Here is a 72089-nt window from a genome sequence, read left to right as displayed (position 1 = left end):
TCAAATTCAAGAAGTAATAGTTCATCATCTTTACAAGAATCTTTTGATGAAACACTTCGAGCAAAGGTTAGATCCTTGAGAGAAAATTTATGAACTAGGATAATTTTGCTCTTTTTATTATATATCCTACAAACTTTGAAGAAACAGCAACAAAGGAAGAATGGTAGAATGTAATGAAAAAAAGAGTTAATTGACAATCTATAAAAATGAAACTTGAGAGATAGTGGATCTGCATGAAGGCAAGAATATAATTGGTCTCAAGCGAGTGCTTAAAACAAGATATCATGTTGATGGAACCATTCAAAGACACAAGGCTTGACTTGCGGCAAAAAAGGTATTCACAACAAGGTATTAATTTTGAAAAAACATTTCTCTAATTATTCAATTTGAAGCTGTGAGAATTATCTTAGCATTCACTGCACAACTACATTGGCATGTTAATCAATTTGATGTCAAATTTGAATTTCTGAATGGAAACTTGCAAGAAGAAGTTTATGTAGCTCAACCTAAAGGTTTCCTAATTGAGGTGAGGAGGCAAAGGTGTATAGGTTGAGAAAAGTAGTCTACTGGTTAAAACAAGCCCCATGGGTATGGTACAATAAGATTGATGGTTACTTTTGATAAAATAGTTTCACAATAAGTGAAAATGAACCCACATTGATGGTTACTTTTGATAAAATAGTTTCACAATAAGTGAAAATGAACCCACTTTTTATGTGAAGAAGCAAGGTAGAGATGATTATATTATTGTTTGTCTTTTATGTTGATGACATAATACATATAAGCTTCTCTATTCTTTTGTGGTTGATCTTAAGCTTAATATGATGAAAAAATTTGAGATATCAGATATCTCATATATGAGATTATTAGATTATTTTCTTGGTCGTGAAGTGAAGCAAGAAGTTGATAGAATTTTTATTTTACAAAGAAAATATGTAATAGATCTTTTTAAAAGATTCAACTTACCAATTGCAATCTAGCTACTATGCTCATGAATATAAATGAGAAGTTGTAATTGGAAGATGATTTTGAAAAGACTAATGCAAAAAATTATATAAGCTTAATTAGAGGTTTAATTTATTTAAATTATACTAGATCAAATATTGCTTTCTTTGCTGGTGCAATTTTTAAGTTCACATAAACTCCCACAAAGCATTATCTTGGAGTAGTAAAAAATATTTTAAACTATGTTGTTGGAACTATAGATTATGAAATTTGGTATACTAAAATGTTAAAATTCAATCTTCGGGGGTTCACTGAAAGTGATTGAGCAAGTTGGATTATTGAAAAAGCACCTCAACTAGTATCTTCAATCTTGTATCATGAACAATTTCATAAAGTTCAAAGAAACGAGCAACTACAACACTATCCTCTTTAGAACTAGAATATGTAGTAGCAACTTTAACAGCATGCCAAAGTCTGAGTTAGAAGAATTCTTATAGATCTTCATCAACAACATAAGATGAAGTTAATATTTGTTGTGAAAATCAGCGATAATGATAAAAAAAATCCAACTTTCTATGGGAGGATTAAGCATATCCATATTTGTTTGCACTTCATTTAATACTTAGTTGCAAATAAAAAACTTATGTTGGAATACTGTAGTACACATGCATGAACAAGTGACGGATATTCTGACAAAATCACTTCCAAAAGATAAATTTATTTGCTTCATATCACATTTTGATGTTTGTGATTTTGAATCAAGGGGGAGTGTTGAAGAATGATTCAAAATTAATAATTGATTAAGTGGCAATTAATGGGTTGATAAGTTGACAATTAATAATGATAGCGATTAAAGAAAGTTATCAAGGTGATAGTTAGTGGTTGTAAAAAGTTATGCATGTTTAATGTATTTGGTGTAGTACATAAGTAGATGAGTTAATGAAATAATAATTAATAAATGTGGAGTTAATGAGTATTGTTTCGGTCAAATATCATGAATTGTCAAGCCATCAGTTAATTAACGGTCTGAAATGCATGCTCTCTAAAGGTTACCGATGAAGGAGGATGAAACTATCTTGAAATGCACTTCAAAAAATGGGTAAGATTGGTGTCGAGGAGATCCCGACGTGTTACTCCAACGCTCAAGATAGAGTTTGCTTGAGACATGAAGCTAGAGTGGTAGGAAGAAGAAGAAGGGTAAATAATACAGTAGAGGGTGTGTGAGAGAGTCGAAAAAGGAGGAGCCCCTTGCATTTATCTTTTTTGGAGTTTATGTAGCCATTAGAAGAGCATCTCCATGTCAGTGCTGATGATGGGACTAAATTCGGCAGTCGTTAGCCGCTTCTCCATCCTCTAAGGGCCACGTGTTTGAAGGAGAGTATTTAGGAGACCAGATCTAATAACCCCTCAACTGTCTCTCCATTCATCTTGTGTCATGTGTTCTGGAATATTCACCGTCGTTGTCCGCATCTTCTAAGCAAAGCAACCTCATCAATGAGGATTTAGTTGTTAGTGAGAGCCCTAGAGCCAATCATGTGATGATTGTTGTATGGACTCAATGTATTATATATATATATAAAGGTATTTTTTTATGTTTATTATACTTACTTGTATTGGTGTCAAATAACTAAGTATAATAGCATCCTTGAGTAGAAGGTTCATATCTATATCAATCGATTGATTGAATTGATGATGAGATGATATAGAGAACATTACTCTTAATTATTCCTAGTCAAGTATTAACATTCAGGGACAATGTTAATGTGTTGAGACTAGCATGTAGGTCAACTGGATGACTTAATCTCACAAGTCATGGATATTAGATATCAAGTTGACACATGGGTATGCATTGGAGAATATATACTGAATGACCCGCCATGAGAAAGTATCATGGATCGTTATATGAGTGTCATATACTTTCTCATGTGACTATTAGTATGACTATCAGTCCTTGGACCTGAAGTCACCATGGTTCCCTATATAAGGAGTTGCATACTTTGGCTTCGTCAAACGTCACCCATAAATGGGTGGACTATAAAGGCGACTACTGGGTATATAATAAATTATGCGGAGGGATGTGAGTGATATAGATGGGATCTATCCCTCCTATATGACGGGAGTGACATCATGATTCTTGATAGAGTGAGACCACTAAGTGCATGGCCATGCCCAAATGAGTCAATATGAGATATTGAGCTCATTTGATTAGAGTGAGTCTACTTGTAGTTCAAGACATAGATTGATTAGAGGATGACACGGTCTATGCCTCAATTGATCAATCTAGATGTCGAGGATAGAAGGACATTGTCACATATTATGCGAGTCACAATTAGTAGTCACAATGGTGATGTTGGATCTCAACATTCTTATAACTTGGGTAGTAATAATGTGTTGCTAGATACCGCTCATTATTTATGTTTCTAAATGGGTTTAGGAGCATTGCCAACGTTACAAGAACTTATAGAGTCACACACAAAGGACAATTAGATGGAGATTAGGTTCATATGATGGACCAAGAGGAGTAGGTTCACGTGATGAACCAAATTGGATTATGAGTAATCCAAATTAGACTAATTGAGTTGGACTTAATTTGATTCATGTGTTGAATGAGTCTAATTTAGACTATGATTCATTAAGTCAATTTAATTCAATGAATAGATATTCATTAAATTAAATTGACTTGAATCAAAGGTTAGATTTGATCAACCATGGGAGATAAGAGGTCAAGTTTGACTTAACTTGAAAGGGAAGATGAAGGGTCAAGTTTGACTTGACCAAATGCCACTTCATTGTGACTTGGCATGGGTCGGCCAATGATGATGTTCCACATCATCAAGGCTACATCATTGTGTGCCACCTCATGAGGGAGATCAAGAGCCATGACTCTTGGTATTACATGGAGGTTTAAAACCTCTCAAGAGTGGCCGACCACATTAAGTGAATTCAAGGGGTGTGAATTCAAGGCATCATCTTCTTCCTCTCTTCTTCTTCTCTCCCTCTCCTCCATTGCCGAGACCTCTCAAGGGTGCTAGCACACTCTAAGTGGTTCTCTCCACCTTTTTTCCGTGTGGATACATATAGAGGAGTGTACACTTGACACTCTACGAGATCCGGCAACCTTTTGGACGAGCGGGATAAGCAAAGGGCTTCGCTACAAGGATAAAAATCTTTTCATGTAGATCTAAGGTAGATCTAGTGTAGACAAATATGTACATGAATTTTATTTATCTATCTTCGCACGGATCCGTGGCTAGTTTCGAGGTTTCTGCAACACAAAAAGCGATTTTTACGGCTCGAAATTGCTAACAGTGGTATCAGAGCCACGTGCGAAGCTTGTACATGTTTGTATTTGTATTTTACGAAAAGGTTTCAGATCTGTAAGTTTCTATAATTTTTCTATTTTTATGGATTTTGTGAGTATTTTTCTCGTAGAGGCGAAGCAACAAGTGCTTGGACACTTGTAGGCTTCAAATACCGAGAAAAACCTTCCGAAACGGCAAGGTCTCGCCCAAATAAAATTAGTTTTTTTGGAACTGTGACTTAAGGTGCTGTTAGATCAGTTTGGGGCACTCGCGATATTCATTTCGTGAGAAGGGGTGCTGCCCCTAACCCTGCAAGGGGCATTGTCTCGCTATCGTGCCCGAAAATCGCTAAACGGGACCGCCGGGAAGTTGTGACTCATAAAACTGATAAAACAGTAGTAAAATTATAGAAATTTATGTAAAATACATAATTTAGAATTATGTATAATATTGTAATGGTCATGGCTCAAAACCCCAATTTGATTGGTTAAAAATTGTGTTGTAATTCATAATATAGCCTACGCGCCATTTTTTTATTGTACGTATTGTATATGATATGTGACCTGCACGTCATGCCTCCCTTCTTATGTTCCTGTTGTAAATAGATTTTAGACTCGAATGTAACTCGAGTTTCATATTTGTAATGTACAAAATGAAGCGGTGGAAGGTTCATTCAAGAAGGAGTTACGAGGAGGATGTTGTCAACACATGGCGGTCAAAAGGAGGTGCTTGAAGAAGCCGTTGACCCTAGGTTGACCGTCCGATCTTCTCATTAGCTTGAGAAGATCGTAGTAGGGCCATGACCTCATCACAAATTAATTTACTTGTGTGTATATGATGCATGCTAATGTAGGGTAATTAGTGCCTTAATGCGTATATGATACACATTCATGATTAGATTAGATCTTAATCAAGTCAACTCGAAATGCCTACCAAGTTTTGATACCCATCACTACCTTGATTATTTGTTGTTGTTGAATCTACCAAAGCAGAGCAACGCATATTATCTTAGTAGGATGCGGAGGGACAATCTTGGTCCCGCTTATCAAAGCTTGGGTGAGTACAAACTCAATTAGATTGAGTATAACTAGTTAACTCAATTAGATCGAGTAAAACTATAGGCATATTCCAACAGTTGGAAAGATACAAGAGTTGCATAGAGATGTAATTGATAATTAGTTATCTACCGATCATACTAAGTCTTGGGCGATTTAGCCAAAGCTAACTCAAGGCGTAGTATGATGTGGATCTTGTCCCGCGTGAATTATAGCTAATTGGTATGAATCTAGTAGTGTGGTTTGACCACATAAATTACTTGATTCTACAAAAGCCCTATAATTCAGTGGGAGCATCATTTAGTTAAAGGCCTAATTAAATGATAAATGGAATATGATATTTACTCTCTACATTATTTATGTTGTAGATTGCCATGTCAACGAACACGAACATTTTCTCCCTGCGTTCTATCCTTGACAAGGACAAGCTCAATGGAGCTAATTTCCTAGACTAGTACAGGAATCTGAGAATCGTTCTCACACAAGAAAGAAAACTGTATGTCCTGGAGCAGTCCATTCCGGAGGCACCTTCTGCCATTGTCACGCGAGCCGACCGAGATGCTTATAAGAAGCATCAAGATGATGCATTAGATGTGGCATGCCTCATGCTCGCAACCATGAACTCTGAGCTTCAGAAGCAACACGAGTTGATGACTGCTTATGATATGGTTGAACATCTTCGTCAACTATATCAAGGACAAGCAAGGCACGAGAGATTCGAGATCTCTAAGGCACTGTTTCAGTGCAAGATGCAAGACGGGACTCCCGTAGGTCCATATGTACTCAAGATGATTGGGTACATAGAGAACCTACAAAGGTTGGGATTCCCACTTGGCCAAGAACTGGCCACTGACTTGATCTTGTAATCCTTGCCAGAAAGTTATAGTCAATTTATCATAAATTACAATATGAACGAAATTGATAAACCACTGCCTGAGCTGCTAAGCATGTTGCGAACTGCTGAGCTCGACCTTAAGAAGGTAAAGCCCAACTCCATTTTGATGGTGCAAAAGCATAAAGGCAAGGGCAAGCCTAAAAGTAAGGGAAAGTCCTAAGCCAAGGGCAAAGGCAAGGTAATAAAACCTAAAGGAGGGGTTGCCAAGGCTGCTACCTGCTTCCACTGCGGTCAGACCGGGCACTGGAAGTGGAACTGCAAATGATACCTGGAAGATCTTAAGAAGAAGAGAAATGAGATTTCTACTTCAGGTATATACGTTACAGAAGTCAATCTCTCTATTTATTCATCGTGGGTATTAGATACCGGATGTGCTTCTCACATTTGTACTAATGTGCAGGCGCTGAGAAATAGTAGGACATTGACGAAGGGCGAGGTGGACCTACGAGTAGGCAATGGAGCACGGGTTGCTGTTGTTGCTATAGGAACTTACTTTCTATCTATGCCCTCTGGACTTGTACTAGAATTAGATGAATGTTGTTATGTGCCTGCTCTCACAAAGAACATCATTTCAGTTTCTTGTTTGGACAAAAAAGGCTTTTCTTTTATAATAAAGAACAATTGTTGTTCTGTTTATTTGAAAGGTATTCTATTGTAGTGCACCTCTGATGAACGGACTCTACATTCTAGACTTAGAGAACCCCATCTATAACATAAGTATCAAAAGGTTCAAGTCAAATGAAATGAACCGAACCTATCTCTGACATTGTCGCTTAGGTCATATAAATGAGAATCGCTTATCCCAGCTCCATAAAGATAGTTTGCTGGACTCATTTGATTTTGAATCATATGAGACATGCGAGTCATGCCTACTGGGCAAGATGACCAAGACTCCCTTTAGTGGACACAGCGAAAGAGCAACTGACTTGTTAGGACTTATACATAGTGATGTATGTGGCCCTTTCAATGTCACTGCCAGAGGTGGTTATAGGTACTTCATTACATTTACTGATGACTTCAGTAGATATGGTTATGTGTATCTGATGACACATAAGTCACAATCCTTTAAAAAGTTCAAAGAATTCAAGAATAAAGTACAAAACCAGCTAGGCAAGAGTATTAAAATACTTCGATCAGATCGAGGTGGTGAATACCTTAGCCATGAGTTTTGTGACTATCTAGCTGAGTGTGGGATTCTATCCCAACTCACACCTCCTGGAACACCACAGTGGAATGGTGTATCCGAAAGGAGAAATCGTACCCTATTAGATATGGTACGATCTATGATGAGTCACACAGATCTTCCTATATCTTTTTGGGGATATGCTTTAGACACAGTAGTCTTCACACTTAACCGTATTTCATCCAAAGCTGTGATAAAGACACCATATAGGATATGGACTGGGAGAGATGCCTAGATATCTTTTATGAGGATTTAGGGTTGTGAGGCTTATGTTCGACGTCAAGTCTCGGACAAATTGGGACCCAAATCTGATAAGTGCTATTTTATAGGATATACTAAGGAAACGAAGGGATATTACTTCTACATTCCCAGTCAACACAAAGTGTTTGTGGCTAAGACTGGGGTATTTCTAGAAAAAGACTTTGTTTCTAGAAAAATTAGTGGGAGTACGCTCGATCTTAAAGAAGTTCAAGATATAGACCATAACACTGAAGCCTTGATGAAAGTTGAACTTGAACCACAAAGTGTTGTGGATGATGAGATTGTTGCACAAGGAGTTGAGCAACAATAACCAGTTCAAGTAGAACTATCTCTTCACAGGTCTGACAGGATATGTCGTCAGCCTGAGAGATACTCTTTTCTCTTGTCTGACAATGACGACATTATACTCATTGAGAATGAGCCTACCTCCTATCAAGAAGCTGTGATGAGACTAGATTATGAGAAATGGCTAGAGGCCATGAGATCCGAGATGGAATCCATGTACACCAACCAAGTATGGACTTTAGTTGATCCACCTGAAGGCGTCAAACTCATTGGGTGTAAGTGGGTCTTTAAGAGAATGACTGACATGGATGGACATATGCATACCTATAAGGGTTGTTTGGTAGCTAAAGGTTTCAAGCAAATTCATGATATAGACTATGATGAAACTTTTTCTCCAGTAGCGATGTTTAAGTCCATTCGGATCATACTTGCTATTGCAGCATACCACGATTATGAGATCTGCCAGATGGATGTTAAAACTATGTTTTTGAATGGAAACTTGCTCGAGGATGTGTACATGACACAACCAGAGGGTTTTGTAGATCCACTGCATACTGACAGAGTATGCAAGCTGCATAAGTCCATTTATGGACTAAAGCAAGCTTCTCGGAGCTGGAATCTTCGATTCAATGATGCGATCAAATAGTTTGGTTTCATAAAGAATGAAAATGAACTCTGTGTCTACAAGAAGGGTGTTGGGAGCACAATTGTCTTCCTTGTATTGTATGTGGATGACATACTACTCATTGGAAATGACATCCCTTTGCTGCAGTCTGTAAAGACTTGGCTGGGGAATTATTTCTCAATGAAAGACTTAGGTGAAGCAGCCTATATTCTAGGCATAAAGATCTATAAAGATAGATCTAAGAGATTGTTTGGCCTAAGTTAAAGTACATATATTGACACGGTATTACTACGGTTTGCCATGTAGAATTCCAAGAAAGGATTTCTGCTGATGTCACATGGTGTGAGTCTTTCGAAAACTCAAAGTCCCTCTTCTAGAGAGGAGAGAGTCCGCATGGATAAGATCCCTTATACTTCAGCCATAGGTTCTATCATGTACGTCATGTTATGTACTCATCCTGATGTTTCGTATGCTTTGAGCATGTCGAGCATATACCAGTCAGATCCAGGTGAGCGTCACTGGATAGCGGTCAAGAATATTCTTAAGTACTTGAGAAGGACTAAATACTATTTTTGGATATTTGGAGGCTATGGCGAGCTAGATGTGAAGGGTTACAGTGATGCCAGCTTCCAAACTGACCAGGATGATTATAGATCATAGTCTGGGCTTGTGTTTTGCTTGAATGGTGGTGCTGTGAGCTGGAAGAGTTCGAAGCAGGACACAGTTGCTGATTCTACAATAGAGGCCGAGTATATTGCTGCATCAAAAGTAGCAAAGGAGGTAGTTTGGATCTACAAGTTCATTATTGAGCTTGGGGTGGTTCCTAGCATAGCTGATCATATAGAGCTCTATTGTGACAACAATGGAGCAATTGCGCAGGCTAAGGAACCTCGCTCACACCAGCGGACCAAACACATACTACGGCGTTTCCATCTCATTCAAGAGATTATTGATAGAGGAGATGTGAAATTTTGCAGAGTGTCCACAGAAGCGAACGTCGCTGATCCCTTGACCAAGGCTTTGGCACTGAGAAAACATGATGGTCACACTAGGTCATTGGGCCTTAGAGCCTACACTGATTGGCACTAGTGCTAGTGGGAGATTGTTAGTTAGAGCCCTAGAGTCAATCATGTGATGATTGTTGAATGGACTCAATGTATCATATTCCTATATATATATATATATATATATATATATATATATATATATATATAAAGACATTTCTTTCTGGTTATTATACTTGTAGGGCCGTTGGGCCGGCTAGAAGGGGGGGTTGAATAGCCCTATAAAATAAAACAAAAAACCCTTCTCGAACTTTCAACAGAACACTTGCATCAAATAAAGTTAACAGAAAACAGAGAGTAAAAGGCTCACAGAGAGTTGACTTGGTTACAACCAGGGAGGTTGTTAATCTAAGGAAGATGTCGTACTATTATCTCCTTCTGGCAGAGAAGCCTTTTTACAGCAGTGAAGTGCACAACTAGAGAAGCTAAACTAGAGAGAGTGTACAAGTGTTGTTACAATGAGTTGTTCTGAATTGATGGAAAGCTTCTGGACCAAGGCTATATTTATAGCCTTGGTCGGGGAGCCTGAAAGGGTTCCGGGCGCCCTGGGGGGATAAAACTTTATCTCCCAACGTTCAGATTGCGTAAATCGTGATCCTTGTCAAAATCAAGGTCCGGGCACCCGAAAGGGTTCCGGGCGCCCCGGAGGGCTCTGGGCACCCCGGAGCCCAAAGTCAACAGGTGTTGGCTTTTTCGTCCGGGACCTCTTCTCTGGTTTAGTCCCGCCTCGATCCGGTTCTTCTCCTCCGGATCCGCTCGCTTGGGTGATCTCTGCCATCCGGAAAAGGGCTCACCCGAACCCAACTTCCGGTCTTCTCGAGCGAGCGTCCCTCCGACTTATCGTCCCTCGGAATCGCCGCGTGTTTCCTTCTCGTCCGCCGGTGTACTCATCCGCAGTCTTCGTCCCTCGGACGCACCGCGTGCCGTCCTTCTCGCTAGCTGTGTCTCTTGCTCCCCGAGCAATCTTCCACTCTGGCTTTCGTCCCTCGGAACCACCGCGCGCTTCCTTCTCGTCCGCCGGTGTACTCTTCCGCAGCGCCTCGTCCCTCGGACGCACCGCGTGTCGTCCTTCTCGCTGGCTGCGTCTTTCGCTCGACTACCTGTGCTCCTAAGCTCCTGCACACTTAGACACTAGGTTAGAAACACACAGGACCTAACTTAACTTGTTGATCACACCAAAACAACCTTGGGGTTCCAACAATCTCCCCCGTTTTGGTGTGATCAACCCAAGTTAAGCTAGGGTTAAAATAGACATTAAATAAAATTAAGTAAATTAACTTAATTTGTAATTTAAGGGCAAAAAGATAGACAAGAAAAAATTAAATCTATCTACCTCCCCGTAGACTTATACTTTCCCTTCTCCTCCTTTGATCACAAAAAAATGGGGTTCCAAGAAAAACAATCTAAGGGTTAAAGACTTAGAAAAAATATTTCAAAAAAAAAATTCTAAATAAAGTTTCTAAGTAAAGTTTTAAAAATTTGACTTAGGTAATTTTTAAAACAAATTCTAAGTAATTTGAGCATAAATTGTTAATTTCAGAAAATCTTTTAACTTAAGAAAAACAAAAAAAATTCTAAGTAAAGATTATTTTTGAAAAAAATTTCTAACTTAATCATTTGAGAATTTTTAAGAGAAAAATTTTTCTAAGTAAAAAAAAATGACTTAGTCAAAAAAAAAAATTTTAAGCAAATAAATTTCTAAATTGGAAAAAAATGTTTTGAATAACTTTTTTAAAGCATTAATTAATTCTTGCATTAATACTTTATTAGTAAGTTAATTAAATATTTATTTTAATATTTTGGCTTCCATGTCGTGGCGAGGCACTAGGCCTTCTTGGTTATTGGAGCAACAATCACTTCCTTGACAAAACCTCATAAAGAAATTCTTTGTTTAATTTTCTCACTTAAAGCGCTCATTTTAATTTTAAAATTAATTTAAGCATGACTTCGGAACCCAATATAGGTTCCAGCCTACTGGATTAACAAAAAAATTTTTAGGGATATATTTTCTTGAAATGTTCTTAATTTGTCCCCGGTGATATTTAAAATACCAATTTAAATTATTAAATCTTCTAAAATTGGTTTTAGATGAACATGCATAGTTTTTCAAGTTATCTACTTGAATTTTCAAATCATCATTTTCAAGTTTCAATTTTTCATTTGCTAGTTTTAATTTATCTAATTCTTCTAAGGGACAACACTTAGCTAGAATTACTTTTAAATTTTTTTTTTATTTTCTAATTTACAACAATCTTTTGTTAAAAGTTTAACGAACTTAAACATTTTATCGGGAGGAAGAGATCGTACCTGACTTACCTTGTCGATCTCGTTGTCCGTTTCTCCCCTTGAGCTGCTGCTTTATTCCGACGTGTCTCCCTCTTCATCGATGCTCTCGATGCTCATTTCGGAAGAGCTTGAATCGCAGTCGTCGTCTTGATGACTCGCCATCAGTGCTAGTTCAAAGAATTCTTCAACTTTCGATTCGGACGACGTATCGTCCCACGTCGCCTTCAGGGCCTTTCATTTTTGGATAGGCTTCTTACCCTTCTCCTTGTCTTTGTTCTTCAGCTTAGGGCAGTTGTCCTTGACATGCCCTTCTTCGTCGTAGTGGTAGCAACGGATTGTCCTTTTCTTTTTCCCTTGCAGATGGTTAGTAGATCTAGATTTACAAAGTTTCTTGAATCTTCTTACCATCATTACCATTTCCTCGTCGTCGAGAGAAGATTCTGATTCAGGTTCGTCTCTCGAAGCTTTGAGGGCGACGTTGTTCTTGGGCTCCCTCATTCCTGCACATCTTGACTCATGCACTTCAAATGTTGAAAAAAAATCTTCTAATGAAATTTTTTCTAAGTCCTTCGAAATGTAAAAAGCATCTACTAGTGATGCCCATTTTGAATTTCTATAGAAGGAATTTAAAGCGTACCTGAGCGAATCTCGATTACTTACCTCTTCTCCAAGATTCGAAAGTCCGGTGATAAGCTCTTGTATCCTCGAGTGTAGATGTGCAATTGTTTCACCTTCTTCAAGACGGAGGTTGGTGAGCTGGTTGCGAAGTAAGTCCCGTCTCGCAAGCTTGGCTTCGGATGTTCCTTAGTGTCATTCAAGGAACTTCTCCCAAAGCTCCTTTGCCGAGTTGTAGGTGCCGACACGGTTGACTTCTTGTGGCGGAAGTATGGTTAGCAGATGGAATTCTGCTTTCTTGTTTGCCACATACTCAGCCTGCTCTTTCTTTGTCCATTGATTTTTCGCTTTGCCCTCGGGAGCTTCAAAACCGAGTTCCATTGTTAGTAATAAATCGAAATCGGTACCGAAAAATACCTCCATGTGCTTCTTCCAGCTTGCAAAGTCCCCCTCAAATTTTGGCGGGTGGATGTTAGATCCGGCCATCTCGTTGCTTCATTCGGCGGTTAGTCCTCCTGAAGCGTCTCGTCTCTGATACCACTTGTAGGACCGTTGGGCCAGCAAGAAGGGGGGTTGAATAGCCCTGTAAAATAAAACAAAAAACTCTTCTCGAACTTTCAATAGAATACTTGCATCAAATAAAGTAAACAGAAAACAGAAAGTAAAATGCTCACACAGAGTTGACTTGGTTACAACCGGGGAGGTTGTTAATCCAAGGAAGATGTCGTACTATTATCTCCTTCTGCGGAGAAGCCTTTTTATAGCAGTGAAGTGCACAACTAGAGAAGCTAAACTAGAGAGAGCGTACAAGTGTTGTTACAATGAATTGTTCTGAATTGATGGAAAGCTTCTGGACCAAGGCTATATTTATAGCCTTGGTCGGGGCGCCTGGAAGGGTTCCTAGCGCCCTGGGAGGATAAAACTTTATCCCCTAACGTTCAGATCGCGTAAATCGTGATCCTGGTCAAAATTAAGGTTCGGGCGCCCGGAAGGGTTCCGAGCGCCCCGGAGCCCAAAGTCAATAGGTGTTGACTTTTTCATCCGGGATCTCTTCTCTGGTTTAGTCCCGCCTCGGTCCGGTTCTTCTCCTCCGGATCCGCTCGCTTGGGTGATCTCTACCATCCGGAAAAGGCCTCACCTGAACCCAACTTCCGGTCTTCTCGAGCGGACTTCCCTCCGGCTTCTCGTCCCTCGGAATCGCCGCGTATTTCCTTCTCATCCACCGACGTACTCATCCGCAGTCTTCGTCCCTCGGACGCACCGCATGTCGTCCTTCTCGCTAGCTGCGTCTCTTGCTCCCCGAGCAATCTTCCGCTCCGGCTTTCATCCCTCGAAACCACCGCGCGCTTCCTTCTCATCCGCCGGTGTACTCTTTCGCAGCGCCTCGTCCATCGGATGCATTGTGTGCCGTCCTTCTCGCTGGATGCGTCTTCCGCTCGACTACCTGTGCTCCTAAGCTCCTGCACACTTAGACACTAGGTTAAAAACACACAGGACCTAATTTAACTTATTGATCACACCAAAACAACCTTGGGGTTCCAGCAATACTTACTTGTATTAGTGTCAAATAACTAAGTATAATAACATCCTTTAGTAGAAGGTTCATATCTATATCAATCGATTGGTTGAATTGATGATGAGATGATATAGAGAACACTACTCTAAATTATTCCTAGTCAGGTATTAACATTCAGGGACAATGTTAATGCGTTGAGATTAGCATGTAGGTCAACTGGATGACTTGGTCTCATAAGTCATGGATATTAGATATCAAGTTGACACATGGGTATGCATTGGAGAATATATACTGAATGACCCGCCATGAGAAAGTATCATGGATCGTTATATGAGTATCATATATTTTCTCATGTGACTATTAGTATGACTATCAGTCCTTAGACCTGAAGTCACTATGGTTCCTTACATAAGGAGTTGCATACTTTGGCCTCATCAAACGTCACCCGTAAATGGGTGGACTATAAAGGTGACTACTGGGTATATAACAAATTATGCGGAGGGATGTAAGTGATGTAGATGAGATCTATCCCTTCTATATGACGGGAGTGACATCATGATTCTTGATAGAGTGAGACCACTAAGTGCATGGTCATGCCCAAATGAGTCAATATGAGATATTGAGCTCATTTGATTAGAGTGAGTCTACTTGGAGTTCAAGACATAAATTGATTAGAGGACGATACGGTCTATGCCTCAATTGATCAATCTAGATGTCGAGAATAGAAGGACATTGTCACATATTGTGAGGGTCACAATTAGTAGCCACAATGGTGATGTTGGATCTCAACATTCTTGTAACTTGGGTAGTAATGATGTGTTGCTAGATACCGCTCATTACTTATATTTCTAAATGGGTTTAGGAGCATTGTCAACGTTACAAGAACTTATAGAGTCACACATAAAGGGCAATTAGATGGAGATTAGGTTCATATGATGGACCAAGAGGATTAGGTTCATGTGATGAACCAAATTGGATTATGAGTAATCCAAATTATACTAATTGAGTTGGACTCAATTTGATTCATGTGTTGAATGAGTCTAATTTAGACTATGATTCATTAAGTCAATTTAATTCAATGAATAGAGATTCATTAAATTAAATTGACTTGAATCAAAGGTTAGATTTGATCAACCATGGAAGATAAGAGGTCAAGTTTGACTTGACTTGAGAGGAAAGATGAAGGGTCAAGTTTGACTTAACCAAATGTCATTTCATTGTGACTTGGCATGGGCTGGCTGGCCAATGATGATGTTCCACATCATCAAGGCTACATCATTGTGTGCCACCTCATGAGGAAGACCAAGAGCCATGACTCTTGGTATTACATGGAAGTTTAAAACCTCTCAAGAGTGGTCAGCCACATTAAGTGAATTCAAGGGGTGTGAATTCAAGGCATCATCTTCTTCCTCTCTTCTTCTTCTCTCCCTCTCCTCCATTACCGAGACCTCTCAAGGGTGCTAGCACACTCTAAGTGGTTCTCCACCTTTTGTCCGTGTGGATACGTATAGAGGAGTGTACACTTGACACTCTACGAGATTCGACAACCTTTTGGACAAGTGGGATAAACGAAGGGCTTCGCTACAAGGGTAAAAATCTTTTCATGTAGATCTAAGGTAGATCTACTGTAGACAAACATGTACATGAATTTTATTTATATATCTTCGCACGGATCCGTGGCTAGTTTCGAGGTATCCGTAATGCAAAAAACGATTTTTGCGACTCGAAATTGCTAACATTCGTGTGGGTCCGCTCCAAGGATGAGTAAGAAATAACGTCGATGTTGAGTGAGTTTGAGAATAGATGAAGTCGACAACTGAGGCTAAGACAAAGTAGATGATGGAATGTGTGGCCGAGGCATGGAGGATGTTGGCCACTGAGGTCGAGAAATGATGTCGAGATCTGAGGCCGAAACAAGATGTTGAGATATGGAGCCATGATAGAATGCCGGAATTTGAGACCGAGATAAGCGAGATAGTATCTGAGGCTGAAACAGGATGCCAGATCGAAGACCGAGATAAGATGTCGAATCTAATGATTAAGACAGAGTCATAAAGGGTATCCGTGTTGGGAGCCAAATCTTATCCAGTTGAGTCGAATTCCGTCTAAGTCATATTTGATCCATCTTGAGTTTGACCATGAACGTGACTTTTAGCCACACAAGACACGCGGAGATTATAGAATTCCGCCACATTAAATATAATTGATTCAATCATTGCTTAAGTTAATATTTTATTAATGAAATGTGAAAATTATTATGAGACCTCCTATTATGTTCTTTTTGTTAACAAAATCTAATCAAATTCGAGCTGCAGGAGCCTTGGGCATTAGCGTATATACAAGTGGAGAAACAAATTAGGACGAGATGCTCCTCGTTTTAAAGGCCTGGAGAATGAGTGTTTGCAATGGCACCCACACGTCGCCTTGGGCCGGCGCGACACTGCTCTGCTCGGGAGCATCACATGATCCCTGGGAAGCTAAGGTCAGGCCCGCTGTCACAATTGAATGCCGGCATGCATGTGAGGTGGGATCCAACAACCACGGTAGCCCTCCTGCAAAGAGAAGTCTATTCTGAATCTGTCTGAGCCAGAGATGATCTTGGAAGCAAAGCCAGGCCTGCATGTGTCTGTGCCCTCTGTCACACACAGCTTTGCCTGCCTGATTGTTTGCTTGCCTGAGAGGCTTCCTCTGCATCTCACTGGCCATGCTTGGTAAAGTAAGTAAAGTAAGAAAGAGCCCCACGGGGTTATCTCGGCTGGTAAAGGCGTGGAAGTTTGCCATTGAGAACATGGGTTCGAGTCCGCAGGGCAACGGGGATTTATTCCCTATCTCTGTGCAAAAAGTCTCGGCCCACTGCGTACTTGCCACCGAGCTATCGTGATTTACCTCCCTCGTGATGACCCTGGGCATGGTGCGGCGGGGGCCCTAAGGGCGAGGGTTTCGCCTTTTGCAATTGGTAAAGTAAGAAAGAAGGTGGAGAAGGAACGGGAGCTGAAAAAGGTGCCGTGTTCGTGTGATCTCACTTCACTGCCTTTACTTTCCTCGACCTGGTTACGTTCAGCTAAAAAGCGCAACCCTCCGATTTCTCCAGGAAAAGCAGATTCTGTTACTCCGAAGCAGCCAATGCTCGTCTTTCACTTTTCTTCCTCGCAGTGAAGCCAATTCCTTCTCGAGTCAAAAAGTGCACACCCCTGCAGAACTAGTACTCAGAGAGGGTACTGATGTCAGTAGATAGGAAGAAGATCCGGTTAGAGAGAGAAAGAGAAAAGTGATCCATCAAGGAACAGATCGCATGCGTATCGCTGCGCCTACTGTATCGCTCTGCTAAGCCCCACCTGAAGTCTGACGAGCACACCCTAACCATTCATTCATGCATGTTTTGCTAGATCTCCATAGCACTCCATTCCTTTTCTCCTAAAATATCCACGGAAAAGGTGCCAAAGATGGTCTTACGCCTCCCCAGTCGCTGCCCGACGCCATTTTACTTGGTCTACATCCATTGCGCATGCATTTCTCAAATAGAGAGAGATTATTAAATGGGGCGTCCGATCAACAATGCTGTGGCTTGTTTATATTCTTCCTCAACAACGATGCTGTGACCATGACAATCCAATCAACTCTAATTAAATAACAAATGGAAGTCTTGAACTCTTCGAGGTGCAGGAAAAGTAGGAAAAGGGCGAGGAGTAATTAATTAGACATGTAGAATGGGGGAGGTTGTGGTGGGATGGGTGGCCAAATCGCGTCCGATGGCACGTGGTTTCTGTACATAAACAAGCCGGTCAACTCAGCCGCTGGCCCTTGGCGGCGCCGCTGGGCGTACGCGTGCTGGTCGTGCTCCTGCATTTGGCTTCCACCGCCGCTGGAGAAGGGAGCAGAGACTGACTCGCCGTCTTCGGCGGGGAGATGGTGGAAGGTCGGGTTTGCGAATGCTGCCACCACCAACGCCACCGTCTCTGCGGCCACCATAGGCCCGGTCGCCGTTCCGCCCACCACCTGCCCCCTCGGTCCCGCGAGACAGATCGAGATGCTTGCACCCCGGGCGGCAGGAGACAGAACAGCCATCGCCTGCGGGAGGAAGGTGGCCGAGACGGAGAGGATCTCGAAGCGGCCGCGGAAAGTGATCGTGGCCGCCCCCTCGGCCGCCATGCCTCCGTGGGGCTGGCGCAGAGCGACGTCGGAGACGGCGCCGGTGCCGGAGAGAACGCAGAGGCCGAGGTTGCGGCGGCGGCAGAAAGCGGCTAGCGAGTCGGCGACGTCGTGGCCGGAGGGGATCTCGAGCACGTGCAGTCGCATGGCGGCGGCGGGCTCGGCCTCGCGCTCGATGACGACGGACGGCTTGGGCTTGTTCTTGGACCCTGGCGGCCGTCCACGCGGCCGCTTGGCCACCTCGATGTTCGACTCATCTCCTGCCTTCTCCTTGGACTCCACGTCGGGATTCGGCCTCTTCGCCACGCCGCTGCTCTGGTTACTGGCTACTTCACGGCAGAAACTACTCTGTCGTTGTTGTTGATGGAGATAACGCTGCTGAAAGGGTGGTCTGTCGTCCTTCATGCCGCGAGGGAATTGTAGAGGTCTCTGAGGTTTAAGAGGTGGAGACCAATATAATTGAGCACGTAGAGGGGTGTTCAGTTGAGGGAAGGAGGAGAAGAGAGATGAGGCTGGAGCAGAAGAATGAACTGAATGGGAAATGGCAGTGATACCGTCAGGAAGTGGAGAGCCGGTGAGGTGTTTGACGCTGTGAGCACTAATATGCCGAGGAGAAAAACCGTCAGTAAGCAGGGGTTCCAAGATCCGGAAACAAGAGTGGCGTAAAGGAAGAGAGGCAATGAATTTGCATACTTGTGTTAACGGAGAGGAACTTTTTTATAAACCTCATATAATTTCTATATACAGTATTCTACAGTCATAGGTACGAGTGAGTATTATGTATACGTACAAAGATATAATCTTCTTCTGATTTTTTAAAATAAATTCATGTAGTGTATTAATAGTAAAATAAACTCATAGGCTTGAGAGATTTATTGGGTTACTAGTAAGAAGATGTGTCACGAACAGGAACTAGTCTCTTATGAGGAGTGAATGAGTTATGATAGTATTTTAAGGGAGAGGGAGTTGAGCCTTGTAAGTAATTGACAGGCTGGACATAGGGCTCCTGAGAACATATCCGATCGACATTATCCGGTTGAGATGAAATGCAGAGCAAAGTCACATAAATATCTGACTAAGCAAAAAGCCCGATCGAGATGAAATGGGGAGGAGAACCTTGTAACTATCTAACTAAACGGAGAGCTGAGCAAGATGGGGAACTTCCACCGGGCAAGTTCCTCAATCTTTGTTCTACTTTAAACTTTTGACTATTATCTATTCCGGTCCCTTTACTTGTGGATCCAAGCCATATCAAATAACAAAGAATTTAGTACAAGCATGAATGGAAAAGAGTACTTCCATGTCATGTTTCTATAATACATCATGAATATGACATAACCGAGGTAAATATCTTCATTATGTGTTAGTCATTATTCCAAAGATTAATAGTCGTCTGTAATTTACTTTCTCCGTATTGATCCTGAGATGAATTAATAGAGATACTGAGGACGAGCATATTCATCTTTTTATCATCATATAATAAATCATGAATGAAAATCATTTGGCTCCCATGTAAAAGGTCATTTATCTCCTTTCCAAATCATATCAGACAGTCTCGGAAGAATTAGGGTGAGGTGAGGAAATCACCATTTTACTGTAATATACATGAAAACAAAGGTTATAAGAAAATCAAAAGTAAATTAAAATCCTAGGCTCTTCTTTTCCTTCCACTTAATTTGCAATGGCCGAAATTAGACCTGTATACATTTCTCTACAACCCAAACGGATCAAACAAATGTTTGGGGAGTTGGCTCCTGTGCAGATCTTCTCCATAATACATCAGTATTCCCCTCATGTTGCCTATTGTCGTCAATCTCTACAATCCTACAATGTTCACTAAAATTCCTACTATGTTCACTATCGTCAGAATACAAAATCGACCCCCGCTCTACCACCATCTGATCAATTTCCTTCCTGAGGAACTAGTATTTTGTCCAGGATCTGTAACTGGCATCGTGACATCTGCTTTGGAGGAATGCCGAGAGCGAGTAAATCCATCATAATTCTCAGAGATTCTCATGGGGCTACTGGGGCTGACACAGTCTGATTCACCAGACATGTGCTCCCACAAGTCTTCTGTGGTCGTCGACTCCTTTGTGCTCACTGTACTGCAAGTGGAGCTTTCATCGAAGAGTGAAGAATTGTCACTGGCAGAATCATTCTGGTGACCATAGAGATCTGATCGATATGGATATAAGTATTCCCCATAGTCAGAAACTAATGAGCCACCAGGCTTTCCTTTACTGTCCCTTGTGATCTTCCTTGCTTGTTGTACAAACTCATGAGCCCTCGCTTTCCTCACAGAACTTGGAGCACGAGGCAAACACCTAGTTAGAAAGACATATTTAACTCAGAATTCCGAAAACTTGAAAATGAAAATGCAGCTTCAGTCAATTTTACTCACCTGGAATAAAGAAGCATATATGCACCTTTTGACAAAACCTTCTCGATGTCCACAGGCTTTACCTGTACCAATAAAACGTTGAGATGAATGAAACCAGGACATTGGTTATGTAGATATATATACCACCATTTTATGAAGAAAAAACCGACACATTTTACAGGTCAGAAATCATATGCTATGGACAATTTCAAGAATTTACTTTTCAATTATCTAACAGGCATACTCATCATCTTATATTGACTAACAAGGCATATTAAATGGAATTATTCCAATACCAAATCAAATTGAAAGAGTTGATACGGAATTCAGATAACTCTAACAAAAGTCTACACCTCTATTAAATGCCACAGTCAATTTTGTCAAAAAGCAAAGCAAGCAGATTAGGAATTAATAGAATATACCTTGCTATCATCAATCTCATACCACATGCCTTGTCTATCCTTCACATAGCAGATGTAGTGACCAGAAGAGGAAGTGTTAGTGACATTCAAGTGAACAATTATCGCATAAAGCCGATAAACAGGGGATTTGTCATCGCCACTCATATAACGTGCTAAATCGAGATATTCAGGAAACTGGATAGCTTTGTTGATCTTGCAAAAATTATCAGACTGTAACAATACCACCAGAGAGTTACAAAACACAAGAAAACAAAACTCTTGCTGAACCAAATCCTGAATGTCAAACAGAAAAATGATTTTATGATTCATTACCTGAAATCTTTTCAACACAATGGTGAGGACATTAGGAGCCTCCAATATTGTCAATTTCTTTTTTGCTCGCTCATAGGAGTTGCATCTGTCAGCCAGAATCATCATGCACATTAGGAATCAAGTAATAATTGAATTTTTCTTAAAAGTAAAAGGAATGAACCATCCAAAGAAGACTGTTTAAAATGTATAGAAACATTTCATCCAACAAAAATTAATAGATTGACCATAGAGAACGGTCATGTTCAGCACAATCATTTATAAACCATGAAAAAAATCAACCTGTCACACTTATATTTGTTTTCCCCATCCAAAGTTTCTGATGATGTAAAACGAAGTAGTGCTTCATCAAGAGTTGAAATATCGCCACCTATCTCAACAGTAAGATCCATCATCCGTTCACAATGTTCAGACTTGCCCTTGCATCTAGCACATCGTAACTGCATATTTATCATCCACCATTAACCATATCCAGTTTTAATAACAAGATTAGAATTTCAAATACAACTGTTAATTATCACATGAAGCTAATCTACTAAGTTACTTTGGATTGCAGATAGCCACCAAAAGTTTGTTGTATTAGTGTTGTCTCCTCTGCCAATAATCCATCTGCTTTTGCTACAGCTTCCTTTAAGCAAATAGACTGCATGACTTCAATAGCATACCTGACATAGAACACTCAATAGATGCCTACTTAGCATTTAAGAAAAGGAAATGTTTAATTGCTAAAGGACATCTTGAGATCAAATATTTTATAATTGCAGAAATTCAGTTTGCGAAGTACTTTGTAATACAGGATACTCCACAACGTACGTATTTAGTTTAGCAAACCAAACACAAAAAAGTTAAATTCTAACAGGACCAAATAGGGAGGAGAAGGACAATCAAGACTCAGTTTCCTAGATATGATCAAATGAGGATTTATATACTTGAACCTTTGAATTGGATTTTAAGACCATAAGTCTATAATTCAGTGAAATCTTAAGATATATACCTTAGAATATAGTAGAAAATATAATACAAATGCTTCTTGTAAAGTTCATTACCAATGATTTCTAACTAGTTATGATGTATGCTCAATGTGTTTAAGCAACTTTAAACACTACATGTGATTTTATGCTACTGAAAATTGATAGTATCAAATATTAATCTCTGACATGAGTTAAAAAATAAAGGTGTATATTATACTATATTATATATTCATGAATACAAATGCATATATTAATATATTGCTATATTTGCTATGTGTTAGTTAAGACACTTGTCAGATCATGATTACATTTGTTGAAGTACTTTGGAGCCGAATCCTTCTTGGAGGCATTCAAAAGGACATGTATTGGAAAACCACCTCATTTTGTCATCTATATTCACCAGCTTCTGCTTTCAACTTCTCCAGGCTCACATCCTTCTGTTCTTAATCCTAAAATCTTCTCATTTATCCTTCTCTTGACCTAGGCTTGGTCCAAGCCCACAAGTGCATGGAGTCGACATTACAACCAAATCACGACTTTAATTACCATGGAAGTGAGAAACATTAACTCACACTGTACATCCCCATGTGTGGAAAGACCATTGCCCTAATTTGTGGTGCAGCATAAGAGTCAGATGTTAAGCCAAGTAGCATGAGAAAGACATGCAAAACATAAAACCTTAATTGAGTAGAATTGGAACTGTCTCTAGAATGTATCGTAGATTTATTTCATGATTTATTCTTTTCATAAATTATGAAGCTTAAATAAGAAGAAAAAGTATTCACAAAGCAATACCAACATTTTGCATCCAAAGAACCACAGCACAAGAAACCAAGCAAACAGATCCAAATCATGACTCAGTGATCCAAATTTATAAATAGAGTATTATCGAAGAGAATGAAAATAGTAAATAAAAAAATACAATGTAGGCTCATAGAGTTCATATCAACATTCATGATTCATCATCTAGATTTAGTCATTACAAATCATGAATTTATGACCCAAATTTTACAAGAGAATGCTATTTTCATGCGCTAGGATAATAATAACCAATTATGCTAAAAAAATGAAAAATACATAGCCATATGATAGATTTTATGTGCATACCATAACACTATGCTCATGGTGTTTATCTCAACATTAATCATATTGGCTTCAATCAGATGAGAGAATCCAGGTAACTGAGGATTAGTATTCAGCAACTTTGTAGGGCATAATGGCATTTAAACTCACCTTAAGAATTCATGGGCATCTTCCTGCTGTCCATGACCAAACTTACTTCCACTGTTCTGCAAATGAGACAGAATTCCAATTGGAGATAAAGGAGACTTCCCTTCCTTTGCATTCCTCACAAGGTTTTCAAGTTCGCATGTAAAACACCATTCCTGCTTTGAACCTACAATAATTGTACAAAATATATTTAAAAGGTCATTCTTCAAGCCTAACAAAAAAATTAAAAATAGAAATAGGGTATGAGCATACATATTCTAGAATGAAAACCTTCGAGAAGATATGCAGTCAATGGCCGAGTAAATACCAAACACTGGAGAACTGCATTAGCATAGCAGCTGCATCAACAAAAAAAATGTAAGAACATCTGTTTATTGAGCAAGCATGTGCTCTAGATCATACATACACCAAAGAAAGTTAATGCATTTTACGTATAGTAGTCCTAAAATGTCCATTATGCATTAAATATCCAGCTAGATGACACACCAATCAGAAGCCTATGAATTGTGAAATGAAACATGCATAAGTGGTTCATGTCTTTATTTTGTAGACATCAAAGATGGATAACATGAAGGAAGTTGAGTAGAACAATTACTAGCAATAACTCCCAATATTTCTAGTAAATTTCTTATTAACATTTAAGTAAAACTCTTCTTCGGTATCAATGATCTTGTTTGAGCTCATTAAATTAGCATCTTAGGCAACTAGTAGATCAACAACTTATATTACTCAAACTCATACAAACACAAGTATCCAAGACGAGAATGGATCCAAGACAAGTCAAAAGGGACACAAATTTTGGACACTAGAAAGAGGACAATTTTTTTAAAAACTTATTAGCATATATATAAAATTTATATATGCCCCCTCCCAACAATGTGAGCAACCCCTCTCCTGAAACAGTGGCAGTCCCTTCTGTCTTCTTGTGTGATGCTGCTTTGTCTTCTTCGGCGAGACACACAGGAGATAAGTCTCCTCTTCTAATTCTTCTTCTTCCTCGTTTTACTTCCACTCTTATTTCTCCCTTACATTACCCTTTGGGCAACTTTATTCATCCTTTGCTCAAGTTGTCTAAGGAAATGCATGGATTTGTTTGTTGGAAACATTTTTCACAGTGGTACCGTGTCGCGTCATGTGGACATATGTATGGGATGTTGATGTGAGAATCGATGAAGATCATAGAACTAGCAGAGGTGAAGAACGTATGAACTGAATATGAAAAAAATCCTTTTCTCTTTCATGTTCTTTGCAAGACAAGCAGAAATAATAAATATATGAAACAAAAATCCAAGCACTAACACAATAGAATTTGTATGGTTCAAACTCTTTGGTTCCTACTCCAAGACCTATGAACTATTAAGATGAGTCATCCATTTGAAAGCAACTATCTTTCTCCTTATCAGAGGTGGAAAAACCTCGTGCAAAAATATTCTTTACAATAAAGATAAAATGCAAAAAATTAACAACTGTATTAAAAGATCAAGAGTTTAAAGGTATAAATCTCAAGAAATAAAGTTGTGGAGATCCTTGATAATGATGGCTCTGTTGTTCCTGATTGAGATCCCCTTACTCCTCTATTTATAGTCACTATGCTTGGAAAAGCTTTACTGAGTTGTTCTTTTACTCTATTTAATTCCAATTAACTCATCTAATCAATTAAAACGTTGATCATTGGATCCTTATCTAGCAGTTTTTATCTTCCAGTAAACTCAAATCTATCCTAATCAATTGAATAACTATCAGTCAACTCAACTAGATAAGGTCTTCTCTTTGAACGATCTTATTTTTCAAAATACAAATAGTGCTTCAGTCGACTGATCAATTGACTAAACTCAAACCAATCAACTGAATCACTTTTAGTCAACTCAGCTTGAAATAAAATAATTTTATTTGCAAATAGAGTATCATGAGTCAACTACCTAGCTGATTAATTCAACTCTCTAGTCAATGCATTATTGACTAACCCTAAAATACTTTATTTCTTGTCGAGTTTATGCCTTAGTAGAAATCTACTAAAAACCCATGATTACATTTTTTTTTGTAATTTCTCACATCTCACTAAGATGATCTCAAGTTGTTGCAACCTTGCCTTACCTAGGAGTTCACCACCTAGCAAATCCTCAACCTTGTCAAAATTGTCGACACAACTTACAGCTCTTCATCCTATGTCGATCTGTGACAGATCTCTAAGCCATCCAGTCAAACCAACTTAATTGTGCAAAGTTATCAACCACAACTCAACCTCGTCAAGGCACATCAACTTGGCCACGCTTAGTCAACAAACACAACTCAAGCTCGTCAAGGCATAAGCTCCACAAGTTGTGTGCATCCTGCCAAATTCATGCACACGAGTAACACAAATAAACCTACCTTAGTGGAACATGACCACTTAGGGCATGATTGCACTAACATGGAAGGAAACAAGTCCAATCATAACAATCAACCACTACAAGCTAAAATTCCCACAATATGGGCTAGGATTGGTGAATCTTCTAAATAATATTTTATTGGTTCAGCAAAATATTATACTTTCGTAAGTTAGCTCCAACTATTTGGGGTTAATAAGAATCCTCTAACTTTGTTTAGTAGGTACATATGAATCTCGGATAATTCTTTGGCATATTGCAACAAAAAATAGATTGAACTCATCAAGCTAGCCCATCTAGTTAGATAAGACAACCAATTGAACAAATTATCAAAGGTAAGATATTTAGAAGGGTTCAAAATAATATATGGTACCAAAATTATAACTCATGCTAGACTTTTCCAATGAATAACTAAAGGCTGAATGCTACTATTGGTGGGACTAACATGTTACAGCAGCACTAGCAATAGCTTTTTATTTTATTTTTACAAGAAACTCACATCATAACTTTGTGTGGCAACCATTAAATTTACTAATTAACCGACCCCAGTACACACGTGTCATGACTAGGCATCAGCACTAAGTGGCATGTCCATTTTGCACAGCAATTCACTCAAATAGTTGACAATAAAACTCAAAAACCTATTTGATTGGATATGATATAAGAAATGGTAAGACAAGGTTGCAGGAATTTTAAAAAATTGGAACCAACAAGGCAAGTAAGAGCCAGAGGAATTGTTATAATTTGTGGGTATGCACTAGGTTTATACCTATTTCCGCAATTAGTAAGACCACAGGGCTGCAAATTAACCTTGTCAGAGTTGTAGAATTTGATGAAAAGGTCATATGGAAAAAGCATCTGCAAAGTTAAAAGACTAAGTTTGAGCAATCTAAAAGTATGCATGTCTTTCTATACCTTTATGTAAATTTAAAAGAGCTACTTACCAACTCCGAATAGTAGTGCCTTGAAACTTTAGAAGATGTTCTATGAGCATTGCCATTTGAGGATGATTCATAGAGTGAAAAAGACCGAGTAACTCCATTAGTAGAATAGTGATCTAAAGTAGCTGCAGAGGATCTGGTGGTTTTGGGATTTATAGGCTTTACTTCAGTGCTTCGTCCATTAGCAACATATCTTGAGATTTTCTTGTTTGAAACTAGAGTCCCATTACTTTCCAAGTTAGATATAGCTTCTGATGATGAGGATTCATGAGAATAATTTTCAGATATCGAGTATGTACTTGGAGGAAACCCGTTACCAACCCTCACACATACTTCATTGCTTGCATGATCAAGTGATGAAGTCGCTTTTAAGTCAGATGTGCCACTAGGAACCAAATCATCCGCCTCTACTTTAGATGTAGATGGAATCTCCCTTGAATGATCCGAGAACATACTGTTATTAGCCAAAGAATTTGACCTAGCAAGTTCAGGAGTTGAAGACATTATAGTAGCTCCATTGCCAGTGTCAGCTACACTTCCAAGGCCGCTAGTAAAAGATGAAGATTCTCCTGCCCCAGCAATATTTGGAAGTGATTTGCCATCATACCAGGCATCATTAGGAGAATTAATGGTATGAGAAAATGCCAAATTAGCGGGTATTATTGATGGAGCAGAGAATGAATCAGAAATGATTGTCTTCACAGAAACATCCTTAGAACTAATACCTTCATTGTGGACCCCATTAAGATTATCCATAGAATAAGAGGATATAGATGCAGCAGAACGCTGAGAAAACCTCTCAACTTCTCCAGTACCCTCTTTGGGTTCTAGCATCTTCTCCGCTAAACCAGACTGTTCAGATTGAACTCCTTCAAGACCCAATTCATCTTCCCTATTATACTTATCACTAACAGGTGGAGGTCGGCATTCGTCCTTGTGACCTCGCCTCCAATGAATAATCTGACACTTACCAGAGCTGCAATGATCATTGGATGAAATATAAACCATGTGAATTTACATTGCTCTATGTTTTTGCTGAAAGAGAAAGCAACATTTTAAACTAATAGGAAGTAGGAAAAAAAATGCAAATCTTCATGTTTTGAACATCAATCTCCAACATAAACAGTATCTCTTTTCAGACCCCAAGAGGCATAAATTAATTCAACCGATGCAAAATTGTTGAGTCAGCAATACCAGTTAGATTAAGGAAGTAAAACTAATTTCTTGTTCCCTAACATAACTAAGTCTCAAAATAAAGTTTTCTATGCACATGCATCTATGGTATAATTTTGTATTTAGTGGTGCATTTTCTATTACATCATGTAACAAGGATTTCTTTTTAAAAAATGAAAAAATTTCCTCTTTATCAATGTGATGTATACACCAAAACTATGCAGTTAAAGCTATCTCGAAGAATTAGAAAAGCAATAAAGATAAGGGATCAAAGCAAGCAAAAGAATTGTTGGTGCAATTGGGGAGATTATGTGTGCAATCGATCTCTAAGAAGCTTGATTTAAGGGGAGGCTGTTAGATACAACCATACTCGAGTTGGGCTCCTTTTGATGTCATTGATGAATCCATTGGCATATTGTTTAAGATATACAAAATATGTTGGACAAAATTAATATGATATTTTTACTTATGCCACAATCTTGATAACGACTAAAGGTGTGGATGGGCCAATTTAGTAGGAGAAAATCCAAGAACACACTCCTGATAAGTAAAATCCCAACAGGTCAAGGAAAGGACTAAATGTTTGGAAAAAAATCTTGGAAAGTGAGCTCTTAGCAAGTTGAAATTTTGACAGGTCGAGGAGGATTAAATGTCTACTAAGGACAAATTAAATGTCTAGTAAAAAGTTTCAGAAAGTGAGCTCTTGGTAGTTGAAGTCTTGACAAATCAATGACGACTGAATGTCCGGCAATAAATCATGAAGAATAAGCTTTGGCAAGTCGAAATCCCAGCAGGTCAAGAAGATTGGATGCTTGGCATGAAGTCCTAAGTAGGAACTCATGGCAGTTTGAGATCACAAGGTGGATCTCCTGAAAGGTTCGGCAAATGCTGAAGATCATTTATGTGTTGGAAGAGATGCTTGTCTCCTTTAAGGCTTGTCAAGGGGGTCTTGAGGGATGGAGCATGATTAGCATAAAGACATGTGAGATGAATGAGAGTGCTTTTGGGTAGAAACTTTTCTACTTAGGCATATACTCGACTAGAGAATATGTAAACAAGTGTTCTAGGTCAAAGCTAATGAATTTATTTAAGGTCAAGAAAGTTCAATCGACTAATATGCATATTTTGCCAATTGGTTAGTTGTTTTTGTTGGTGCAATATCCCCTGGGTCAGGTTGACCAGGTTGACTAAGACTGAGTCTTGATGTTTGGATTTCGATGTTTGACAATACATGGAGATTGCAGATGCAATCGTCCGTTTGGGGAGATTATTGATACAATTCTCCTCTAGTCAAAATTGACCAGTTAGATGTGAAGAAGAGTCAAGTAGGTCAAAGGATTGACTGTATACTTGACTGGGAAAGTCCTAACTAAAGGTTGGGCAGTTGGAAATCCTGGTGAGTGAAGCCAGGTGAAAGACCTAGTGAGTGAAGCTAGGCAGATGGAAGCCCCGGTGAGTGAAGCCGGACAGTGAAAGTCCTGGTGAGTGAAGCCAGGCAGGTAGAAGTCCTGGTGAGTGAAGCCAGGCAGGTAGAAGTCCCGGTGAGTGAAGTCGGACAGTAGAAAGACCTGGTGAGTGAAGCCAGACAAGTAGAAGTCCCGGTTAATGAAGTCGGGCAGTGGAAAGACCTAGTGGAAAGACATAGTGAGTGAAGCCAGTCACGTGGAAATCCAGGTGGGGCAAGGTTGACCGAACATCTGGTGTTGAAAAGTCCAAGTAGGTCAAAGGGCTGACCGGATACTTGGTACGTGGAAATCCAAATGGGTCAAGGATGACCGGGCATCTGGTGGAAGTAAGTCCAAAGTAGGTCAAGGTTGACTGAACATTTGGCACGAGGAGAAAATTCCAAGTGGGTCAAAGGGATTGACCGGACACTTGGTAAAGAACTCTTAGCAGGTCAAGGTTGACCGGATGCCAAGCATAATGTTCCAACAGGTCACGGTTGATCGGATGTTGGAATTGGAGACCTTGGACTTAGTTTTAGGCAAGTCGAAGATGGTTCAATTGATCAACCGATCGATTGAACCAAAGTCCAATCAATCAGTTGATCGATTGGAGGTGCGCTGTGAAGAAAGATGGCCCAATCGATCGGTCAATCGATTGGGAGCTTATGTCGCGCGCACAGAAGCTTTCCCAATCCATCAACCAATCGATTGGGAACCTCCAGACTGGATTTCTTGCGCGATCACGAGAAAGCCTGAATCGATTGGTCGATCGATTCAGGTTATTTCCAGAGAGCACAGAGGCGCTTTGAATCGATCGACCGATCGATTCAAAGCCTCCCCATCGATTGAGAGTCATTCAATCGATTGGGATCTGACTGTTGCGTAGGTTATAGCCGTTGGCTAGCGTCTTCTTCGTGAATTCCTCTCCATCGACAAGCAGACGATCTCAGCGCCGATTCTCACGAGCTTCTCCACACTTCCACAGTTCTTGAAGGCTCTTGGAGATAAGTGTAGTTACACTTCTAAGGTTCAAGAGGCAACAACAAGCAACAAGTAAGCAAGAAGAAAGAGTTTTTCTTTGTATCTTTGTATTTTTTTCTTGCGTGTGATGTATTTTTGTTGTGTGGGTTTGTACGAAGCTTCTCCGCCTCCGGCTGCGACCGAGAAGGAGTATTTTATTAGTGGAGAGCGTGTCGTGTGTAGATCCTTGGATTAGTCACCTCTTCTTGAGGTGGATATTAGCATTATAAATTTGTTTCAAGTTCATTCCGCTGCATATCATCATAAAAGAAGCAAGCAATCAAGCGCGACGAGCTACTCACCCCCCTTCCCCTTAAATCCACTAAATGGTAAAGTAGTCAATTGAAGTAGCTTGACTGTTGAGTCAATTTATATGGTTGAATGGTTGAATTTGATTGAAAATGATTGTTTGACTTTAGATCTACAAGATAAACTCATGGAAGAGGACATGAGTCAACTATAGACAATTGAAATCGTGTCAATAGTGAAAGAGTCCAAATTTATTAAGAGTCAATTGAAAATCTATCTAAGATCAATTGACTAAAGGTATAGGTAATCTGACCTAGCCACCAACAAAATCAATCACAATCCAAAGAGGACGATCATGGATCAAACAACCATGTTGAAGGTTGATCCAGAGGAGCTGAGTGGAAGACAATTGAGACAATTAAAGGGTTAAATAGTCAATCAACAATAAGTTTGAGTCGACTCGATGAGCATTAGTCCCATGGATAGGGTTTCGAAATTTGGTGGTTCAGTCGACTGAAGGCACACGTAGTCAACACAATCACCAACAAAAGTAATCGCAATATAAATGAAATAGTCATGGATCAACACATTGTGTTGAAGGTTATCAAGAGGTGCCGAGTGGAAGGCATCTCAGTTGACTAAAGGGTTAAATAGTCAAAATAATAGGTTCGAATTGAACAACATTCGCTGCTGCAGACAGGTTCCAAGATTAGTGGTTGAGTCAACTGTTAAGGTTGATTCAGTCAATTTATGGCAATTAGTTTCATAATATAAATATCAAGCAAAGACACTACAACTAAAAAATTAGTTACATCACATTTGCAACTATTTCTCATGTTCATTGCTTCCCATTTGTTGATATTGTGCTAGACTCAGTCTACAAAGGATCTTTTCAATTAATGGATTCTGCCCAGCGCATTATTACTAAGGTCTTGAATTAGCAAGAGCATTTGAAAAGAATTTGAATTTATAAGTTGCTTCTATTCATCACAATCTCAACAAGAATTAAGTAGGTGTCTAAACGACTGGATATCTTGCTTTTAGAATTAGTTTTTATGGGTCTCCACTAAGAAATAGATCTTTTCTTATATGTTAAAATGATAGAATGAAAATTGTTTGACTAGCTTAAAACTAGTTGAGGTGAAACTAGTTGTTGATTATTACCCTCTTCATATGAAATGTGAGTCTGCTTTATGATTATACTACATGACACCACATAGTTCCACTTCATTCCAGAATTTTAAAAAAAAAATGGATCAATGGAGAAGAAACAGATTCATGTTGACTAAGAGGACCAGCTTCAAGAGATGTAAGATTTGCAAAGAGTAGATACGAGCATGACAAAGTTATGTATATCTACATGACTACATCTGAGCGCAGAGTCTCATTTGTAAACCATATATTGACATAGCTTACTCAACAATTAAAAAAAGCTAGCAGAATAGTTGTACTGCCATAAATCCAAATGAGGTCAGGGAGGATTAATGTTGTTCTATATATAATATAATGTTGTATGTTGTTAGTCGTCATAAGTTTAGATCTGATATAGCTGATCTAATCCAATAAAAAAGATTATGGCCACAATCTAATTGAAAAAAAAAATAACAAATATAGCAGTCCTAAAATTGTCCTAAATAATAAAAAAAATAACAACTGCATTAATTGCACACAATTTCTTTTCAATTTAATAAACATTGATTTTTAGACACAAAAAAGGGCCAAAAATATTCAAAGTTTGAAATTTGGCATGTCTCAATTGTTTTCCCTCTCTTCACATTAGAACAAATGAATATCTGGATCAAGGAAGAAAGCAGCGCTTCACCTTAATAATGTAGGAGTAGCTAGTATAGAAAGATAAAGGATTTTTCAAGGCTAAATATGAGCATGGCACTGGCAGAACCAACAATCAGAATTATTTGGAGAGGAAATAGCAATACTTGTATAATATGTATCCTGAAGTCACTAACTCAACACTTGTCAATAAGCTACACAGACATAAAGCTAAATGAGGTCATAGAGGCATTTGATATATGAATAACATTGACACATGATGCAGCATATCTTGATGGACCTATTTTATTTTCTACCAATAGAGCCTAGACCAGTGCATGACACTGATAAGTAAGAATTAGCTTAAGAATAAGCTTCAAGATATGAAAACCAAGCACCTAATTTCACGTCATTATTCAAATCAGAAAAATAGAGAAGGAGACAATTTCTCCTCCCTCTGATCAGATAAATGGGAGTGCAGATTGTAAGGAGTAACAAATATGTCTTCATCCTTACTAATCAACAAAAAAATGTGCCACGCTTTATTCCACTAACACCTCTATGACAACAGAGTTGGTTTCGTTCAGGATAGCAAATTAGGGCATAAGCTCTCTACTCTGACAGATACGTTGAGCAAGGTTTTCCTTAAACTCCAAATTAGCATCTTTACAGTCTTACTCGGTCATAGGTAAAAAAAGATTCCAAAACCCACAAAGAACAGCATGAATAAAATGATTAAATTTCGTCAAAGAAAGAAGGGGAAAGGGACTCAATTCTACCTACCAATATCTGACAATCTTGCAACGGGAACATCTCGCCGCGGCGAAAACAGAGCACACAGCACATTCCGGCAGCGCCGAGGGCTCCTTAGCAACGTAAGTAGAATAAACACCAGCAGCTGATGTGGCCGAGTAGGATGCCATGGCTTCCATCTCCGCGACGGCGGCCTCCTGCGCTGCGAGCAGCGCCAACCGCCGGACCTCCGCCTGCCTCGCCTCCGCCAGACGCCATTTCTGATGCACTAGGAACGCAACAACGGGCCCGACGAGGAGGACCAGAAGCAGCGCCGCTCCCGAAAAACCTAGATCGATGTAGAGGCGCATCTATCGCCGCCGCTCGCCAGCAGACAGCTCACGATCACCGACCTACTATGATGCTGCCCAAGGCGGCGCTCATACATCCCCTGCCACCCCACAACCGACGCCCCAAGATTGCGATGGCCGGATCTCGAGACAAAGACCCCCGCCCAATTCGGCCAGCAGCTGGTGTACGTTAAAGAATGTCGCCAGATGAAACGCGAATGGGGAGGAGAGAGAGAGAGAGACGGCGAGAAGTTGAATCCCATTTTTATTGGCTAATTAGTCAAGTGGGGGAGGAGATGGTGACCTTTAGACATTTTTTAAATTAATACACATTCGAATTTAACTCCAAATAGATCACGATTTGGTAGTTACGAAGCACTTGGAATTTAACTCCATATAAATACTAATATGATTTAGAGATGGAATTTATTATTATTATTATTATTATTATTTAAATAGACTCAACTATCTCCGTATTTATCCCTCTCTGTAATTACTAATTACGGAGATTTAAAAATTCTGAATCAAATCCATATCCGAGAAGACTTTTCAAATTCGTCCCTGTTTTTTCCATATAACCTCGACGTCGTGAAAAAAATTATTATCCTTATAAAGCTCATAAATGACATTCTCAATCGGGGGCGAAACAAAGCATCGGATCAATTTATCAAGTGGGAGAGAAACCAGAAAGAAGAGAACCAAGAGCATAATTGGAGTTATTCATCTCAAATCCTTTCACGATGAATCTTTATATAAGTAAGGTCAGACATCTAATTAAATATTTTATATTTTTTAAAAAATAATTTTAATATCTATTGAATTAAATATCTATGTAAATATCAATTGTATCAATCCATGAATACAAAGAGTCTTATTACCCTCGAACTATGGTGAATGGAAGAACGTCAAATTATCACTTAAGTATTTATAATTTAATCTCTAAATATGATGCATATATAATTTTTTTTTACCTCCCTTATGTATTAGTCATTATTCAAAAAGTTAGTAATCATCCGTGATTTACCTCCTCCGTATTAACCCTGGGATCGATTGACGGAGGCGCTGAGGATGAATGTATTCGTCTTTTATCACCATATACAAAGATTTTTGTTTCAAATGAGGTTTTAAGTTATCTACCATGAATTTTTTTTTTAATTTATACTAATTAGTAATTAGTGAAAAATTATTAATAAAACCAAATCACACCTGGTTCAACGTAAGGAGTGTAATTAGAGCATCCACAATGGGAGCTCCTTCAGAGCTCCCACTACATACATGTCATGAGGGAGAAACCTCCCTCCCATAGTGGGAGGGAGGTTTTTCACTTCACACGACGAAGCGGTCCGTAGTTACGGAGCCGTTTCATCATGCTTTTTATTTTTATTTTTTATATTAATTTTTTTAATAATTATAAAAAATAAAAAACAAATGGCAGAATAATAGTCTTTGTATGTTATGTCGTTGAACAACGGCTATTTTAGCCGTTGTTCAACGGTTAACTTTATTTTTTTAATTTATTTTTTTTTTATAAATACATCATCGATTTCATATTTTTCATTCATCTCCTTATTATCTTTGCGTTCGATTTCTTTCCTCAACTCTCTATATTTTTCAACCACAAAAATATCTTGATTTATTTCAAATGACTTAAAATCTAGATCGATCTATGCTATATGAATTCTGGAGAAATGAATTGGCAAAAGATGCGGAGGATATAGATGAACGAAGAATGCTCCAACTATTTGAGCAACGACAAATGGTACGTCAAAGAGCTCAAAGTTTTTCCGGTAGAACACAGAGGAGAAGGTATTTGAATCGGGATCGTGAAGTTGGACATGCTCGTCTTTTCAATGATTACTTTTCTGATGATCCGGTATATCCTGATGACATATTTCGATGTCGATTTCGAATGAAAAAAAGAGTTATTCCTTCGTATAGTTGATGCCGTGAAAAATCATTCTGAATATTTTCAATGGAAGGTCGATGCAAAGGGGAAAAAAAAGTTTGTCACCACTTTAGAAATGCACAACGACTATTCGTCAATTGCGCGTATGGAGTCCCTGCTGATCATTATGATGAGTATCTACGGATTGCTAAAACAACTGTCATCCAATGTTTATTCAACTTTTGTCGATGTGTAATTGAAGTGTTCGGGGCCCAATATTTAAGAAGACCTAATGCTGCTGATATCCAACACTTGCTTGAAATGCATGAGCAGAGACATGGTTTCCCTGGCATGTTGGGCAGTCTTGATTGTATGCATTGGCAATGGAAAAATTACCCCGTCGCTTGGAAAGGCCAGTTTACTCGAGGAGATCATGGCGTCCCAACAATTGTGCTCGAAGCCGTTGCATCTTCGGACTTGTGGATATGACATGTCTTTTTTGGGATTGCAGGGTCACGTAATGATATCAATGTGCTTAACGAATCACCATTATTCAACGACGTCTTACAAGGGAATGCACCCGAGGTTAATTTTACAATTAATAATACACAATATACAAAAGGATACTATCTGACCGATGGGATCTATCCAGAATGGGCTACTTTCGTCAAGAGCTTTCCATGTCCCTAGGATCCCAAAAAAAAAAAATTTAAGGAACGACAGGATGCCGCGAGAAAGGATGTCGAGAGGGCATTTGGGGTGTTCCAATCACGATGGGCAATGATAAAAGGTCCAGGACGATTTTGGTACAAGGATAATTTGAAAGACATCATATATACATGCATTATTTTACACAATATGATTATTGAGAATGAGGGAGATGCAGCAGTCAATTGGTCGGACGATGAAGAAGATTCTCAATCACAAATATTTCAAGGCTCCACTCAAGAATTGCAAGTATACATCCGCAGAAATTACGAACTACATGATAATCAACTACATCATCAACTTCAAGTCGACTTAATTGAATATATCTGGGCACGCTATAAATTGTAATCAGTGAAAAAAAAAGTTATTAATTGCGATATATGTATTGTGATATTTATGTAATTTTTTTAATTACGAAAGTTATTTTATGTTAGTAATTTATGAATTTAAATTTTATTAAAATTTGATTATATAAAATGTAAATAGGAAGAAGAGATAATGAAATATATATAATGAAAAATGTGGGACTCATGAAGAAGTTGTTGAGAGGTTTTTTGATAGTAGAAAGAGGTATGAGGTTTTTAACTTTTGTTGTGGCGCAGACGTGGCAACGAAGGAGCTCACAGTGGGTTCTATTCACTGTGGATGCCCTTAGCTCGAGAGGAGGCGGAGAAATACTTGGCAAAGGACACGTGCTTGAAGAAGATGACACGTGTGTACTGATGGATCCTTCGTGCTGAATGAGAGAGATCAATTGTCCGTGACGGGCAGAAAGCATTCTGGTCATCAAAATCTGTGCGGCTTCATGCGCTGGTTGTTTTTTAGCTGCTAATAAAATCCCTTGCGTGGATCCACGTTGGATCGGTGACTTTGTCGGACACGTGGCAGGAACCATCAGGATGTGTCACGTGCTCCGGGCGTGACAACGTTTCAAATGTCCTCAAATTCTGTTTCATAATTCAAATTTAAAAAAATTCCCTCTCCCAATTGATGATGCAATTTTGCATTTATGATCATGACTTGTAGAAGGTTTTTATATTGCATTTGTGGATAGATTTCTTCTCCTACTTGTCCATTTCATGCCATCTTTTTCAAGGTAGGATCTCTTGGATCACTTTTTATGGTCCAAGGGATGTGCCATTCGTATTTACGATCGGATCATGATCGCGATCCGGTCATAAATGGTTACAATCCCTTTCTGAGTTCATCGTCCCCACTAGATTATAGTTTTTGTTCGCAGCGGGTGGTCGGAGACTGCCCGGAGGACACTCTCGCTCGGCATCCAATAACCTAGCCACTTATCTATCACCGGAGGTCTCCGCTCGTCCGCTCCGAACAAAAACCATAATCTGGTGGGGACACTGAACCCAAGAAAAGATCGCAACAATTTACGATCGAATTATGGTCACGATTCAACCGCAAATACAAGTGACACATCTCCTGAACCACAAAAAAAAGTGATCCAAGAAATCTATACTCATCTTTTTCATAGGTGTTTTTTTTTATGGTTTGATTTTAATTTTTAATTTTCAATTCTCAATTCTCAATTTTTAATTTGGGATGCTAATGTATAATAATCGAGTGACGTTGGAACTAAGTCATCCTCTTTGTCTTACTATTTTTTTTCCTCCATGAGTGTGATGGAAGGTTCTCTGACATTGAATATAAAAGAGTTCATGCCATTGTATAATATTCTTTTGATTGCTATCCATAAAGTTTAGTTAACAAAAGTAAATTGTTTGATTGACAAATTTTAAATAGTAATTATTAAAAAAATTAAACTTTCAGAAAGATAGAGAACTTTTAAAACATTGTTAACCAATCTTGAATGCTTATTAACACACTTTTATATAATCTATTTGGTTGACCAGTACTTCAAGTTTGATCGACTAATTTTGACATTGTCTTTTGGCAAATTTATTAATTTGTTGATTTAGAACTTTTTAATCAACAGTAATTTCACAATACTTAGACATTAGGATTGACACTAAATCAATATCAAGTGTGATATGACTTTTATAAGCGTTGACTGTATAGGTTATTTATTCCTACCTAAGTTTATCACCCAAACATTAAAAAAAAATTTAAATCTTTGGTTATATATAAACTGCATATTATGATATCAACTTTTGGATTTGATATTTCTGGTTAACTCTCATTTATGAAGTATTTAACTCTCATTCTATTATTATACATGTTGGATGTCAAAGATTATATATTCATATTCTATCCATCATCCTATTACTATTTATCATTATCTTTTTATTTTTTTAAATTAAATTATTTTAATAATATGTATTCAATTATTAAATTCTTGTATTAGTCTGCTCTTCCTTGTCTCGCGCTTCTTCGATCGGATGTAAATTTCTCGTGAAAAAAATAAGATACGTGTTAGCGACTAGGTAAAAAGACAAATTAAGTTTTTTCCCCCAAAATTGATTATATAGGATATCGATTATTGGATAGAGTATGAATAGGATTTTATCACATCCGCCTTCATACCTGAACCCGAAAATACTTATATCCGAATATTTGATTATTTAATTGAGTCTCTATCTCTCCTTCATGGGGTCAGATATTAAATTTCTAATCGGATTTGAAGAAAATTATCATCCCTATGCCTAGGCCTCCTCACGGAGGTATTCAGTTGACTAAAAGATGACAAATATACTACAATGAAATAAGAGATCAATTCCCAACAGATATATGCTTTTAGAAAAAAAAATCTCTTATACCCTCTAACCACTTGACGATCAACTATAAACTGAATTCATGATTTACCTCCTTTTTATGTAATCAAAAGATGGACTATAAGAAATATCCCGGATGAATTCAATCATCATTTATGTTACAATTAGAGCATGAGCATGTACAAGCGATAGGACACTCGTTACATTTCCCACCTATTTATTATCTAAATGATTCATTATAATTGACATTAGAGTAATCTCAATGCTAATCATTGTAAGATAATTGAAAGCCATGGCGTGATGGCTAATTAATTATTGGACCTTAATGCCGTCATCGGCAAATAATTCAAGGGCGGAGCTATTGCCCTACCCGGGCTTAAGCCTGGGCCCGACGAGTTGAGAGAGGAGAAAAGAAGAATATAAGAAGAGATAATCCGGTGCACGAAGTTTTCGTCACATAGAATTTCAGGAAAAGATCCATTGTACGAAGAAAAGAAGAATATAAGAAGAGAAAGGAAGAAAAAAAAAATCAGGTAGATAGTCAATCCGGGGTTTTTATTTGGGATCAGCCCGAGTAGGTCATTGATAAAAGATAATATGTTTATTTCTAGCCGACTGGAAAATATACAGAGTTTAACAAATCATACTGGAATTGATCCTCTTTTGATTCTTATTAGAATTTTCTGGCAAGTCGAGGAAGCTGTACAAAGTTGATCCGGCAACTGCACCGATCACCGGCGCAACTATATAGAGCCATAGCCTATCAAACTTCTGCGCTGCAATTGCAGGTCCTAAGCTTCTTGCCGGGTTCATGGAAGGACCAGTCACCTTGCTGCATAAAACGATGATCCATTAAACATAGATCAAGAAAATAAAACAAACAAAGATGATACTGCGATTGCATGCTGATTTACCCAGCAATAATTGCATTAACAAAGACGATGGCTCCTATTGCAACTCCTGAGAGCTCCTTGACCTATCAACCAAAAGTTAGGAGTCAGTAAGGATTAACCTATCCAAAAGATCTATATCTTGCTGGAAATGCTAGAAGCCACACCGATCTGCCATCAGCAGCAGCACCACTGATGACGATCATCAAAATGAATGTGAGGGCGATCTCCCATGCAATAGCTTTCAGATTGTTTGTGCCGTCAGAAGGAAGAGTAAGCATGACTTCTGCTGGATCTCCATAAAATAACCATTTCAGTGTGAAACTAGCAAGGGTTGATCCAAGCACCTGAGCCACCACGTAGAATGGAACCTGAAGGTGATTGATACAAACTAAGATCAGGTGCAGTTTCAGTGAAAAAGAAGAGAGAATTAGTTCACTAGCTCTTAGGATTGGATGGTACAATAATCCAGGGAAGTTTGCTGACAACAGCAGTAGCAATGGTCACTGCAGGATTCAAATGTGCACCAGAGATGTGCTCAATTGTGTAGACCACGGCTGTTACTACTACACCCCAAGCAAAGGCTACACCGAGTAAGCCGATGTCACTTAGGCTTAGGTTGACAAAGACCGATCCACATCCTATAAAGATTAGGATGTATGTGCCTATGAACTCAGCTGCAGCCTGTGGAACACAAGATCAGTTTGCTAAAAACCATAAATGTATAAATTGAACAGTTCAGGAAAAAGAGAAGCTTACCTTCTGTATCGTTGATGGTGTGTTCTCAAGTCTATCATCAGAATGCTCCCTCACGTTAGAAGCCATGGATGACGAGGAAGGTGTCAAACTGGTTCAGGAGAGGAATGAAGGACCTTTGACATGTTAATGCACTAGCAGAAAGAAGCTATTTATTCCTGTTATAGATAGATGACTAACGTTCTACATAATCTATTCATTTACTAAAACTGGTACAGAATATTGATGGCTGTCGAAGAAATCTAGACTACGCAGACTTCATGCAGCTCCCCTTCATGAGAAATCACGTGAAGTGGACTTTCTAACCGTTAGATGTTGTGAAGCTAATCCTCATCATAAAACATCATGCTGCAAGAATTAAATTCCTGGTAATCCAATGGCGGTGAAGCTCCCTTCACGCGATTTTAACAAGAGGCTGCACTTCAGAGTTTTTTTTTTCCCCTAGACTAAGAACCACGCCGACGAGAAATCAGTTAAACTAATTGTAAATATGTCAATCAATAGTGATATGATTTCTAATACAAGCTTAGCTTCTAAATTGTCTTGAATTTGCAGACAAATTGTTTAATTTTCGTGTTATAGAAGAGCTAATAGACAAGACTGTAGATATTTCCTATAAGAAATATGCCGTATCCGAATGTATTAGATCCTTGTGTTCTTTAAATACCATAATTTATTCATAATTCACCAAACGATGCTGAAATATTGTCTGATCTTGGTATTTATATTGGACCTAAGATGATTATCTTCGGGTTCATAAGCCAAATTAAACTTAACAAGTACTATGAAATAAAACAAGACAAAACAGTCAAATTTTGTAAATGCATGTGACTTCCTACTTTACAAAACTGTTTGGGTTGCATTTATAATAATCAGAAACTTGGGGGCCCCAGTACTTGACGACACAAGTTCTTCTAACTTGGGGCCAATTTACTCAGTTTCAATAATTGAAACTCTCTGTTCACTCCCCCGTGGTTACTCAAACTCTTTGCGCTCTGCAAGTTTATTCCCTCTAAGAGATTTTATTACTCCCAAATTTACCTTTAGTACTCTTCTGTTTCTCTTCGCAAGACGAAGCTATATGTTTCCACTTCCTATATCTTGTCTATTTATTAGCACCAAACCAGATGAGACATCTAAGAGTTAAAACATTTTTATTCATTTGTAAAAGAGAAGCTCTAAGTCCAGCCCCTCTTTAGTTACTAGGCATTCCTCTTACTAGTGAATCAGGTAAATGATAGAGTAATCTCATTTCTTCCCTGCCTTGGCTCCATGGCATCTCGTTTGTTAGAACTATAAATGCAGCTTGAATCTTGCATCGAAAAGTTTGTTGGTCAGTTGGATTTGATCAGTGAGTCACACAGAATTACTGTGGGGTTGACGTTAAATCAATAATGAATTGTGAAGAATGGATATTCACACCAAAATGATGTGTTCTTGAAAGATTGATCTTAGTGGCAGAGGAACTGTCAGAAAGAAATCACCTAGAACTTTGCTAGCTTATTGTAAATGATATTCTAAAGTTCCCTTTCCATATACTATTGGTGTCTTTGATAGGTCTTAATGTCCATGCCAAGCCAATGATATTCCACATTCTAAGCGCTTTGGTGGATCCGAATTAGCTCTTTAGTGGATTGACTGACAATCACCTTGGTCAACCGTAATTTCTTCTGATTTGTTACTTTTGAGTCGACCAGATTGATTTAAGTGGAAGCTCGCTTCAAGGTCCAAGCTCTCTACAAATGCAAGCGGGATTAAATATTAGAAGGTTTGACATAACTTTTATATCAAACAAGCAGAAAAAATTCATAGATTTAACATCTGCTAAAATTACTCAATATACGGATGACATACATAGGGATTTGTAGTGGATGATTGTAATAAAAAGCCTGTCAGTTCACAACTCTGTTGTCCGCAGGCACACAATGCATAACATGATATGATATGGAAATGCTAACGGCATTAGCTTCCGGTGATTGCAATGGCAAACACCGAGAAAGAAAACCTACAAACGTTGAGATCTTTTTAAAAATGTTAGGATGACAACTGAGGGAGATGAGCATTGCAACCTAAGTTCACTGACACAACTAGCAGGAACGTGAAAGACAACCCAAGGGGAGGATAAGTTTCACGATGAAGGCATTCACAAGGAGGTCTTCAATTAATGCATCTGTTGGTGTTTGTAATAATGACGGCCAAGTTCCTAGCCACTCGCTGGACATAGATGGAGAAAGTCTCAACTCAAAGGGTCAATGGAGAGATGAGCATTTTGTCAGTAGAAGCTCAGAACAAGGGCTACTAGGTTTTAAGGTTGCATCATTGAGCATGAGCTTATAGAGCTTGACGCCGAGATGGACAAAGTTATAGGAAGAAGCATCACATAGAGAGAGAAGTCACTGATGACCAAGCAAAGACAAAGTCATGAGGTTCAAAACAGGCATGGTCACGTTCCAGACTATTGCGAGAAGTCCTTGCAAGGGAGATTCAGGATTGTGCTACTAGTGTCTTGGTTTCACAGAAGTGAAGGAAAGGAGGGCATGTCTGTTTGTGCCTTTGCTAGAAAGGGGGAAAAGGCTGTGGGGCAATCATGGCTTCAGTGAGGAACCAAAAGCAGGCAAAGTCACAATTGGGGTCTTCACAATAGAAAATCGGAAGAGCGAGTAGAGTGGGGTCAAAAAATTTCACAAGAATGGGACAAAAGGCAGGTGGTAGGAACAAGCAGTACGCATGCAAGAAGAAAAAAAAAAAAGGCAGTCCGGTGCACGAAGCTGATCTATTATACGCAGCCTTACCCTGTTTTTTGCAAGAGGCTGTTTATAGGATTCGAACCCATGACCTTTTGGTCATATAGCAACAATTTTACCATTGCGCCAAGGCTCCCCTTCGCATGCAAGAAGAAAGAAAAGGAAAAAAAAGAAGAAGAAAGTGTATAATATAATAGACATATTGTCTTCGAGTCTACACAAATTCAAAGGTGAAAGATAACCAAAAGCTTAAGTACAAAAATGTTGTAGGGAACCACCTAGGCGCATTAATCAATACAACCTACGAAACAAATTAAAAGTGAGAAAACAGAAACAGAAAAAAAAGTTTAATCTAACCTCATTCTGATCTAGCATTGCACATGATAACAAAATTTGCATACATCAACTAGTAAGCTTTCAACTATTTGAGAAGATTACAACTAGCAAAACACTGAAACTAACTTGACAGGAGCCATGCACCTTTTGCACCATCTAGGCCTAAAATAGAACTAATAATCAGGGTATCTGGGTTTTTCTTATCATTCCATGGCATTTCAATTATATTTAAAAGAATAAAACCTGTCATTTCATTTCGCACTTCTCTTTTATGCAAATATGCAGCAATAATAAAACATTTAACAAATAATGTAACTCTATCATCAACGAATAAAAAAATCCTGTTTAGCTACTAAGGAACGCTAACGAAATTAATAACATAAGTTAACAGCAGACAACTTAATTGTCATTCTATTATGAAAGTTGACTCAAATGTTAAAAGACATAAAATAAGAGTAATAGCCAACTGCAACAAACAATATGGAGATGCATCAAGCTGAAGAGAATTAAAAAAATATGACAATAGAACCAATTATCCAAGAGATCTACCTTGCATAATGTTGGGAAAGGATGTTGTGCACCAACCATACCCTCAGCAGCAACCTGTCAATGAACGTGGTCAAAAATCCAATGTGGATATGTTGCATTTTTTATCAAGTGATTTTTGGAAATTTAAATACCAGCAAGGAACGCGTAGTGTTGTAAGTTTGATTGTAAATCAGAAAAAAGTTCCAAATACCCATCTAAAGAAATTTATAATCTAGAAGATTAAAAGGAAAGATCAATCAAATCAAGTTAACCGCACAGATAAAATCAAGAAAATTTTTAGTATGGTTCAAAAGGAGTTCTATCTATAAGCCATCAATTAAGCTCCGAAAACATGATGCCCAAGACAATAAATTTCAAAGTACGATTAAAAAAAAATCAGCAAAGATAACATATCTATAGCCATTACATCTTAGCGAAATTTGTAAGTTCTATTCAAAATCAATTCCAAATGCCATCAAGATTACAAAAGCCGGACCATTGTGCAAACAAAGGAGAGATAACAAAAGCAATCCAAAATCCATACATTATAACAACGATAAACCAAAAGAAGTTCCACAATTCAAATAATTGATGCATTGGAAGACTTTCTTGGTATTCAGCACCAACAGACAAGGAAAACCCATATGTTCTTTAAAGAACATGAATAACCGCAATCACACTACTAAATTAGAAGACAGAAAACAACAATTAGACAAAAAAAAAAAGAGATAAAAATTAAGGAAACGGTAAAAATCAGTCTTAGACCAAGAATATAATCATTATAAGTCCATTGCATGTGTTATGTTTATATACCTAAATTTGACCATATCAGGCCATAGGTCCAGTCATTGTTCTTGACATTGGAACTCCCAGGTAAGAACTGCTACTTCCACCTCGTTGAGCAACTTCTTGAATCCCCTGAAAATCTGATGGGCCTTGGAGACTTGGTGAACTTTGGAAACCAGTAGCCCCTTGAAATCCTGTAGATAGTTGAAATCCTGGAGGTCCTTGATATGGAGTACTTCCCATCCCATAGTTTAGAACCTGTTTCACCTGAGGAACAACTGCAGAAGGTACAGATAGCTGGTTACCAGATGCACCAAATGCAGCTACAAAAGCAGGGTTCATGGTAGCTAGCATGGCAGGTGTGACCCCAAAAGCAGCCGGATTTTGCCCAGCTGCTGCAAGTAGCGCAAGTATCGAAGGATTTGACTGAATCCCCTGGCCAAGGGCTTGTGCGCCACACATGCTAAGAAGGCCTTGCCCCATGATCGCAGCTTGTTGTAACGCCATATCTGTTGGGGTGCTTGCATAACCAGATACATTCAGAACTCCTGTGCTTGGAGCCATATTTGGTGAAGCCGCGGCATTCTGGTTGGATGCCGCCTTATTCTTGTTATCGAAGGCCCGTTCGCAATGTAGTAGGTGGCCCTCAAAATATTTTCTTGGCTCTTCGAGAGCCCTCATGGCACCCTCCGCTGTCTTGTAGACAAAGAGAGCAAAACCTTTCGGCTTTCCAGTGCGTCGATCGAAACCGATCGGACCCTCCTCAATCTCGCCGTACTGGGAAAAGAAGCTGAGGAGGTGCGCACCGTTAATACCTGGATGAACGTTCCCCACGTAGATCTTCCTAGATAGGTTGTCCTGATGACCAGCGCTGGGGCCAGGGTTGTTGTGGTGGGCGGGATGAGCAGAGAGTCCGGCGGTGGCTAGCTGACAGGAGATCATGCGGTCGTCTATCAGTTTTTGGCTGCGGCGGAGGGCACGACAGGCAGAGCTGCAGTGACGGAAGAGGACGAAGCCATACCCCTTGCCTCGGCCGTTGGCCTTATCAAAGATAACGCGGCAGTCATCAATGTCTCCATAGCCAGAGAAAGCGGCGCGGAGACCTTCCTTAGTGGTCTCCCATCCGAGGCCGTGGACGAAGATCTTGCGGTGGGCGGGATCGAGGTCCGCGACGCGGCGGATCTCGGAGAGGGTGGTGGGGTCGGAGGCGGCAGCGGTGACAAGCAGGGAGACGAGATGTTCTCTAGAGAGCAGCTCCAGGAGCTTGGAGACGTCATCTTCCTCCTCGCCGCCGTGTTCGTCGTCGGAGGGAGGAGCGGGTGTGTACACGACGGGATGGTGGTGGGCCTGGGAGTTGGCATCGGGAGGCAGGAGGATCTCGTCATCTTGGTCGACCTTTCTCTTCTTGGTTGCCATGGACGCCGACAGTAGCGGATGGAGCGGCGCCGGTTGGGCTCTACGATTCACCCGCCTCTTCCCTCGCCGGCCCATTGTTTGCCTCGTAGTTTGACTTCGGCCTCTTTCTTGCCTCGTATTGGACAAATCAAATGAAAACTACGGGCCTACGGCTGCTCTTAGAACGGGTACTTCCAAGTTCGAGTTTAACTAAAACCAAATAGCCATATAACGTTTTGCATATTTATCGCAAGGCCCACATAAAGTTTTGATTTTTCAAAAACTGAGTTGTATTTTACTTGTATCTGAACATATATTTTTCTTTTTTGTTTGTACATTTAACTTGTTTTTGATTTCATAAAATTAATGATATTTTCTTGTTTTAATAGTCTTAATTATTATAAGGGGAAAATGATGGCATCTATATATAAAATGATGATATATATATATATATATATGGTCTTTAAAGATCAACACCAGTATGTTGGAGTTAGTTTGTATAAACTAGCACTAATGTGGTTTGTAACCAGCTCTAATGTTGATGTTGGTTTGTATAATTATCATAGTTAGTGTTGGTTTGTACAAACTAATTCTAACGTACTAGTGTTGGTCTTTAAAAATTAGTACGTTGGAGTTGATATTTAAAAAATAGCTACACATTGAAGCTGGTTTATAAAAACCAGCATCAAGTTGTATACAAGCGAGAAAAGATAGTTACCTGTAGATTAGAGAAGTAAATAAAAAAAAATTTTGACCGCATCATATCGTCTACGTTGGATGTTACCTATCATCACTCATGATATGTTGTACATGTAGGAGATTGGTGGCCAGCTAGAAGGGGGTTGGATAACTAGGTCACCCCCAATTCGATTTCTTCTTTACAAGGTTAGTTTGCGTAGCGGAATATACTAAAACAATTAAAACAAACAAGAATATAAACGCTAACACAAATCCTTTACATGGTTCGGAGATTACTTGCTCCTACTCCACGGCGTGTCCTTGAGGTGGATGAACCCTTGATCCTTCAGTGGATCAGTCTCCGACAATCTCCGGCTAGATCTTACTCATTCTCGGTGGAGAACAACCTCTCACAAAGCTCTCTTCCTTTTATAAGATGGAACTTAGGTTTAGGAGGAAGAGAAAGGCTTGGTAGCTTTGGGCAAAGACTTAAGAGTTATTCAATAAGCATCAATAACCTCCTTCATGCCCCAAACCTTCCTATAAATAAGAGGAGAGAGTTGATCATTATATCAACTTATCTCGGCACCAGTCGACTGACACTTTCATCAATCGACTGGTGCTACCGTTGGAGGTAGCCAACGACTACTTCGCAGTACCAACGGTTTGCCAACAGTAACTTATCAGTCGATTGGTAAAAGTACCAATCGACTGGTCACTGCTGGCTTAGCGAACAGAATGCTTATGTTCGCTCCCAGTCGACTGGAACTTTCATCAGTCAATTGATCCCGTTTACACACTCACACTCATCCTTTCCGGAGTCGCCCTTAAAGCCCTCCTCGACCTTCGTCCTTCAGATGTACCCGAGCCCGCGACTCCTCTCCGTGCCATCATTCATGTTGCCTTGAAGTCCGCTTCCTTCGGCTTCACTCTGTTATTCCTTGTCCGGCGGTCCCTCGAATATCTTCCACACTATCCTTCTCCGACTCAAGGATCTGAGCCTTTGGATGAGCTTCTCAAACTTGGCCGCGCCAAATTCCTCATGTGTTTCACCAAGTCCTGCACGACTGAAACACATATCAAATATATATGAAAGTCTAACTTAAACTCTTTGACACACACATCAAAATCATGATCGTACCGATCAAACTTAGGTTGATTGCACCAACAATCTGTTGGTGCGGGAAGCATTTAACGATCGAACCTGAGTTTTGATAATGGCAAAGGACTCAAAGTTAAGGTGTGTTGTGATCTAACATGTTGAATGAGTATTTCAGGAAAAGTCCTAACTGCGGTTAGGCAGGTGAAAAACCCTAGAGGGTGGTAACCCTAGGTCCTAGGGGGTGGTAACCCTAGGTGGAGAAAAGTCCTAGCTGCGGTTAGGCAAAGGGAAAAACCCTAGGGGGTGGTAACCCTAGGTCATAGGGGGTGGTAACCCTATGCGGAAAGTCGTGGCAGGTTGATGGCTTCAGGCAAAAGTCTTAGGGGGTGGTAACCCTAGGTGGAAAGTCCTGGTGTCGCAAACCAGGTGAAAGACTGGACTAGCCGGGAAGCGGATGTCCAGCAGAAAGTCCGGAAGCGTCGAGTGCTGAGCAAAAGTCCAGTCGATCTGGAGGATCGCACTGGCAACAGGTAAATCTCCTGAGTGGAGTAGGTGAGGACGTGTTCCCCGTAGAGGGAACAGTAGGCGTCGGGTCGACCTAGGGTTTCCGGGGGGAAACCTAAAGTCAGACCCGGACAGTTCGAATGCTGTCAAAACTTTCATATTATCATTCATTATGTTTCTGTGCTAACTTTGTTTTGCAGGGTATGTGTTTGGGACTAACACATTTTGCATGAACAAAGGAGCAAGTTACAACTCGGATGAACAGTGTCCGAGGCGCCTCCATGGAGCTTGGAGGCGCCTCGGGTGCGAACCAAGAAAAGCCAGCGCAGAAGGTTGGAGGCGCCTTAGATGAAGTTCAAGGCGCCTTGGGTCGAAGGTTGAAGGCGCCTTGGGTAGGCTGAAGGCGCCTTGAACTGGATGAAGTTCGACCAAGTCTGTGCTGATCTCCGCGGGTGACTCGGCCTGTTTAAGGCGCCTTGAAGAGAAGGCGCCTTGAACACCCTTTATAAGGGGTCTCGACCAGCAGCACTCATAACGAATTCCAAGCAATCCTTACGCTACAAGCTGCTCTAGAAACACCCAGAAGTGCTGTTACAAGTCCCCGACAACCCGGAGCTTCAGATTCTGCTACTTTATTGTTGTTGGTAATTTGTTTTAGTTTTTTCAATTGTAATATCTTATTGTACATTTTACGAGCTTATAGTTGTTGCCCACGGAAAGTGATCAAGGATCGCGGGCCTTCGAGTAGGAGTCGCCTTAGGCTCCGAACGAAGTAAAACTTCTTGTGTCCCTCTGTGATTGCATTCGTTATTTCCGCTGCGTATATTTACTTTGATAGTTTTACGATTCCGATACGATCAAAATAGCCACGAGCGCTATTCACCCCCCCTCTAGCACGTCTCGATCCAACAATTGGTATCAGAGCGGGGTCGTCTTGAATCAGTGCAACCACTATTCAAGACAATTTTCTTTTCGTGGTTTTGTTCGGAGTCAATTAGAATTTAGCCTCATTGCTATATTATAATTTCTTTTTACGAATCGATTTTTTGCCCGAAGTTGGTGCAACACCACTCGAGCTCGTAATTATTACTATTCTCTTCCCACACTACTAATCCAAGACTCAGTCTTGGAATAGATCTTGTTGTTTTTTGTTCTTTTAGATCTAAATGGCCCAACAAGAAGGATATAGCACCGTTCGCCCCCCACTATTTTCCGGAGAAGACTTCGGATATTGGAAGGGGCAAATGGAAATATATCTAAAGATCTAGTTCGACACCTGGATGATCATCAGAACAGGACTACAACTACCAACTGGTACCGATGGTAAGCCTACATCCTGTGAAAACTGGGAGCCCGCATTTATCAAGAAGGTGGAAGCCGATGCCAAAGCCACCTGCACCATCCAATGCGGTCTGACCAAAGAAGAGCTCAACAGAGTCGGTCCATTCTCCTCCGCAAAGGAACTATGGGAGAAACTGATCGAACTACACGAGGGCACCTCGGAAACCAAGGTAAGTAAGCGTGATTTGTTATTAAATAAACTATACAATTTGAAAATGCAGGAAGGCGAGACGGCAAGCTCTTTGCACGCCCGAATTCAAGATATCCTGAATTCTCTACATGGAATCGGGCAGAAGGTAGAAAACAGAGATATAATAAGGTATGCCCTTAACTCATTCCCTAGGAGTACACTATGGGCATCAATGGTAGATGCCTATAAAGTCTCTAAGGATTTGTCTTCATTAAAATTAGATGAATTGTTTAGTGAATTCGAACTCCATGAGCAGACTAATGCACGGCCATCCGAGAAAGGGATTGCTTTGGTTGCAGGAACGAGTCGAACACGGGAATCAAGAGGACGGCGAAAAGTTGAATCGGAATCAGAAGATGAATCCGATTCAGAAGATGAACTGGCCAGCGAATTTGTGAATCTTGTAAAGAAACTCTACAAGAAGAAGAAGGACTTCAACAAGAAAGATCCGAAGTTCAATCCAAGGAGGCCCAATCAAAGACAAAATTTGAAGTCACATGTTACGGGTGCAACCAGAAGGGCCATATCAAGGCCAACTGCCCCAATCAAAAGGAAGCCAAGAAGCAAAGAAGAAAGAAGACCCTAAAGGCAACCTGGGACGAATCTTCTTCGGAGGACGAAGACGACGAACTCAACCAAACAAGTTTACTCGCATTGATGGCCCGGGACCAGATCAGCGAATCCGAGAGCGAGTCAAAAGCCGACTCTGAGCAAAGCCACGGATCCGCATCCGTTTCCGAAGGACCAGACTCCGCTGTAAGTATTCCTAGACTCAATAATTTAGTCAATTATTTACTTCGCAAATTAGCTAAGTCAAATTTGAAAATTAAGTCACTTTTAAGAGAAATAACCACTCTTAAAGGAGTAACTAACTCAAAATCTTTAACTGAAGATTCAACTCAAGTACAACGACTTGAGAAAGAAAATTCAAATCTGAAAAATTAGTTAAACAAGTTAAAAATTACTCTAGAAAAGTTCTCTCTGGGTTCCAAGAATTTGGATCTAATTCTTGGGACACAAAGAGCTGTCTACAATAGAACTGGGCTAGGATACAAAAGTAAAAAGAAATATAAATCCTATTTATCTTTAATAAACAAATAAAATAGTAAATCAGTCCAAGCATGGGTCCCCAAGTCCAAATTGATCAATCAAGTTGGATTTGGTCAATACTGGGTCCCGAAGGATCAAATATACTACCTCGATAGACCACATCGAGGCCGTGATCCAGGGGGAGCAAAAAGAAAAACAATACTAAAAATAAATTAAATTTAAAATTCAAAATCTAAATTTAAAATTCGAAATTAAAAAATTCAAAATTAAATTACAAAATCTAAATTAAAAATTCAAAATTAAATTACAAAATCTAAATTTAAAATTCGAAATTAAACTATAAATTCAAAAATTCAATTCAAATTCGAAATTAAACTATAAATTCAAAAATTAAATTTAAATTCGAAATTAAATTAAAAAATTGAAAATTAGATGGAGGATCCAAACTAGTGGCACCTCCAACTGAACTACCCGATAGGGTAACTGAACCTAATCTACCCGAAATGGGTAAAACAAGAGTAGATTACTCGGCAGAGTAATTAAGGTTAGATTAAAACGGACTAGGTTTAACTTGACCCACAGTACTGGTGAAGTTTTTTGGATGATAGTACGTTAGGGAAGCTTGGGCATCGCATGTCTAGGAAGATATGGCTTCGACCTGGTGCATTTGGCCAAGTGGAACTGACTGAAGCTACTCTTAAATGTATCCTAACTAGTTAGACCAAGGATTAGTATTAAGTTTAATGGGTAGGACTATTTGGGAAACCTCGAAGGCATGGTTACTTTAATGAGTACCTTGTGACTCACCATAGTCCAGAAGTTTATCCAAAGAATGCTTACTTGTTGAACCCAAAGCTAAACCTGAATCTAACATAAAGTTAAACCAGACCTTTAAATTCAACAAAAAATCATCTCACATCAATTATAGGATTCCCTGATTGACAATTTAGATCGGGTGAGATGACTAAGAAATTAAAAGTAAAATTGAATTGAATTTAAATTAATCAAGTTAATTATCTTAAATTATCATCAAAGTAATTAACTCAAAATTTATTTCAAAATTATTTAAAAAATCTTTTTAAAATTAATTTCAAAATTATTTAAAACTTAAAATGCAAAGTAATTTTTAGTTTATTTTAATTATCTTGAATACAATGGAATAGAAAACATAGTGTCTACTTCAATCACGCTATCTTTAATCCATTAAAAAGAAACCAATTCAACTACTTCATGTGTAGGAGTTGGATCAATGGATGTTGGATAGTGGATGCTCCAGACATATGACTGGAGATAAATTGAAGTTTTCAAAGCTCAAATTAAAAAATTTAGGATCAGTTGCATTCGGCAACAATGGTCAACTTAAAGTAATCAGAAGAGGTAATATCGAACTCAGCTCTGAGTTTATTATTAGAAAAGTTCTGTTAGTTGATAATTTCAATTTCAACTTACTAAGTATAAGCCAATTATGTGATAGCGGATACTTAGTCACTTTTGACAAAACTAGGTGTCTAGTCAAAAATATTGAAAATCCTGAAATTACACTTAAGGGACTTAGGAAAAATAATATGTACTCAATTAATCTACCCACATCCTCAATAAAGTGTTTAATAACACAAGAAGAGGAGACTGACTTGTGGCACAGAAGACTGGGTCACACTCACACTAGACTCATTTCAAGAATGAGTCATAACGGTCTAGTTAGAGGTCTGCCCAAACTAAAATTCATTGAAACCTCAATCTGTAATGCTTGTCAACAAGGAAAACAAACTAAGTCAACACACAAACCAACAAATCTAGAAAGAACCAACTCATTACTTGAGCTCCTTCACCTTGACCTATTTGATTCACATGGAGCCAAGTCATTAAGCAAGAACCAGTATTGCTTAGTAATAATTGATGACTATTCTAGGTTTACATGGGTAAGATTCCTAAAAACAAAAGATGAAACCTATGAAATATTTAGTAATTTTTGCAAATTAATAGAAAATGAAAAAGATACTAAAATTAAAAGAATAAGAAGTGATCACGGGGGAGAATTTGAAAATCATAGATTTACTCAATTTTGTAAAATAAATGGATATCTACATGAATTTTCATGTCCTAGAACCCCTCAACAAAATGGCCTAGTGGAACGTAAAAATAGAACACTACAAGAAGCCGCCAGAACTATGTTAAATGAATATAATTTAAATCACCAATTTTGGGCTGAAGCCATAAATACTGCAAATCATATTCAAAACAGAATTTTAATCAATAAATATCACAAGAAAACTCCTTATGAACTATATTATCATAAAATTCCTAACTTAAACTATTTAAAAGTATTTGGTTGTAAAGTTCACATTTTAAATACTAAAGATTACTTAGGAAAATTTACACCCAAATCTAACCAAGGAATATTCTTAGGATACTCCTCTACCAGTAGAGCCTTTAGAGTATATAATCAAAATACCTTGAAAGTTGAAGAAACAACTAATGTGATATTTGATGAAGAAAATAATTTAACTAATGAAAATATTGACACTAATCCAAGAGCAGTAGACGATGATGAAATCCAACCTAATCTTAATGAGTCTGAAGAACAAGGTTCTGACTCACAGATAAGACCAACTAGAATAAGCACTTCTCACCCACCTGACTAAATTTTGGGTGACCCAAACCTTGGAGTCAGAACAAGATCATCCTGTAGAAACCTTAGTCAGATCGCTCTAATTTCTAAAATTGAACCTAAAACTATAGAAGAAGCCCTGCCTGATCCAGACTGGATTATAGCAATGCAGGAAGAATTAGCCCAATTTGAGAGAAACCAAGGCTGGGACCTTGTACCTAAACCCATAGATAAATCAATAATAGACACCAAATGAGTTTTTAGAAATAAGTTGGATGATCAGGGTGATATCATAAGAAACAAAGCCAGACTAGTAGCCAAAGGGTTTAGTCAAGTTGAAGGATTAGACTACGATGAAACCTACGCACCAGTAGCTAGACTCGAATCCATTTGAATGCTATTAGCCTATGCAGCAAATAAAGGGTTTAAATTATTCCAAATGGATGTTAAGTCAGCCTTTTTAAATGGTTTCATCAAAGAAGAGGTCTATGTAAGCCAACCCCCAGGATTTGAAGACTTAGACAATCCTAATCATGTATTTAAGTTAAAAAAGGCCTTGTATGGACTTAAACAAGCCCCTAGGGCATGGTATGAACGGTTATCCAATCACCTTATATCCAAAGGCTTCAACCAAGGTCAAATAGATCTAACTCTATTTGTAAAAACTGTAGATAAAGACATCTTCATAGCCCAAATCTATGTTGATGATATAATTTTTGGATCTACTAACTCTAAATTTTTAAAAGAATTTGTTAGACTAATGGAAAATGAATTTGAACTTAATTTTTTCTTAGGCTTACAAATAAAACAAACTAAAGATGGAAGTTATGTTTATCAAACTAAATATGCTAAGGAGTTAATTAAAAAATTCTGTATGGAAAATTCAAAAATAATAAATACTCCAATGGCAACCAACATCAATATTGACTCTGACCCAGTGGGAAAACCAGTAGACCCAAAATATTATAGAAGTATAATAGGTAGTTTACTGTATCTAACTGCAAGCCGACCTGATATATTGTTTGCTGTAGGTATATGCGCAAGATACCAATCCTGTGCAAAAGAGTCACACTTAACCTATGTTAAAAGAATACTTAGGTACATTAAAGGTACTCTAAATATAGGACTCTGGTACCCTAGAACTTGCACTCTTGACCTTCATGGCTATTCTGACTCAGATTACGCTGGATGCAAGTTAGATAGAAAAAGCACAAGTGACAGTTGTCAATTTATAGGGCAATGCCTTGTAAGTTGGTCAAGTAGAAAGCAACATTGTGTTGCTTTATCTACCACTGAAGCTGAATATATAGCCTTAGGTGAATGCGCATCTCAATTGCTATGGATGATGCATACTCTTAAAGACTATCAACTATAATATCATAAAACAAAAATTTCAATTGATAATATAAGTTCAATAAATCTAACAAAAAACCCAATTCATCACTCAAGGACTAAACATATAGAGGTGAAGCATCATTTTGTAAGGGACCATGTAGCTAAGGGTGATATTATACTCAACTATGTTGAGTCAAAATCAAACCTAGCTGACATTTTCACAAAACCCTTACCTGAACTTGAGTTCAGCTCTCTTAGAAGACAAATAGGTATGTGTTGGGTAGAATAAATACTATAACATTATATTCTTACATTTTTTTATAAATTCTAGGTAAAATCTTGATATTGTCAAAATCCCTACTTTTCTAGAATTTCAAAAATTGGACTTAGCCTAGGATTTCCCCCTAGAAATCATGTTCCCCTAGGACTCAGCCAGAGCATCTCACAAACACCTAGGTTTACCTTGATTGTGTTTATAAAACATAGAACGGCGTGAGATGCATAGGGTACAGCCTGGACTCAAGAATGCTTATATCTGTGCATCGATATGAGTCTGGGCGTTAAATATGCAATAAACACTAATCAAGTTAAGTTCTCCAGCTCTAGTCAAGTCTATCTGGACCAAAATAACTTAACTTGACTAACCAAGTGAAAGCTATTGTCTTGTAGACAATCAGCAAGTAACTCAAGGTTAGACATTTGGCAAAGGATACTCAATCTTTTAGTTAAAAATGCCTATACTTTAGGGCTCTGATATCTGATCAACACCAATTACATTGCTATTCAACTTGATTCATGCTTGGACTTAAGGACCAACTGAATAAATAACCTAAATTAAAATTTTAGCTACTCTCTCTCTTCAACTTAAAATTTAACAAGTTTTTTTAATTAAGCTAAGTCACTTTTCACTTAAGCTACATTTTCAAAGTTCAATGTTTGCAAAAGGCTTAGCTAAGTGGTTCATAGAGCAACTTTCAAATTTTTTTCAAAATTAGCCAACCTTGAAACCTAACGTTATATATTATTGCTAAGATATTTTCTAGGTTACCTTTCAGATAGTTTTGCAAAATTTTAACTCAGTGCTTTCAAAATTTTAGGTTCAACTTAGCACTTATCCTGTTTTTTAGTTTAATTTATTTTTTAAAAAGAAAAATTGAAACTGGCTTATTTTTTGATAAAGGCAAAGGGGGAGAATAAGAAAATTCAAAAAGTAAACTTTAAAAGTAAAAAGTAAAAATTTAAAAAGGAAACCCTGTATTAAGGGGGAGCTTCACAAAAGTTTAAGTGTTAGCTTAAGTTAGGCGTTGATTTGATTTTATATACTTAAACTTGCTCACTTAAAACCTTTTTATGCATTTGTTTTTACTTAACTTTGAATTTGGGTTGCCATAATCAAAAAGGGGGAGATTGTTGGTGCGGGAAGCATTTAACGATCGAACCTGAGTTTTGATAATGGCAAAGGACTCAAAGTTAAGGTGTGTTGTGATCTAACATGCTGAATGAGTATTTCAGGAAAAGTCCTAACTGCGGTTAGGCAGGTGAAAAACCCTAGGGGGTGGTAACCCTAGGTCCTAGGGGGTGGTAACCCTAGGTGGAGAAAAGTCCTAGCTGCGGTTAGGCAAAGGGAAAAACCCTAGGGGGTGGTAACCCTAGGTCATAGGGGGTGGTAACCCTATGCGGAAAGTCGTGGCAGGTCGATGGCTTCAGGCAAAAGTCCTAGGGGGTGGTAACCCTAGGTGGAAAGTCCTGGTGTCGCAAACCAGGTGAAAGATTGGACTAGCCGGGAAGCGGATGTCCAGCAGAAAGTTCGGAAGCGTCGAGTGCTGAGCAAAAGTCCAGTCGATCTGGAGGATCGCACTGGCAACAGGTAAATCTCCTGAGTGGAGTAGGTGAGGACGTGTTCCCCGTAGAGGGAACAGTAGGCGTCGGGTCGACCTAGGGTTTTCGAGGGGAAACCTGAAGTCAGACCCGGACAGTTCGAATGCTGTCAAAACTTTCATATTATCATTCATTATGTTTCTGTGCTAACTTTGTTTTGCAGGGTATGTGTTTGGGACTAACACATTTTGCAGGAACAAAGGAGCAAGTTACAACTCGGATGAACAGTGTCCGAGGCGCCTCCATGGAGTTTGGAGGCGCCTAGGGAAAAGCCAGCGCAGAAGGTTGAGGCGCCTTAGATGAAGTTCAAGGCGCCTTGGGTAGGCTGAAGGCGCCTTGAACTGGATGAAGTTCGACCAAGTCTGTGCTGATCTCCGCGGGTGACTCGGCCTGTTTAAGGCGCCTTGAAGGGCTTTAAGGCGCCTTGAACACCCTTTATAAGGGGTCTCGAGCAGCAGCACCAGAATAACGAATTCCAAGCAATCCTTACGCTACAAGCTGCTCTAGAAACACCCAGAAGTGCTGTTACAAGTCCCCGACAACCCGGAGCTTTAGATTCTGCTACTTTATTGTTGTTGGTATAATTTGTTTTAGTTCTTTCAATTGTAATATCTTATTGTACATTTTACGAGCTTATAGTTGTTGCCCACGGAAAGCGATCAAGGATCGCGGGCCTTCGAGTAGGAGTCGCCTTAGGCTCCGAACGAAGTAAAACTTCTTGTGTCCCTCTGTGATTGCATTCGTTATTTCCGCTGCGTATATTTACTTTGATAGTTTTACGATTCCGATACGATCAAAATAGCCACGAGCGCTATTCACCCCCCCCTCTAGCGCGTCTCGATCCAACACAATCTTCTCTTTTTTGATATGTGACAATATGTTTAAGTTAGACACAAATAATAACAACCTGAAAATTACAAGCATAGTATACATGAAGCATAAAATCCAAGCTCCCCCTTAACATATGCTCTATCACTCAATTTTCAAGTTTTGCACAAAATAGAGAAATAAAAGTTTCTAACTTAAACTTTCCCATTTCTCCCCTTTGACACCATCAAAAAGATTGCACCTATCTTCTAAGTTCACTATGGTATCAATGTTGACTTAAAAATACCCAAAGCTAGCTTCTGAAAGTGCTGGAAAACAACTACCAGTCGATTGATAACTATTGCAGTCGACTGGTACAAAGCCAATCCGAATTTCAATCTTCTGAAGTAAACTTCATAAATGCATAAAAAATTCTAAAAAATTTGAAAAATCATGAAATTTTGCAAACATATTTCTTTTAAAGTCCTCTATCAATGAAAATTATATTTTCATAGAAAATCAAAATATTTTTTAAATATTGACCAAATCTCAAAACCTTAAAAAATATGCAATTATGTATTAATTTAAAACCTAGTTTTGTAATCCTATGTTTCAATATAGCTATACCACAATAAATAAAGCATAAAATTGGTTTCAAAATATTTGAAATGACCAACTATGATCTATGGGCAAGATGTCCATTAATTAAACATTTGCTTTCTCCATAGTTGGCCTATGATCACTAAAAATTTAATACATTTCATAATTCAACAAAATGTTATAAACATAAGTAAATTATAAGTATCATCCTATCATCTCACATTAATGTTTAAAAATGATAAAGCAAGTCATGCTTATAGTCTATTGTGAGATGAAAATAAGGTAACCTCTACTTAGTCCTCTTTATTATGAATTTCTATCAAGGCTAAGTGCTCCCCCTTAAGGTCTCAAGTCAACCAAAAAAAATTAGAATTATGATTTCCATGGTTGACTTGACCCAAAAATCCTCTAACCCTTGAGGATTGACTTTGGCACCCAATAGAAACTCTTTCTAATTGGGTTAACCAAATATTTCTTGGGGATCCATTTTCTATCTATGGTCTTAGTTTTTGATTTCCCCCAGCAAGTAGACAATGATAGGTCTTTTTATTGTTGGGTTCATTGTATCCTAACCCATTTTTATTAAAACTTGCCCTCTGACTCCCAATGATCATATTTAAGGTTTTGAATCCAATTTCAATTTTTCTAAGGGCATTGATAAGGTATTCTACCTTTTCCCTCAATTTCCTATTTTCTTCTTCTAAACATGAATCATTCGAATTAGTAGAAGAAGCATGCATATCATTATCCCTAATATGCATGGATTCTAATTTTTTCTCAAGCATGTAACTATCATTTTTCAAGAACTTATTTTTACTTTTTGACTTTAACAAATTCTCATTTGGACTTTTAATAATCTTAATTAAAACATGAGGAGAAAGATTATATACCTCACTTACCGAGACGTCCGAATCCGATGTTTGCCCTCCCCCTTCACTTGAGCTCCCTTCTTCATCTTCACTTGAGCTCATTCCTTCTTGATAATTATGTCAAATGATCTTCCTTGTCCTACTTTTGCTTCTTGAACTTTTCTTAGCATGAGATTTGTTAGATGGAAATTTTTTAAATGCCCTTCTCATTTTTCTTACCATATACGTCTCTTAATCGCTATCCATTGAGGCGCTTGATTATTCAGAGTTGGATGATGGTGGAGATGGAGATTTCTTCTTCTTCCCCTTTCCCTTGTTTGCCACAAGGGCTACTCCTCTTGATCTATTGGCTTCTCTATCTAATCCTTCAATTCTTGTTTCATGGAGCTCCATTGTTGAGAAGAATTTATCTAGAGAGAATTTCTCTAGATCCTTTGAAATGTAGAACGAGTCTACAATTGATCTCCATGTAGAGGTTCTTGGGAAAGCATTGATGACTTTCATTATGATGTCTCGGTTTATAAGTGTCTCACCTACACTTGTTAGTCCATTCAAAATTTCCTTAATTTTAGAATGAAGTGTAGATACCTTATCTCCTTTTCCAAGTTTCACATTGTTGAGTTGAGTTCGGAGGAGATCTCTTCTTACTAATTTTGCTTCCGATATGCCTTCACAAAGCTCTACTAGCTTTTCCCACAAATCCTTGGTACTTGTGTAGTTTCCAATCCTTGTTATTTCTTGTTGAGGAAGAATGTTTAGTAAATGATGCAAAGCCTTTGAATTTGCTAAGTGCTCTTCCTTTTGCTTCTTGCTCCATCTTGCTTTGTTGATTATCATGTTGTTCTCATCCCTAGGTATCTCGAAATCATTTTCGATAATTAGCATAATATCAAAATTGGTATCGAAAAATACCTCCATTCTCTTTTTTCCATCAAGAGAATTCTCCTTCGAATTTGGGTGGATGGATGCTTGAACCAGCCATTTTGATGAAGTGCTCTTCTCGGTGATTAGTCTGTTGAAGGGCAACCTGGTTCTAATACCACTTGTAGGGGATCGGTGGCCGGCTAGAAGGGGGGTTGGATAGCTAGGTCACCCCCAATTCGATTTCTTCTCTACAAGGTTAGTTTGCGTAGCGGAATATACTAAAACAATTAAAACAAACAAGAATATAAACACTAACACAAATCCTTTACGTGATTCAGAGATTGCTTACTCTTACTCCACGGTGTGTCTTTGAGGTGGACGAATCCTTAATCCTTCGGTGAATCAGTCCCCAACAATCTCCGGCTAGATCTTACTCATTCTCGGTGGAGAACAACCTCTCACAAAGCTCTCTTCCTTTTATAAGATGGAACTTATGTTTAGGAGGAAGAGAAAGGCTTGGTAGCTTTGGGCAAAGACTTAAGAGTTATTCAATAAGCATTAATAACCTCCTTCATGCCCCAAACCTTCCTATAAATAAGAGGAGAGAGTTGATCATTATATCAACTCATCTCGGCACCAGTCGACTGACACTTTCATCAGTCGGCTGGTGCTACCGTTGGAGGTAGCCAATGGCTACTTCACAGTACTAACGGTTTGCTGACGGTCACTTATCAATCGACTGGTAAAAGTATCAATCGATTGGTCACTGTTGACTGAGCGAACATAATGCTTCTGTTTGCTCCCAGTCGATTGCATAGTCGACTGGACCAGTCAACTTGAACTTCCATCAGTTGACTGGTCCCAATTACACACTCACACTCACACTCATCCTTTCCGGAGTCACCCTTGAAGCCCTCTTCCTTGGCCTTCGTCCCTCGGATGCACTCGAGCCCGCGGCTCCTCTCCGTGCCATCCTTCACGTTACCTTGAAGTCCACTTCCTTCAACTTCACTTCGTTGCTCCTTTTCCGGTGGTCCCTCAGATGTCTTCCACATCATCCTTCTCCAACTCAAGGATCCAAGCCTTTGGATGAGCTTCCCAAACTTGGCTGCACCAAGTTCCTCATGTGTTTCACCAAGTCCTGCATGACTAAAATATATATCAAACACATATGAAAGCCTAACTTAAACTCTTTGACACACACATCAAAATCATGATCGTACCGATCAAACTTAGGTCGATTGCACCTGTAAGGATCTAGCGCGCTAAACACGCGAAAGCGTAGTGGAAAAATAACTAAATCCTTTATCCAGCAGATCCATGCAAAGGGAAGAAACATTGCTAAAACAATCTATACTAAGTTACATGATAGGATTATACCCTTGATGCGTGTACACGATCTCCTGACAGCTCGGATCACAGCATGATCTCACATTCGTGCCTCTACGGTATCCACACGAACAATCCTTACCTTCATTTGTCTCATAAACTCACAAGATGGAGATGAAAATCACTTAAGGTTGTGCTAGCAACCACAATGGTGATTTCAACCAAGAGAGGGAAGGAGGAAGAAGAAGAATGCAAACAGGCTTTTCACCTTCTCATCCTCTCAAAAATATCATCAAAAATGCTATATATATATATACACTAAGGGTTTTGCCCTTTCATCTTCTAATCCAATGGCTCAAAATTGATCATTCAATCCAATAGTTCAATTTTGACCATTCAACTTCCTTGGTGAACTCAAGTTCACCAAATGAGTCTAACCCATTGATTCTTATACAATTCAAATTCAATGAATCTAGTTTGAATTAAACTCAATCCAACAATTAGATCTATTTAAGTCTAACTCAATGAGTCCAATTCGGATAACACTTAATCCAATAAACCATCATATGAACCTATCTCCATATCTACTTGTTCTTTGTGTTACCCTGTAGGTTCTCGTAACGTTGGCAATGCACCCAATCAACATTTAGATACATAAGTAATGAGTGGCATCTAGTAAGGCATCATTGCTACCCAAGTGACGAGAAAGTCAAGATCCAACCTAACCTGTCTATGACTATTATCTTATATGACTTGGTCCCTCTATCCTTGATATCTAGATTGATCAATGAGGCATAGGCCGTGTCATCCTCTTATCAACCTTTGTGTTTCTTGATCTCTAAGTAGACACACTCAATTAAATAAGCTCAATATCTCATATTAACTTATTTGCGTATGACCATGCTTTCGTGTGTCCTATTAATCAAAGGGCCCACAGATGTCGCTTCCGTCATATGGAAGGGATAGTTCCCATCTACATCACTCACATCCCTCCGCATAATTTATTACATACCCAATGATCAACTTTATTGTCCACCTTGTTACAGGTAATGTTTGCCGATACCAAAATACACGGCTCCTTATGTACGGAACCGTAATGACTTCAGGTCTAAGGACTATTCATACCAATAGTCACATGATATTGTTTATGACACCCATATAATGATCCATGAAATATTCTTATGGCGGGTCATTCAGTATATATTCTCTAATATATACCCATGTGTCAATCTGATATCTCATATCCATGACTTGTGAGATTAAGTCATCCGTTGACTTACATGCTAGTCTCAACGTATTAATATTATCCTTGTATATTAATGCTCGACTATGAATAGTTAAAAGTAGTGTTCTCTATAATATCTCACTATCAATTCAACTAATTGATATACTGTAGATAAGAACCTACTACCCAAGGGTATTATTATACTTATTCAATCGATACTGAACTGGAATAAATATAATAACCAACTTTACCTTTTATTAATAATGATATATGATACAAAATGAGCCCTTTACAATTATCTCATAATTGGTACTAGGGCTAATACTAATAGCACCAACAGTACAGAGTATCATTCTTTTTATATATATTATTTTGGAAAATCTTATGATTTTTTTAATGTTCTTTACTTTTTCATTCATGTTTTTTCTCCGTATCTCTCCTTTTACAACATCCTCAAAATATTATGGTTCACAAGTAAAAAAAAATGTAATATTACAAAATTCATAAATATCTACCAAGGAACATACTTTCTATACTCCTTAATGAACCAACATCTTTTACTGTTGCTTTGGTTAAAAAAATATATCTTTCATAGGTACTCCAACAACTTTTTCATTTTCCCATTTCCATATTGTTGTTTAATGAAAAATCACATCTCTTGAAAGCATTAATTGATTAGTTATTTGATTGAAAAGTGGATAATCATTTGACTCAATGATATAATCAATGAAAATAAGTTTTTCTCCTTTTTATCAAACATTTCTCCATTTTGAAGAATAACATAAGCAACAAGTATAAAAACCTTAAATTTACTTACAATTGGTTTCTATTATGCCATTCAAAAGGAGTTTTATTTTGAATTGCTTTGGTAGGAGAACAAATGAGAATATGTATAGCCATTCAAAAGGAGTTTTATTTTGAATTGCTTTGGTAGGAGGACAAATGAGAATATGTATAGCAATATTTATAGCTTCAACCCATAATTTATTGGGAAGTCCTTTGCCTCTTAACATGCTTCAGGTCATTTCTATAATTATTCTATTTTTTTCCTTTCGACAACATTCTGTTATAGTGTATATTTGATTGTAAGCTGTCTTTGAATACTCTATTCATTGCAATAATTGAGAAAAGTCTTGTAAGTGAAGTCTCCTCCATGATCTTAAGGTCTTTAAAATACAATCACTTTGATTTTCGGCAAGTGTTTTAAAGTATAGAAACTTGGTGAAAGATTTAGATTTCTTCTCAAGAATATAAACTCAAATCATACTAGTAAAATCATCAACAAAGAGAAGAAAATATCTCTTGTTGCTGAGAGAAGGAGTTTTAGTTGGACCACAAATATATACGTGCATTAGCTCAAGAGGAAATTAAGCTCTTCAAGCTGTTTTTGGAAATGGAAATCGATGCAATGTCACGTAAATGCAATCTTCACAAGCTTCATATTCCTTAATTTATGAAAGTCCAATAAACATATTCTTTTGTTTTAATAACAGTAGAATTTTAAGATTCAAATGACCATATCTCAAATGTCAAACATAAGATTCATCAACACTTTTACTCCTAAAGGAAGTATTTTGAAATGATTTAATATTGAGGGGAAAATTAAAATTATTGGAAGTTAGCATCGCGACAACAATCTATTCTCTAGATTTTTTTAATCAAAAATTTCACATCTATCATTACCAAAGGCTAGCTTGTAACCCTTTCTCATCATTTGTCCAATACTCAAAAGTTTTTAGGAAATATTAAGAGAATAATGCACATCATAAATAAATTTGTTGTTACCTCCACTTGTATGAACTACAATAACTCCTTTTCCTTCAATCTTCACTTGCTTTCTGTCACCAAGTTCAACATGAGAAAAGTACTTTTTATCCATCTCATTAAATGCTGACTGATTTCCATTTAAATGATTGTTACAACCACTATCTCAATACCATTTTTTTACTAGATTTATAATCATCCATACAGTTTACTGTTATAATCTTTTGTTGAAAGATTAACTATCTTTTCCCTTTATGATTTTCTTCCTTTTCTTTATACTAGCAATCCTCATTATAATGATTAGGAATTTTGCATATAATGTATTTAAAATAGCAATTCTTGAGCTCATGACTAGCTTTCTTACCAATGAAACAATAAGAATCTAATTTACCAGGTTTTTGCTGCCAAGAAAGAGTCTCTTCCTCCTCTTTCTTTGCCTTAAAAATACCTTCCACTGTTAGTCTTTGAACTTGATGTTGCAGTGAAAACTTGAAGCAAAGATACTCCACAATACTAACACTTGGTTTTACTTCGTATCCACCTCCTTAAGATGAATAATCCAAAGGTCCACTCACACACAACATCCACTATGAAAACCTTTTTCTCAAAAATTTTTCAGAGGTGGAGAAGCCTCGTATAAGCTGTTCTTACAAGAATACAACAAGAAAATGAGAATGCAAAGACAAATGCAATTGAAAATAACTTTATAATGAAAAACCTTGCTTTGTTTACCTTTTCTTGCTTCAGATTACTTTTTGATGATGGAAAATGCAGCAACACTTCTTCTCCAAAACACCCAAGAACCAACTGGCAGCTCGAAATGTTCGCGAGAACCCCTTTTCTAGGGTTTCTTTCGTGTTGAAAAACACCTCCCAATCTTTTGGTCTTACCTCCAATTGATTGTCACATTAGATCGACTATTCAAAATCTACAGAATGACTCTTTTTCGCATGTCTAATCGATTGGTGAGTCATACCAAACGATTGATAGCTTTTAATCAATTGACCCAATCGATTCAGAAATTTTTTGTTCTCTTGAAAAATACTTCCAATCGATTAGCCCGATCGATTGGCTTAACCTCAATTGATTCCATGACCTTCTATGCTCTAGCAAAAACATAGCCAATCGATTGCCTTAATTGATTAGCCTTAGGGTAATTGATTTACCAATCAATTTTTAACCCTACAATGCTCTTCAAAATGAGTAGCTAATTGATTGCATCAATTAATTAGCACTACTCGATCAATCAGACCAATCGATTTGAGTAGCAAACTTGAAATTTCAGGTTTAGGGTTTGCCAATCGATTCTATTTCCTGACAATTAATTACTAACCTTAATTACAACCTTTTCGAGGCTAAAATCAAGTCTTTCTTGTATTGGGTGTTTCTTTGCACATTTTAAAATTTGTTTTCAAAAAACATATAGTGGAAGCATAATAATTTTCTATGAGCAACAAGTTGTGTCTCCCTTCAGTACTAGCCAAAAAAAGAAGATGACGTGATCCGAGAGAGAAGCCCATGACTCAACTGAAATCGGCGGCCCTAAATTCAACGACTACGGCGTCGACGCCAAAATTGACTGAAAGTGGCGTCAATGTCAAAATCAATGGCAAGGTATGCCGACACTGAAATCGGCGGCACTAGAGAGGGAGAGGAGGAGAATGTAGGATCGTAAAGTGCTAGAGGGGGTGAATAGCGCTAGTTGCTTTGCTTGTTCACTTTTTTTGAAAAATAAAGAATATGCAGCGGAAGTGAAAAGAAACAATACTAACATTTTTTCTTTTACTTGGTTTGGAGTCTTTGACTACTACTCCAAGGCTCAGACTTGTTGAGTGCTTTCATTGGGCAACCCACTATAAGCTTGAATAGATACAATGACTTTAAGTACAAAGCAATAAACAAAAATGTACAGACAATAAGTAGAGTATTAGCTTGAGTATTGATTGTCAGAGCGACTTTTCGATGTCGTAGAGAGCTTCTTGGAGCAGCGCATGAGTACAAAGGCGGAGCAATTGATGTTCTAAGGCTTCTATTCAAAGCTTCTTTTATAGCCAACTCAGGGTGCCTGGATGACCCCCAGGTGCCTAGACCGCTAACGTGGTCGTACCTTGGTGAATCTCTATTGGTGAAAACTCTATCCAATTCCAAGCACTTGGACTCTGATGTGTGTTGGCCAGCTATCTGATTTCCTATATTACAAGGTTAGTACAATCAAATATAACCTATAAAATAGAGTTAGCACAATATAAAATAGAATGATTATTAATTAGATCCTATCTTCCTATGACCAGGATCTAGTCATGGTCTCGACTTAGACTTCCAAAATGGATCTAAGCTGGATCAACGCCTATAGTCCCACTAGGACTCGTCCTCACTGGATTACTCTGCTTCAGTGACTTACCTCACTTATCATTTACAATTTCGTGACTTGCCTCTTGACCCACTAGGTCTTCCTACCAAAATCACATATCTAGACTTCAACCAATCGTCTAGAATCAAACATCCCAACTAGACTTTAACCAACTATCAGGTCCCACAAACCCAGCTTGACTTCCTGCCAGAATCACACATCTAGACTTCAACCTAGTGTTAGGTCCTTTAGACTTGTCAATTTTTGCACACTAGTAAAGAGGTTAGACAAACATAATATTTAACTTTAATTCATTTGTCATTCATCAAAACTTGAGTTTGATTATTGGTGCTAACTGCACCAATAGAGAAGACCTAAACCCTAAAAGATTTATGTTTAATTCTCTCCCATGTAGGGATATTAATACATCTCCATCCGAGTTTGATAAACAAGATCAAATCGGTACCCATTAAGCCAACCCAATCTGGTTACAATAAGCTTGGTTTAAAAACCAAACCAATTTAGTTTAAAACTAAACCAACTTGAGTTTATAACTAAACCAAACTAATTTTGGTTCATTATTAAACTAAAGTGCATCCAACTCATGTACAAGAGGCGTGTACCACTTCTACTTTTATCCCAACAAATATCTACCACATTTGCCCTTTGTCTGGTCCTACTAGATTTAATCTCTATCAATATGAGAATCTAATTCTCAAACTTATTTTACATCTTTCAGATATTCTTATAGTGTGTGTGACCCAATAGGTTCCTGGTTTATGTTGATTATCCATAATTAACTGTTAATTATAGATCAATCATGAGTGACACCTAGTAGTATATTATGATCCTTAATTAATCAAAAAATCATAGTTAATCCTAGAATAATTTTGAACGATTTAGCAGCTATAGTTATTAGTACTTCTATTCCTTTCACTCATCTAATACTTACTTGGTTCAAGACATGATCTATCTATTAGTCCCCACTAGGCTGATTACGTCACATCTAACCCAAGTAATAGTTCTTTGTCATGTGGATTCAAATTACTCAAACACATGTCCAAAATGACCATCCTCTTGATATATTTTACTTTGGTTAAAGACTTACGAGTAATAATCTTAATAAGAGGTCATAGGGTATACGTCTCCTTAAAAAAGGAGTGATGAATTCTTTATGGGCTATTCAAACACTTTCGGGCATATTAACTTATACACAATCATCCCAAACTTGCATCTCCTAGGAGATGATTGTTAAGATATCAAAGTATAAGCCTTCATGACCAAGATGACTTGAATGCCTCAAGTCTAAGGAAACTTGTACTCGAGCTACAATGAGATCTTTATCGACATGTAAGGTGTTGGTGCGGGAAGCATCTGATGATCGAACTCGAGTTTTGATAATGGCAAAAGGATTCAAAGTTAAGGTTACTTGTTATTTGATATGCTCAATGAGTTTGCAGAAAAGTTCTAGCTGCGGTTAGGCAAGTCAAAACCCTAGGGGGTGGTAACCCTAGGTCCTAGGGGGTGGTAACCCTATGCGGAAAGTCTTGGCGAGTCGAAGCTTCGGGCAAACATCCTAGGGGGAGGTAACCCTAGGTGGAAATCCTGGTGTCGCGAACCAGGTGGAAGTCTGGACGAGTCGTGGAGCGGGTGTTCAGCATGAAGACCGGAAGATTTGAGCGCCGAGCAAAAGTCCAGTCGGTCTGGAGGACTGAATTAGAAAAAGGTAACTTCTCCTGAGTGGAGTAGGTGTGGACGCGTTCCCCATAAGAGGGAACAGTAGGCGTCGGTTCAACCTAGGGTTTTCGGTCAAAAATCTGAAGTCAGAACCGGACAGTCCGAAGACTATCAATTTACTTACTTATATATTATCTGTTATATTCTAACTCTATTTTGCAGGAAAATAGTTCTAACCGTTTCTCTGCAAGATTAGAATTGACCGGGATCGGTCGACCGAATCGGGTTATCGGTTGACCGAACCCCCAAGCCGCAGATCAGATTTCCAATGAGTGGACCAGGCTTGACTAGGGGATCGGTCGACCGAACCTGGTTATCGGTTGACTGAACCAGGGATAAGACTTGACCAGATCGAAGCGGAGCGAGCGGATCGGGCGGATCGGATGAGGAGGAGATCATCTGATCGGTCGACCAAACATGGGGATCGGTCGACCGATCCGCCTCGGGTCAAACCTGATCCCGAGACTTGAGGATCTGGATCAGTCTTGTGGAGCATATAAAAAGAAGCCTCGGGAAGTAGCTTAATCATCAATTTTGAACATAACAACTTGTGCTCTTGTACGCTACTCCGAACGCTTCAACTATACTCTACTACTCCGACAACTGACGACTTCGTTCTTCAATTCTTTTGTATTGTCGGTATTATATTTCTTTATTCAGTACTTGTACTCTTGAATTGTAAATGATTTTCGGATTGATAGTGATTGCCCACCGAAAGTGATCTATGATCGCGGGCCTTGGAGTAGGAGTCGCCACAGGCTCCGAACCAAGTAAATACCTTAGTCTTCTGTGTATGTTTGTTTATTTATTTCCATTGTGCTTAATCGTTTTACGAATCCGAAAGGCGTGAAAGGCACGAGTGCTATTCACCCCCTCTAGCGCGGTCTCGATCCAATAATTGGTATCAGAGCGGGGTTGCTTTGATTTGGTGAAATCACCAATCAAGCACTTTTTCGTGGTATTTTTAATTTTTTGGAGTCGATTGGAATTAAGTATAGTTGCTATATTCTGATCTATTTTCTCGTTCAAATCGATTTTTGCTTGAAGTTGGTGCAACACCACTCAAGTTCATTTTCCTTTTATTATACATCCCGCACTACTAATCCAAGACTCAGTCTTGGAACATTTTTTTTTTTTATTTTTGTGTGTGCAAGTTTTCAAATGACCCAACAAGAAGGCTATAACACAGTCCGTCCCCTGCTCTTCTCCGATGAAGACTTCGACTACTGGAAAGGGAGAATGGAGTCATACTTGTAAACCCAGTTCGAAGTTTGGATGATCACCAAGACAGGACTCGAACTTCCAATTGATGGCGCCGGGAAGCCAATACCTTACGAGAACTATGACGCATCCCTAATAAAGAAAGTAGAAGCAAATGCAAAGACAACCTACATACTCCAGTGTGGTCTAACAAAGGAGGAACTCACCAGAGTAGGATGATTCTCAAGTGCAAAGGAGTTATGGGAAAAACTAATTGAACTACATGAGGGTACATCAAAAACCAAGGTAAGTAAGCGAGATTTGCTTTTCAATAAATTATATAATATCAAAATGCAGGAAGGAGAGATAGCAAGCCAGCTTCATGCCAGAATTCAAGACCTACTGAATGGACTCCACGCAATAGGATAGAAAGTGGAGAACAGAGATGTAATAAGGTATGCTCTCAACGCCTTCCCTAGGAATACCTTGTGGGCATCCATGGTAGATGCGTACAAGGTATCCAAGAACTTATCTTCAATTAAATTAGATGAACTCTTCTCTGAATTTGAATTGCATCAGCAGATTAATGCACGCTCGGTTGAGAAGGGTATAGCTTTAGTTGTAGAATGCGCGAACCAAGATCAAAGCGCAGAACCGATCTAGAGTCAGAAGAAGAAACTGACTCAGACGATGAACTTACGACTGAACTCATCAACTTAGTAAGGAAACTCTACAAGAAAAAGAAAGGATTCAACAAGAAGGACCTCAAGAAGGCAATTCAATCCAAGGAGGCTCAACCGAAGTCAAAGGTAAAATTCGAAGTGACATGCTACGATTGCAATCAGAAGCGGCACATCAAAGCTAACTGCCCAAATCAAAATGATGCAAAGAAGTAGCAACAGAAAAAGAAGGCTTTGAAGGCGACCTGGGATGAGTCATCCTCGGAAGAATCCGACGACGAAGAACTCGAACAGACGAGTTTTCTCACGATGATGGTCTGGGACTACATCGATGAATCTGGAAGCGAGGATGAATCGGAAGCTGAGTCCGAGAGAAGCCACGGATCCGTATCCATTTCCGAAGGGCCTGACCCCGTTGTAAGTATCCCGCGTTTACACAATTTAGTAAATTATTTAATGCGAAAATTAGCAAAATCAAATATTAGGATCAAGTCACTTCTAAAGGAGATAACAACCCTTAAAGAAGTGACTAACCTTGAATCCTTGCTGACCCAGTTCAGACTGGAAACTCAACTCAAGTCCAAAAGCTTGAGGAAGAAAATTCCAGCCTGAAAACTCAGGTCAAGGATTTGAAGAAAATATTGGAACGGTTTTCTTTGGGCTCCAAGAACCTTGACCTAATTCTTGGAAAACAAAGAGCCATTTACAACAGATCCGGATTAGGATTTAAACTAAAAATAAATATCGATCCTATCTAACTTTAGTGAACATACCAAATAATAAGATAGTCCAAGCATGAGTACCTAAGTCCAACTTGGTCAATCAAGTTGGACTTGGTCAATATTGGGTCCCCAAGGATCAAGTACATTACCTAGATAGACCATATCGAGGCTATGATCCAGGGGGAGCCAATAGAAAAACTATCTTAATAAATAGATAAAATTAATTGATGATTGTTTATTTATTTTCCTTATATTATGCATGTTTAGATTAGGATAGTGTAAGGACCAAGATGTAATTTACACTTGGTTAGTTAAACCTAGGGGCTTCAAAAGGAAGATTAAATATATATTTTCTTTGAAAGACTCTGTCTAGAAGTGGTGGATGATCCCATAACCAAGAAGACCTAGTGCTTCGCCACAACCTGGGAGCCAATCTTCGAAATGTATATTTAATTAACCATTTGAAAAACCTAAGTTTAACTCAAATGTAAATTAATTTTTAGAAATAATCTAAATTAAAGATAACCATTTCACAAAACTATCTAAAATTCCCTATTTGATAACCTAGAATCGGGTGAGATGGATCTAGGATGAACCTAGTCAAATCTAATTAATTCAACTTAATTCAACTTAATAATTAATTCAAATTAAATCTAATTAATTCAACTTAATAATTAATTCTAATTAATTCAACTTAATAATTAATTCTAATTAATTCAACTTAATCATCAATTCTAATTAATTCAACTTAATAATTAATTCAAATTAATTCAACTTAATAATTAATTCAACTTAATTCTAATTAATTCAACTTAATAATTAATTCAACTTAATTAATTTAATTAACTTAACTAAAATTAACTTAACCCCAATTAATCTAATATACCATCTCACAATCACCCGGATACCATGTTTTTGATCATTTAGAATGGGTGAGATGGAACATTAAGTTGATTTCAATCAAACTATCATCTGAATCTATTAAATTGACCCAAA

At 38.5% G+C, this 72089-nt stretch overlaps 4 protein-coding genes and 1 pseudogene across 4 annotated transcripts; 1 reads left to right on the top strand and 4 right to left on the bottom strand.

Annotated features, from left to right (window-relative positions):
- Positions 1–17320: 17320 nt before the first annotated feature.
- On the bottom strand, positions 17321–18885 carry LOC121973173 (AT-hook motif nuclear-localized protein 28-like). The gene has a single exon (XM_042524748.1). It carries the CDS (start codon positions 18584–18586, stop codon positions 17723–17725), a length of 864 nt encoding a protein of 287 aa, XP_042380682.1. The 5' UTR covers positions 18587–18885; the 3' UTR covers positions 17321–17722.
- A 932-nt stretch (positions 18886–19817) lies between these two features.
- LOC121969633 (ubiquitin carboxyl-terminal hydrolase 17-like) lies at positions 19818–33773 on the bottom strand. The gene is made up of 11 exons (XM_042519829.1): positions 33244–33773; positions 26807–27779; positions 26632–26720; positions 23749–23834; positions 23500–23662; positions 21840–21960; positions 21578–21735; positions 21299–21383; positions 20987–21196; positions 20586–20647; positions 19818–20508 (listed from the first exon to the last, which is right to left on the bottom strand). The coding sequence occupies exons 1-11, from the start codon at positions 33561–33563 to the stop codon at positions 20070–20072; spliced, it is 2706 nt and encodes a 901-aa protein (XP_042375763.1). The 5' UTR covers positions 33564–33773; the 3' UTR covers positions 19818–20069.
- Positions 33774–35208: 1435 nt separating this feature from the next.
- Positions 35209–36483, top strand: LOC121972270 (annotated as a pseudogene).
- A 2975-nt stretch (positions 36484–39458) lies between these two features.
- LOC121972269 (nodulin-26-like) lies at positions 39459–40540 on the bottom strand. The gene is made up of 5 exons (XM_042523957.1): positions 40475–40540; positions 40178–40399; positions 39883–40086; positions 39740–39801; positions 39459–39657 (listed from the first exon to the last, which is right to left on the bottom strand). The coding sequence occupies exons 1-5, from the start codon at positions 40538–40540 to the stop codon at positions 39459–39461; spliced, it is 753 nt and encodes a 250-aa protein (XP_042379891.1).
- A 1382-nt stretch (positions 40541–41922) lies between these two features.
- LOC121969632 (UBP1-associated protein 2B-like) lies at positions 41923–46421 on the bottom strand. The gene is made up of 3 exons (XM_042519828.1): positions 44893–46421; positions 44101–44154; positions 41923–42207 (listed from the first exon to the last, which is right to left on the bottom strand). Exon 1 carries the CDS (start codon positions 46354–46356, stop codon positions 44908–44910), a length of 1449 nt encoding a protein of 482 aa, XP_042375762.1. The 5' UTR covers positions 46357–46421; the 3' UTR covers positions 41923–42207; positions 44101–44154; positions 44893–44907.
- Positions 46422–72089: the final 25668 nt, after the last annotated feature.

The sequence above is a fragment of the Zingiber officinale genome, chromosome 4A (genome assembly GCF_018446385.1).
Source record: "Zingiber officinale cultivar Zhangliang chromosome 4A, Zo_v1.1, whole genome shotgun sequence".
NCBI classification, from domain to species: domain Eukaryota; kingdom Viridiplantae; phylum Streptophyta; class Magnoliopsida; order Zingiberales; family Zingiberaceae; genus Zingiber; species Zingiber officinale.
Note: the sequence above shows the minus strand (reverse complement) of the source record. Positions and strands in the feature narration are given on the sequence as shown.

Excerpts from the sequence above, each read along its gene's own strand:
- LOC121973173 (XM_042524748.1), bottom strand. The coding sequence starts at position 18,586 with ATGAAGGACGACAGACCACCCTTTCAGCAGCGTTATCTCCATCAACAA.
- LOC121969633 (XM_042519829.1), bottom strand. The coding sequence starts at position 33,563 with ATGCGCCTCTACATCGATCTAGGTTTTTCGGGAGCGGCGCTGCTTCTG. Across the intron at positions 26,721-26,806 it reads GGCACTACTATTCGGAGTTG|ATGCTTTTTCCATATGACCT; the intron begins GTAAGTAGCTCT and ends TTAACTTTGCAG. Across the intron at positions 20,509-20,585 it reads TATATGCTTCTTTATTCCAG|GTGTTTGCCTCGTGCTCCAA; the intron begins GTGAGTAAAATT and ends CTTTCTAACTAG.
- LOC121972269 (XM_042523957.1), bottom strand. The coding sequence starts at position 40,540 with ATGGCTTCTAACGTGAGGGAGCATTCTGATGATAGACTTGAGAACACA. Across the intron at positions 39,802-39,882 it reads CTGCTGCTGATGGCAGATCG|GTCAAGGAGCTCTCAGGAGT; the intron begins GTGTGGCTTCTA and ends TTTGGTTGATAG. Across the intron at positions 39,658-39,739 it reads GTTAATGCAATTATTGCTGG|CAAGGTGACTGGTCCTTCCA; the intron begins GTAAATCAGCAT and ends CGTTTTATGCAG.
- LOC121969632 (XM_042519828.1), bottom strand. The coding sequence starts at position 46,356 with ATGGGCCGGCGAGGGAAGAGGCGGGTGAATCGTAGAGCCCAACCGGCG.